This window comes from Pyrus communis, chromosome 11 (assembly GCF_041283825.1).
Source record: "Pyrus communis isolate YQ-2024b chromosome 11, ASM4128382v1, whole genome shotgun sequence".
Lineage (NCBI taxonomy): Eukaryota > Viridiplantae > Streptophyta > Magnoliopsida > Rosales > Rosaceae > Pyrus > Pyrus communis.
In genome coordinates, this window is record NC_142575.1 from 24259465 (window position 1) to 24322932 (window position 63468).

A 63468-nucleotide genomic window follows, 5' to 3' on the forward strand; every position below is an offset into this window, starting at 1 on the left:
CCCATATCCTTTAATTCAAACACTTCAGCAAGATTATTGATAACAGATTGAAGCTTGCATGAGGATGAGCCTGTGAGGATAATATCATCAACATAGAGAAGAAGGAGAATAACATCCCCATCATCAACCTTCACAAACAAACTAGAATCTGATAATGCAGTTTGGAAACCAAGTGCAAGGAGAAAGCTTGTGAATTTGGAATTCCAGGCCTGTGGTGCCTGTTTAAGACCACACAAGGACTTAACCAATCGGCAAACATGATTTGGATATGTAGGATCAACAAACCCCTGTGGCTACTTCATATATACTTCTTCCTCAAGGTCACCATGAAGGAAAGCATTTTTAATGTCCAATTGCCTCAAATGCCAATTAAATTGGGCTGCCAAAGCAAGAATTATCTTGACTGTAGTATGCCGGACCACTGGACTGAATGTCTCAGAGTAATCCAAGCCCTCATTTTGTCTGAACCCTTGGGCCACCAAACGTGCTTTATACTTAGAAATGGTGCCATCTGAATTCCTTTTGATTTTATACACCTATTTACTCCCAATAACATCTCCATTTGATGGAAGAGGAACTAGTCTCCAAGTCCCTTGAACCTTTAAAGCATCAAATTCCTCATGCATAGCGTTTTGCCATTGAGGGACAGTGGATGCAAATCGAAAGTGTTTTGGTTCTTCAACTTCTCCAATGTCAGCAAGGAAAGAGAAACCACAGTAATCCATAGGAGTAGCCGAGACTAAAGTAGAGTCAAGTTGAAGAGTTGACAGTTTACGAAAATGTGCAACAAAAGAAGAGTAATCCTGTCGTGGTATAGCCTCTGTTTTGAGCCTTGTTTGAATTTTAGTAGGCACATTTGAGACATCACAATTACTGGCCATGTCATTAAAGGGGATAAAGGGAGAATTACCTGTAGTTGTGCAGGATCTAAGATAGGAAGCAAGGGAACTGTACCAGATGGAGTAGAAAGAGTAGGTGTTGATGCAGATTGTGTTTCAAATTCCTGTATTTCTGAGCCTTGATGTAGAGGACCAGATACATGATGAGGAACTTCAGAGGATAGAGTGTGCTCAACTGTACTCGGATGAACCATAGTATTAAGAACTGAATGTCTCATAGGCATAGGTACAAGAATAAACACAGGCACCGATCGAGAACTGGTAGTAGCAGATTGTTCTTTTTGTAATGATTTTGAAAGTTTCATGTAAGGAAACATAGTCTCATCAAAAATAACATGTCTTGAAATTATTGACTTGCTATTTATTGGGTTATAACAAATCACCACTTTGTAGCCCATTGAATAGCCTAAAAAAACACATATTTCAAACCTTGACTGCAATTTGTTGGCATTATATGGTCTTAACCAAGGATACACAGCACAACCAAACACTTTTAAGGACTTGAGATCAGGTTGTTTAGTATAAAGTCTATAATAAGGAGACTCCATAGAATTAGACTTGCATGGCATTCTATTGATAAGGAATACAGAATGTGCACATGCAAAATACCAAAACTCAATTGGTAACTAAGCTGTGATCAATAAAGTGATTACAGTCTCTACAATGTGTCTATGCTTCCTTTCAACCAAACCATTCTGTTGGGGGGTATATAGACATGAGATCATCTGTTCTGTCCCTTTTGTACCAAGAAAGGTTTTAAATGAGTGACTAACATACTCTCCACCCGTATTTGATTGTATACATTTTATAGATATTCCAAACTGTGTATGAACGAAATTGTAAAAGTTGACAAACACAGAAAGGAAATTTGATTTATTGCACAGTGGGAAAATCCAAGTGTACCTTGTGTATTCATCAAGAAAAGTTACATAGTATCTATATTCTTCTGAGGACTTTACAGGAGATGGACCCCAAATATCTGAATGAATCTTCTCGAAATGGGAAGTACATTTATCAATCCTAGAAGAAAATGGGAGTCTTGACATTTAACCTTGACACAATGAGTACACATACTATGTTTATCATCTACATCAACTGATATACCAGACTGTTTCAACATCACAGCTATTATTTCATTTGTAGGATGACCCATTCTTTGATGCCAGATGCTGGATTTTACCATTTGTCCAAGAAAACCAGATGACTGCTGAACTGCAGAGTGCATTCCTTTTGAACTTTCGACTACAGGAATTTGAAACAATTGTCTTGGTCTACTCTTTCTGTGGTACAGAGTTTCCCTTGTCTTCTTGTCCTGCACAAAAAACTCACGGCCATCACAAATGAACCAGCTATGGTTATCAGCACATAGTTGTTGTACAAATAATAAACTTCTGGAAATATTTGGAACATGTAACACATTATTAAGAACAAGATCACTAGCTTTAGTTTTCAAAATTGTGGAGCCAGTATTAGCAATAGATAACCCTGTGTCATTGCCAACAGTTATTTTTTCTAAACCTTGGAATGGTGTAACTTGATTGAGAGAGTCAACATCGGTAGTGATATGATGAGAGACTCCAGAGTCAACTATCCAAGCATCATTAGGACTAAATTCTGTTTAATGTTGTGCTGCCATAGCATTGAAAGATGGTGGTGGTGGTTGTGCTTGATAAGCATAGTTACTTTTGTGATAACATTCCAGAGCAGAATGACCCCTCTTTCCACATATCTGACACTTAACAATGAAACCTGGGGATGGCATAGTTGAATTCTTTCGAAAACAGTTCACTGCAGTGTGACCTCGTTTATTACATATTTGACATTCAACCACCACATTGGATCGAGTATTTGTGTTCCCAGACCACGCATTAGATCCATTATGCCTTGTAGTATTAGCTGGAAACCCAGAAGAACTACCAGAGTTAAAAGATTTGCCTTTATACCCACCAGTCAACTTGAAATTGGTGTTACCCTTGTAGCTTGAACCATGGAATGGCTTATGTCCAAACTGAGGCCGTGGACCAGTATTAGTACTCATAAAACCAAATCCATAAGAGGGTGGATAAAATGTTGAAGGATCAGGAGGAAATGGTTGAGAGAACTGCTGCGGAAATGGCTGCAAATATGGTTGTGGTACAGAAAGAAATGGTTGTGCAATTCCAGGATAAAGAGACTGAGTTATAGTACCTCCAATAGTTGATGGAATATGACTATGCCCTGCAGGATGAGATGTGGAACCAGACCCGGAGGAAGATCCAATACCAGAAGAATTCATACCATTAACATATAAAGCTGACATATTTTGAGACAACAAGTTTATTTCACCCTCAATTTCCTTCTCAGCACCCAACAACTGTGCCCTGAATTCTTTTAAAGTAATAGAAGACTCCCTAGCCAATATCACAGTTCTTATAACAGAATACTCCTTAGGCAAACCTGCCAAGCCCGCAATTATAATGTCATTATCAGACAGTAACTCACCAACTGCAGTTAATTGATCCCTAATACTCTTCAATCGCAACAGATATTTATCAACAGTATCTGTACCATTTTGAATAGTGTGCAATTCAGTTTTAAGATGATTCACTTTAGACTTAGAAACTGATGCATACCTATCCACCAGATTATTCCATGCCTCGAATGCAGTTTTACACCCCAAAACATACTCCATAGCCTCATCTGTAAGAGTGGCCAGTAACAAGCTTAATAGCGCCATATTCATAGACTCCCATTCAACATAACCTGATGTAACCTCAGATGCTATCCCGAATTCTGTATTAACCACATACTTTGGTGGACACCCTGTTGTACCATCAAAATAACCAAAAAGCTTATATCCTTTAAGAACTGACTGTTATCATCCTACAACTTTATAGTTAACATTCCCAGTAAATTATCTACTTTAAACGATGAAGATGCCATCTTTAGACACCAATGCAGTAAGAATATCACCCAACAAAAAAATTCGCACTAAGAAACACTAAAATCTTGATTTCTTAGGAGAATGACACTCCAAGATTCACAATGTCAGAGGAGAATGATACTCCAAGATCCACAAAAACAATAACACTTTCGTCAACACAAACTTCAATTCTTAGAGAATGATACTCCAAGATACACAGAAAGAATGATACTTCCTGAAATCAACACATCAAGAACTAAAACCTAAACCCAAATCTCATACAAATCACAACCATCACAATTTCATAACATCCAAACATTATTGCATTACGAACAGAAACAATGTCACCTGATACACAACGCAAATACCCCAAAATCCTCGACGCGCACAACTCCAAATCTACAGCCCACTCTGGATCTCACAAAGCCACGCAAAATCTGAAGCCTGTGCGATTCTAAACACCAAAAACTCAATCGTCTGATCTCTGATTGCCCAGAACACACACTGAATAACAGCGGAAGATTTCTTCAGGATCGGAAATGGTGACAAACCAAGACCGGCGATGATACCATGTTAACAGAAATATGAATCTCTAAAGAATACAAAGATTAAGAGCAAAATGGAAGAGTAAATGATTCTCAGATTTCTTAGTAAAATGAAGAATTCTTACAAGACTATTCTTACTTCATGAGGAAGATTAAATGGCTATATGTACTAACAAATCATAATCACAATTACAATATTACCCTCTAACCTCCTTACTCAATTACCATCCTATCCTCCTTAACAACCTCAATTCCAACTACCTTTCTTTTAACTAACTTGACTCAGCCATGTGTCATTGGTTAATAGATAAAATAAGATGCAACAATGACCTTTTTAAGTCACAGCACGACCAACCCAGATAGGGTTCGGTTTTTCCTTTTCTCTGGTTTTCAACTAGGTATGGTGCCAAAAAAAAAAAATGCTTTTGATATGTATATTCTTATCAGAAATAGGTATTGATATACAACCCATCCTAACTAAATAGGGAAGAATAATTACAGTAGATTACAAAAGGATATGCCCAGATTACATGGGACCCATCCTAAACTAGGAAACTCTAAATTATAGGAAATTATACAAGTCAACAATATTTTACTAAAATTTCCCTTCATACTTCTGTTAAACTTAAAAAGGCATATTTTTAGTTATGCTCCCTAAACTTGATTTCAATCCCATTTTGTTCTTTGAAACTCAGAAGTCGCTACTTTAGTCCTTGAAACTCAATTTTGATCCCACTTTACCTCCCAAAAACTCAAAAGTCACCACTTTACTCTTTGGAAATCGATTTTGATCCAATTTTGCTCCTTGAAATTCAAAACTCATCACTTTACTCCTTAAAACTTTAAATTCACTTTAAATTACCTTGTTTCTATTTTTTTAGAATAAGTTCATCCATTCAAAATTTATAATTGGTAATATGCCAAATTTCCCCCTAAAATATAAATAGTAAAAGGAATTAAACGAGCCATCTTCTCTCTTCGCTAGCCACCTCCATTAAGAACATAATAACATAAGAAATGACAAAATCAATGGAACTAATATGAAGGTTACTGGAGATGGAGGGAGAACGATTGAATGCCATATGATGTTATTAGATATGTTAGCTTTATACTTGTGTCAAGTCAACCATAAGTGGGCCCTAATTATGCCACATAAATAAACTTACAGGTTATTTAACGGACTACATAGAAACAAGCCGAAATGAAGTAACTAATGAGTTGCATGAAGTAGAGTGATGACTTTTGAGTTTTAGGAGGCAAAATAGAATCAAAATTGAGTTTTAGAGAGCAAAGGGGTAACTTTTGAGTTTCAGGAGGCAAAGTGAGATCAAAATCGAATTCTAGAAAGTAAAGTGGTGACTTTTGAGTTTTATGAAGCAAAATGAGATCGTAAGTAATACCTTGCTGGTCATACTTGAGGATTATAGCTAGTAAATATAGACAGAACCGTTTTCCAAATCATATGGGAATCTTGCTAGCGCTCTTAAAATATAATGTCGTGACGAGGACTGAACCTGACAATTTCTAGTAGGCGTGCAGCCAGAGTTATATATAGTTTTGATATTTGACTAATTAGTTGGTCAAGGGCAAAAACTTTGAAGTACATCAAAATTTATATATGTTCAGGTTTTGGTGGAAATTATAGTTAAGCCCTTTTGTATGTATCAAATTAAGAGTACATTAGCTGCCTTGAAAATAATGTCGCAACCGTAGCTAAGAATTTAACGGGTGGTCGGAAAGTTGAATTTGAGAATGACATAATTAATTTTATTGTGGAGCGTATTCAGTGATTTTTTTAGCCAAATATTAAGTGATTATTAACTATTTATTCTTCGTGTGTTAGTATAAACGCATAATACGTGAAGAATGAAAATAATACTCACACTTTTGCATACCATTTTTTGTACAAAAACTTCAATCTCGCACAGTTGGTTCATGAACGAAGAAACGGAAGTATCAAACATGCTGTACAAGTGGAGTTTTTCTCATTGCAATAAGAAAAAACCATGAGTTTCTATTCTAATCCTTCATTATGTGTTACCTTTCTTTTGAAACAATTGTAACTCTTTTTATAATTAATCTGGTGATCCAATTCCAACCCACACTAGGCCTTCTAATTTGGCCACCAGAACTTGGTCCAAATAGCCTTTTGCTTTTCCCTGATCTTATTCCCTATCAAACATGTAGTCTTTTTCTACATTGGTTTTCGGTTTTCTCCATGCCATCTTATTAAATTCCACCGTCGTCCCTCTATGCTTTTCAAACACTAAAGTTTTTCTTTAATATTGGACCTAACGTTGAACCCCCATTTCCATTTTTTGTTACTATACAAGCAATGCCATGCTGAATCTTATGTCGACGGGGTCTCATGCTATTATATCTATTTTAATTGTTTTTTTTTTTTTTTAACTTGGTGAGCAAGATTCTTATTAATAAAAGTAGGTCTTCTCAATTAAAACTGTTTAATAATTCATAGATACGTCTAGTTTCAACCCTTTTCTAAAAAATTCTGCCATTGGAATTTAGTTTTTATTTGGAATTAGGCCATTGACGTTTGAGGTAGGGAGAGTTTGTGTTATGTAAATAATAAACACATTTAGTGACTTTTCAAAGTTGTCACATATAACTCAGACTAATTAAAAGACCTTGAGGTAGAGATAGTGGTGTTGATTAACTTCAATTACACATTTAGCATGGATAAATTTTATAATTTATGTAGATCACCGCAAATGCTCAGAACAATTCAAGCAGATGATTTGTGTACTAGCTAAATAGAAAACTCCGATTTTCCAAAGACTACACCTTCGATTCAAATCCCTTACACCAGATAATTAAGATAATTAGATAATTAACATAATGAAACAACCACACAGAGAATAGTTAACTCTATTACTAAGAGAACACACAACTTTTTTGATCAAGTTCCAAAACCATCATACTTACATAAAGCAAATAAAACTAATTATAAAATTGGGATAAAATGGTAACTCTCTATAATTAAACCCTAACCCCTAAATTTTGCAGATTGCTTAGTCATTCATAGTACAATTTTAGTAACATATATTTTTATAATTAATGAACCACACGTCTATTTAATACATATAAAATACAAGAGACTAAAAGATCTCCAACTTAATTTATTTTTTTACGGATATAATGTACAAAGATGCATAGGAAAATGAATTATTCTTATTATAGCAAATGGTAAAATACGTTAATTACAATTAAGTGAACAAGAAAATGCACAAATTTGGTTGATGGAAGAATTGTCCAATATAATATGTCTAACTCAAAGCCACCATTTAAGACTTTATGAGAGCAAGCTCCGCCAACCAATCCCTTAGACTCTTAGTTAGCATAGGTTTGAGTATCCCATTGAAACTCTAGATTGACTCGACACTTATAAAAAAAAAAAATGTTCTAAGAGCACAATTGATTTGTGCTCTTTTTAATTCATTGAGCACATATATGTATTTGTGATTTTAAATGTCATTGAACACAAAACTATCTCAAATGTGCCTTCTAAACAAAAAGGCACATTAGTTTATGGCTAAAAAAATAGTGTATTTGTGGCTATTAAAATTTGAGCATGCAAAATTGTGTCACTATTTATGAATATCAGTAATCATAATTTTTTATTAACTGACAAACACACGAAAAATATTTTCATGCTCTTTGATTTAGTATATTTAAATCCTTCTGTTATTGGATTTGTGCAACATGCGATTGTCAATATTGCAGGCTGCATATTGTGATATTGATGACTTATTCGTTGGACTCGTTAGCAAGTGAGGCCCATCTATGTTAGTACGTTAATATTTTATAAATTACACCTTGTGCCTAATTAATTATTGTTTGGGGTTGATCCAAAGACACACACATTCTCGTAGTTCTCATCGCTATGATCGCGTGGATGCAAGTGGGACAAAATTCGGAGTTACAACGAAATTCTACGAAACGATGAAGACCAAAGCCAATTGGTAATTTCATTATTTGTGAAAGGATAATGCTATGGAGACCAAATTTGCAAACCAAATGATGTGTCACCAATAGAAAATAAGCACGTTAACCAACATTTGAGTAATAATCTAATCATCAACAACCACATCATTTGGTCTACAAAATTTGGTCTCCCTAGCATTACCCTTTGTGAAAATATCTCATCTGCCACATGAATTATTTTAACATTATTTTCTAGTTGGACCCACCCACGGGACTTACTCCATTGGTTTGTCTTCATTGTGTACCCATCCCTTTCACTCTCTATCACTCTCATTTCTCTCTAAAACCTCTAATAGTGTGTTTGTTACACCTTCTTAGGAGGGACTGGCTTGGACTGGCTTAAGTATGACTATAATCCTATGTTTGGTATGTTTCTTGACTAGAATAAATGGGACTCACTCGGACTAACAGTCCCTATGTGCTTCGTTAAAGCTCGTTATTTAGTCCGGAGCTTTTGCTTGGTATTAAGTGGGACTAAAATAGAATATGATGCCGACGCTTGCTACACCTTGACATTCACTCTGCATTCTTCTTTTGTGGCGCCATCACTATGGCCAGCTTGTCAGCGTTGCTTGCTCTTCCGTGGCCCAAGCCTGGGAGAGCTGAAGCGGCGCTGCTGTTGGCTAAAATCGCGAGTTGATGGAGGACCTGGCAATGCTTCCATTGGTGGCGTTGCTGACAAGAAATAGATCGAGAGGTTGACGATGAAGGTTGAGGACATCTGTTCAATTTTATGCGATTTGATTATTTGGTTACAAGTTAAGGAGATTTGTTCATTTTTTCATACGATTTGGTTGCTAATAAGATTGAAGGAGAAAATTAATTAGTTTTTAAAAAGTTAAGATAACTATAAAACAAGTGAGAAAGACGGTGAGATTGCGGAGATAAAAAGGTAAGTGGAGGAGCTTGCCGAAGAAATCGAGAAGGGGAACAGCAAAGTTTGCTGGGAGAATGACTGTAGGAAGAAATTAATTTTGATAAAAAAGAAATTTAATTTAATAAAAATTATGTAGTACTTTTTTATTTGTAGTCCAACACTACACCAAACGCTTCATTAAGTCAATCCAATTTAGTCTAGTCTAAGCCAGTCTAGTCTAAAACTAGTCCATTCTGATTTAGTCCGGTGCAACAAACGCACCCTAAAACTCTCCTCTCTTAACTCTTTCGTCCCTTTCTTTTCTGCAAATGCAGAAAAACACAGATTGCAACCACCGTCATTCCCCCCGTCAAACTCAAAACCACCACCACCCTTGTCCACCTTTTCTTACCCGAAATTCCTCACTTCTACATCCTCAAAATTCGAATGGGAACCCTCGAACAACGAGCTTCGTCATGGAAGAGGGTTTTTCCGATGAAAATCTTATCGATTCCGATGAAGGTGAACCTTGAAAACATCACAAATGGTTTATCTTGTCATTTTGGTTTGATTTCTTGGCACCCTTGTGGTTTTCTCTATGATTGTGATTTCCGGAACGAAAAACTAACGTCTCCAATTCCCGACGAGTTGCAGGAAACTCCGAAAGGATTCTAGCCAAATCCTTCCAGGTCTGTTGCAGTGATTTCCGTCGAAGGCATAAAAACAGCCGAGACCATCCAGGCCATTTTCCTGTCATCTCCGGTCGGTTATTGGCCTTGAATTTGGTATATATCTCTAGCTTTAATTTGATGGATTTCAAGTTTGTGGTTGATATGTGGGAGGAACAATTTATAACAACACATTAGATAAAGAATAAGAATCATGATTTCAAAATTTCAAGACCATTACTTTCTTAGATTTAGTTGACTTTATTTTCATAGAAGAAGATATGTATTAGGAATTGTTATTTTCATTATTCGTATGAATTCATTGTTTGTAGAACTTGTTTGTAATATTTGAATTTGAATTGATTTTTTGTATGAATCGACTGTTTGTAGAACTTCTTGTTTTCATTATTCGTATAAAGCAATTGTTTGTAGGAATTGTAAAAGCTTGTTTGTAATATTTGAATTTGTTAATATTTAACTTATTGGGCACAATAACAAAATTGTGCTAACATGGTTTGGAATAGTCATCTGACATGGTGTCAAAATAGGGGCACAAAATAGCTCTTATTTGTGCCAACTCTTAGAGCACAAAACACTATATTATGCCCTATGACCAAAGAACACGCTCATAGAGGGCACATGTAATATTTTAGTTGTTGCACTATTACTATTGTTATAGGACACCACATATATTGGTGTCCTTAAGCCTCATAGGGCACACATATATTTTTGTGCGCAGTGATCATTTTTCTTGTAGTGTGAAGTAGTGTAAGGGTCAAATACTTTAAGCCTAAGTGCAAGTAGTACGGTACGAATTCGCATCTTCATGTATACATAATACAAGGATAAATAAATTCATCCACATTAATCTTTCCTTTAACGGGACAAATCGACGTTGGACGAACCTATTAAAATGGTGCCTAAAACTAGTTATCATCATAAAGGTGTCAAAGCCATGCAGATAGAGATCCACGTCCTCAGTTTAGATGCATGGACTGGTCGCTCATCACAATAAGCTATTTTACTGATTATCCAGAAAAGAAAAGAAATAACGTTACTTTGCTTTTTAGTTATGATCATTGCCACGTTATTATTAATCTATGTATTATAATATAAATAATTAATTATTTAATATTTTCGGGCATAGTACTAGTAAATAATACAGTATTGTAAAGTTCTTGAGAGTCTATATATCCGAGTGGAGTGGCGAGGGATGAATGGTAGAATAATATAAAATATTAGTAAATATAGAGTTCATATTTAACAGAGTTATAACGAAAAATATGAACTCGTTTATACTAATCGATGTATATTCAAAGTCTAAGTCTGCTGCTTTGTTTGCATGGTTTCAGATTCCTTACAGATTCACATAGACAACATAAAAAGTGTGACCTCCAACTCTTACAGGATTAACTTTAGTACTACTTTTCCGTGATATTTGAACATTCATAAAAATTTTGTTAAGTGGACGAGGCAAGATGTGGGAAAAATGAGAAGGTCGTGACTGACTTTATATGTAAGAGATAAGATATTATGGGCATACCAAGTTACGTCTTTCTATGGTTTTGACTTCATCATTTGGATGTTTTTATACTTCGTCGATAAGAAGAGGAGGTGATAGGGTTAACTATTATCTTCATCAAGTAAATAATTGATGTAATATATGTAACAACATCATTTTTCTTCACGAAACATATTATTGAAGAAACAGTATTACCTTTTTCTTACACAAATGTGTACAAAAGAAACTTCTCTCTCTTCCAACCCGATAAAAGTTATTGTCAAAACCAATATGCTTTTCAAGGACATTATCTCCAGCCGCGTTGGGCATGAGCTTAACTTTAGGTGCCCTGATCCCCTTTCTCCTACCTGACATTAGTAGGAAAAATTATTTGCGCGATGAAATTTTGTACAACAAAGCAAATTCATCATGCAATTTACACTAGCGCAAAGAATTTAGCTAAAGGTTGCGCAAAAACAGCTGCCAAAAATAAAAGTAAAAAAACTTGTGCGACGAAGAATCGCATCGCACAAGACAACTTTGCATGACGAAGGCATACTTTCGTTGCGCAAAGAGAAAGAAAAAAGACGGGCAAGGTGAGTTTTTGGAGCCAATAACTTGCGCAATGAAGATTTTCCCGCTACAATCTCGCACAAGGACATCTCGTCGTGCAATGAGCTCTGAAGTGGCAAGTTGAACGTTTCTGGCAATGTGATTACTGTAGCCTTTACGTGACGCGGGATTCATTGCCTTACTATCTTGGGCTACGAACCCTTCATCGCGCAAAGTGATTTAAACATGGCAGATTAAACGTTTCTACCCATGTAATTACTACAGCCTTTGTGCAATGAAATCTACATCGTGCAAAGGTCCCCTGGTTATATAAAGTGATAGGTTCTCTCCCTCTTTTACTCACATCGTTTTCCTCAAAATCCTTTATTTCCCCTCGTTTTCTTTTGCCCCCAAACCACTCATATCCATGTTCGTACTATGGCCGATTCCGCCTATGGTCCGAGTAAGGGGTGTGAGGGAGAAAGATCTGGGAAAAAGAAGGCAAAGATTACGCATACATGTGGCAAAAGAGAAAACAATGATAGGCATAAGTGAATCAACTTGAATGATTTTAGGGAATCTAAGAGGGAGTCGCAGGCCAAACTTGTGTATGAGATTGGGTATATATTGCGGAACAAATGTCCTACGGTCGAGTGGATGTCTTGGAAGAAGGTGTTGGATGATTTGAAGAAGTCTATGTTAGATGACTTAGCAATAAGTGGGAGTTAATATATTGGTAATTATTTTTGTTATATAATATATTATAATGTTTAATTTTGAATTTTGAATTTTTTTTTTGCATAAATAGTGGTATATTATTGATGAAATAGAGTTGAACCTAATGAGTTTTGTGGATGATATATTCAAGAGGCATTACCTGTCACAACCCGTCCTGAAATATTTGTGTCGATGGCATGAAATTACTAAAGTACCCTTGAACAGTTGTGGCATTGTGTGGTTTAAGTTTTGGATGTGGACAATATGTTAGGTCCCTATCATTTTGGACCCAATTAGAACTTAGCTTTTTGTGGTTTTTCGTTGGTGATCAAGCTGGACCACACACACACAAACACACTCCCACGTACCATACACACAAACACTCAGACCTCTCTCTCCTCTCTCTCTCTCAGATTTTCTTCCATTTCCGTACAACCGTATGGACAAACCTTCAACCAACCATTTCAGGCACGGATCGAGGTTTTAAAGTTAACATTCAAACTCCTTGCAAACCTAGGAGTTGATCCATACCTTTGTTTGGACTTAAAACCTTCAAAAACCCTAGTTTCTCACGAGCTCCGATTTGGGTATTGTTCAAGCAATCATGATCGTGAAGTTTTTGGAAGTTTTAAAGCATCTAGGGAGCTTTAGAACGTCTTCACAAAGCTCGGAGAAGAAAAAACGAAGTGTTTTGGACGTCGGGAAGTGAGTTTGGCGAGTTTGAAGTTTGGCCGGATTATCGTGGGTTTTTCTGGTGAGATTCCATTGTATTTAAGTCCTAAAAGTGGTAAGGTTCTGTTTTACTCGTTGTAAGCTTCATTTTGATACAAATTTCATGGTTTTTGGTTAAGAATAAGAAATATATGAAGTTTTAAAGTTTTTTCAGAAACTGGCGAAAATTGAAGTTACAGATGGCGACGACTGGCGAGGCTCGTCGGAGAAAAAGACGAATATTCCGTTAGAGTTGACCAAATATTCTAACGGCGTCAAGTAACACCGTTAACTTTTGTTAAGGTTTTTAACAGAATATTCCACAAAATATTCCTAACGGCAGTTAACTATTCCGTTAAGGTTGGCCGTGTGTAGGGGCGCGTCTGGCCGTGCCTTGGCCGGCACGTGGGTGGTCGGAAAATTTTCTAAAAATATAGGGATGCTCATGGTGTTGAGTAGATTACGTTGGTATATTCAAACACCCTATTTAAGCAATGTATGAGAAGTTATTACCTAATTTTGGTTTGTGCTTTAAATTAACGTTTATATAGTTGTCTCGCTTATAGTTGAGACCTATCCTCAGGACGAGCACAGTCAATCAAGGCTTGGAGGCTACGACCCTTCCACATACTAGTGAGTAGGCTTTTTATTTTCCGTATATACCTATATACTTGAGATTTTTCCCAAAAAATCGATTTAAATGAATTTATGTTTAGAAATGTGATGCATATTGATTTATAAGTAGATCATTGAATTAATATAGTATGCATAAATGTGATTTGATGCTGTGGACGCTCAGGTAAGTACCAGGTGAGTTGTAGATTGTTTATGTAAAATTGTTGATTATGTGAGATGTGTTGAGAGCTCATAAACATGCACCCCAATGTTAGTGCTCTTGCCATGGTTAGGGCACAATCCTTCAAGTGATGTTCACCTCCTACACCATACGCTCACCTTGGATCTAAATTAGGTGCACAGTCCTGTTGTACAGACCACTATAGGTGGTTCCGACTCGTAGGTGACCCGCGATTATTCGCATAGTCTTCTTGTGATCGTAGCACTAGAGCATATTTATTTACACCCAGTCCTGCCGCTATAGGTGGTTCCGACTTGTGTGCAGGCATGATGTATGAGCTAGGAGTTCAGTCGTACAGGCCACTTTAGGTGGATCCGGCTGATATGTTATTTCTCATTGATCTATTTTACTTGAGTTACTTATTCTATCGTATTAAGATATTTGGCATAGCATATTTATGATTAAAGCTTGTTGAGCATGGTTTTGAGATACATATATATATATACATACATACATATTCTATTTTATGGGAAATTATACAGGTTTTGTGGCAAGGGGTTAGAACATTTGAGAAATGAAATGGTTTTGAAAAGCTTTGTTTTTGCCTACTCACACTTTCTGTTTTGCGCCCCTCTAGGTTCTAGTTAGGAGTGCTTTTTGGTGGCTTGTGAGGAATCCACGGTAACTTTGACAGATTATCACCATTGTATGGTCACCTTTGGGTGTTGTATAATTAGTATTTGTCCTGCTGGACTGCACTTAGGCTACTTATGCTATGGTTGTATTATCACACTTAATCTCGCACTAGCATGTTATCTTAGCTAGTACTGCTAGTAGTTGGTTTTTATTTATTCGCATTATTATTATTATTATTATTGCTTTCGCACTGTGCACATGGCTACGTCACCCTCACGTGACGGCCAGCACACCTTGATTTCGGTCGGTATGTGTCATTACCTGTAATGGAAGTATGATGTAGCCTAATATGATGAAGCACCACCGATAGAGTAGTTTTTATTTTTCAATGTTATGGACAAATAAATTAGTTTTATAATTATGTATTTGTGGACAATAGCATTAAATAATTACTTAGTTTCTATTATGAATAATAATTTAATATGTACTTTAAGTATTTATTTTCTTTCGTCTCGAAAACAATTTCTCAAAATACAAGAATTGATAAGGTCATCAAACTTTGCAGCTAACTAGCTTTTCCAAGTAGCACATATTTTGTAGGGTTTAAGGGAAAGAAAATAAATACTTAATGCTTCATCGCGCAAGTCTTTGGGTGATGAATTTTTCATCACTCAAGGGACCTTTGCACAACGAAACAAGGTATTTGTCGCGCAAAGAGGTTCTATGATCGCCGGTGGGATTTTAAGGCACAGTATTTACCGCTCACGTTGCGTGACAATGGGTTCATCGTGCAAAGGGTTTCTAAAACAAAAGGTATGACACCGCCAAATTTGTTCCTCGTTCTATTTCTTATCGTTTCCACAAAGAGAGAAAGTAATCCAGAAGAAATTTCTCTTAACAATCAAGTATAGTGAAGACTTTAGCATAAAACAAACATGTTTGTACCATCTGAGACAAAGTTGGACATTTAAGATTCATTAAAAGCTCTCTAGATCAATCTTGTTGGAGTTAAGTAGTTTTAACAAAATGAAGAGCAATGCTATAGATTAGAGTATTGACTGCATCTTCTTGTAGAATAGGCTCACCATTATTATCTCCAACTACGCTCGTAGCTCCAAAGATTTGTTCTTTAGCTTGGTAGCCAGATGGAAATTTCACCATCCTTGAAGTTGTCTTATAAACCCAGCGACTATGGCCTGAGCAATTTCTCTATTAGAGTTGCAGTTTAATTTACTGGCTGATGGAAACATCATGTGTCTTACAGTATTAACGATTTGATATTCAGTTTGCCCATCAATATTTCATTCAACTATTGCTTTTCCATCATATTTGATGCTTTCACCCATATTATTTTCTTGCATATCAACTGATAAAAGCCAAAGATAGTAATTTTTTGTTGGGGGTGTTCTTTAAATCTTTTTCCCAAATTTTATCCTATTTAGTCCTAGTTCAAGACCTGTATTAGTAAATTGTTCTTCTAAATTTGAGAGGTTAGTTTCAGTAATCAATGAAACTTTAGAGTTCTTGTCAAATATTCTTATAGAAGTTATTCTCTTAGCTAAGGCATTTACAAAATCATTGTCATCTCTCAAAGTTTTTCCTAAACTTGTGATATTTTAGGTAAAGAAGTTAAGATGGTTTAAACATGGCTGGACTGGGCTTGTTATTTGTGTTCTTACTGTTAGAAGCTTTTTCAACTTGATGGCCTAGGTTCCTAAATTGTTGCATTTAGTAAACCGTTTGTCTGAAACAAATTCTCAATTTTGGATGTTTGCTTGCCTAATAAAGGAATACGTTGGTATAATTATTTTGTTGTAGAACAGCAAAAACTCCATTAAATAGGGAAGTGATGGTAGCTTAACTATCCTAAGCCATTTTAGGTACTTCCTTATATTGAGAGGCAAAATTTCCTCTTTTATTCACTAGAGTACCCTTTTTTGGAGGGTGAATTACCTTTTCTTCTTTTCCCTCCTTAGTGATATAAGTTCTGAATAGATTTTCATTGACACTTATATACTTAGCATATTCAAAAAACTTCCATTTTTTGGCACACCATTCATACCAAGTAAAGAACCTTGTATTAAACTCATTTTCTTTCATGAGCTGAAAATGGGCTTTCTTTAAGAAAGCTTGCCTTTCTTGATTATAAGTGTTTTCAAACCATTCTCCTTTTTAAAGCATTTTCTTCACTAAGATAGTCTAACTTGATAAATTCTTTATCGGGTTCGAACTTTGTTATGACAAAGATGTTAGAATCCACAACAGACCATCATGGTTTTGGTTGTGGAGGATTTCTTATAGGGGTAGTGGCTCCAGTGTTTCAACTTTATAAAGTAAAACTTGTACTTGCTCACTAGTTTGCCTAAGACCTTCAAAAACAATTCTCTCACGATCTTGCTCATAAGAGTTTGATCTTGTTGTTGGCCATCCAAATGAATTTGTTCAAAAAAGAAGGGGTCTTGGTGCATCAAAGAATCAATGCTTAATTTAGAACCAACACTTAAACTAGCCATCATTTCACTAGAAAATTGTATTTCAAAGTCTCCATCTTCGTATTGATTTATATGAATAGGTTCTTTATTTTGAATTGGTTGAGCTAGAGTTGCATTTTGCAATCTCCATCTTTTAGGTAGAGTAACTTCATTCCACCTTATCATTTTAGGTACCACTATATGGGGTTTTCCTATGTTAGCTTGGAACAAAGGGGTTTGTCCCTTAGTATCCAGAATTGTTTCCTTAGGTAGGAATTCATCACCTTATATGAAATTCTATAGTTCACAACCAAATGTTATGATCATGGTTCTAATCATACCTTTACGTATCAATGCTTAGGGTGAGAGTCTTTAAGCCTCTGGGATCAGATAACGCAACAGAAAAGTTTGTGAAACAATTGAAATAGATTGGTCCTTTACTAAGAGATAACTCTAGTAATCTCAACATGGAATTAACAAAGTTTCCATGACATTTATCTATCAAACATAGTAGAATGGAGGTATCTAACCTTGTTCTTGTTAACGATTTTATTGCTACTTGAATCAGACCAGTATGCAAATAGTTACTTTTCGCATATGTTGATCTAGTTGATTTTATAAAAGCAATTGAAAATCTGCACTAACACCAGTAGAGACCGTTTTTTCAACCATCTTAATTGACTAGTCAAATCTAAATTCAAACAATCCTTTATTGTATATATCATATACACGGACTTTAGGTATGTTTCAATTTTACAAGTCATTTTTGATAAACCGTTACTTCTTCAGTATTATTTATTCTCATGATCCTAGAGCTGTCTTAGTTGACTAGTCAAATTTAAATTCAAACAATCCTTTATTGTATATATCATATACACGGACTTTAGGTATGTTTCAATTTTGCAAGCCATTTTTTATAAACCGTTACTTCTTCAGTATTATTTAGTCTCATGGTCACTGTTACAAAAACCACTACTGTCTAGGTCATGTATCGACAACACTACTACCTAAGCCTAACAAACACCTGACCTCGGCTAAATGACGATACGGCTCGCTAACATAGCCTAGTTTCCTAAGGGTCATATAAAAAAAACCCATTTCTCACTTCTAGTTAGTTGGTAATTATTTGGTATGAAACAAGTCTGTGACAATAAACCGCGTGAGTTGCTTTATAAGTTAACAAACATTGTAACACTGTGTTATGTTTAAGGTTTGTTAGTACGGACAACGGTATAAATAGTATTACCGACACTGAAAAATCACATTCATTTTGCACATTTTCTTTTTGACCAGTTATAAATGTGCGCGTATACATATATACACTTCATTGTCTCACGTTCCATATTATCTTATTTTAAGGTTCCATCATATTTCACGCGAATCAACGAGTGACTATACAATGACAATATTGGAATATTGGAACACCAAAATTACTACACCACCTTCTCTTCTGTCTGTCTTTCTGTCTTTGATCCAAAACGAAAACGTGGGCAGTCAAACAAGAACATACGTAGGACCCAGTATAGTCGCAAAGGAAGCTTGGCCGTCTATATCGTTGACTCCGCCCCTTCTCCGCCCTCACATGGATTGCGCCAGACCAATAGGAACGATGCATTGCATACTTGGGAATAAATCAAAATTTCAACCATCTCTGTTTATTCTTTCCTTGGAATTTTTCTATGAGTTTTACCATTACTTGTAGTAAATTTCAGTAGGTGTAATGCTACTAATTATCGTTAATTATGTACTAAATTTTTTTGGCGAAGGTCAAATCAAAGCTATATGTTAATGATGCAGTTAATTATTATTTTACGATCACATGTTACAATTCTTTAATTAAAATAGGACAGTTCTGGAAAATCTCTACTACACACTTTGTTTCTCATGGTGCTTTTAACTTCTATCAATTTTTTTTGTTTACCTATATAATATTTTGATAAGATGATTCTAACAGATCTCTCTCTCTCTCTCTCTCTCTCTCTCTCCTTCCTGAGACTGTAATGCCACGTGGTATCTTGACGCACCACCTGACCTCACTCCTCTATTCTCTACCATATATATTATTTCATGATGTTGTTGGTTGTACAAGATCTCACTCATTTTCTCATGGTCTTAGTCCAAACTCTTTTAAAGCCGAGTCTGTTGCATCTCCTATGACTTCAAACTTCACTAGCCCCTCTCTCTTCTTGTGCTTATTCCTTTCCCCAAACCCTTTAAATATTTATGTGGACAAAGGAGGACGACGACTTGCCTGTCCATAGCTCGCTCTTGTTATTCTTCCTACCACAGTCATCGTCTTCATCACCAACATCGTCACTCTCAGCAGACCAAACCTATAATTAATCGAAACGTTACGTGTATACAATATCCGTCATGGAATCTGCAGCTAGTGATCATTCTATTCACAACTGCAGATCAATTGAAGCACAGCATGTCATACTTTCTCCCAAGACGGCGGATGATCACGATCATCATGGGAAGCGAGTTGTAGATGAATTAGACTTCTTTGCTCATAACGGTCGTTTGAAAGAAGCTAGGGATCACACGGCAGAAATTAAAGAAGAATGCGATCATCACGGGGTTGGTCAAGAAAAGCAACTACCCGACGTAAATGTGTGAAACTACTATATAGCTGGTTACTTGTTATTGACTACTTCTATATTTTGATTTTTTTTACACCGTCTGACTTTTAGTGCTATTGGGTTTGTTGTTCTTTTTGTAATTTTTATAATTATAGACTGGATTGAATCTTCTTACAACATACACCAGTAGCGACAAATCATCCATGGATGTTGGAACTTCGTCGTCCGGTAATATGGAAGACAAGCATGGAACAAATGAGGTACATCTAACATGGAATATTTAGTCAGTGTTTTTGCTTCTCAGCTTTGAAAAATCGATATGATGATTCTATTCCTACTCCTATATTCTCTGATAAATTTTTTCCCGCAAGTGTTTTTAAATAGTAAACTATTTTGATCTTAATTTGGATCGATATTCAAGTGAAAATATATAATATTTTGGGTGTAGTTGGCAGTTCTTCAAGCTGAACTAGGCCGTATGAATGTAGAAAATCAACGGTTGAGAGGCGTGATTCATCAGGTTAACACTAATTACCAGGCGTTGCAGGTGCACCTTGTGAAACTGAAAAATCAAAAGACTGATCAACAAACTGCAGAACAACACAAGGTATATATAGAACAAATATACATAATTATTTTTCAATTACGTTTCTTGATTAATTATGTCTTTGATTAATTTTATTAATATCATCACGTTCATGGCTTTTTTTAGATGAACTTAAATGGATCAGAGGTACTAAAAGAGAAGCAGTTGATGAACGAGTTCAATAATCTTGCTCCAAGACAATTTATGGATATGGGAAGGGCTCAGAAAGATGAGCTATCACAGTGTTCTCATGAAGGCTGCAGATCCCAAGATTGTTCTGGGTCGTCCCCTCGAAACGACATAGTCGAGTCAATGGAGTGTTGCAAGGGTACTAGTCATGTTCACAGGGATATTAGTGGAAAAAGTAGTACTACTGGGGCAGAAGATAGCCCTGACCATGAATTTCAAGGGTGGATTCCTAAGAAGGTTCCCAAGTTGATGAGCCCTAGGGAAGTGGAACAAGCCTCATCCGAAACCATGTCCATGATTAAAAAAGCTCGGGTTTCTGTTCGAGCACGATCTGAGGCTTCCATGGTATGAAACTCATTACCTTGACCTCTGCTTGAGTAATATGATGAGTGTGTATCTATACATAAAATATTACCTCACTCGTAAAATGTTCTCTCACCAGACTATCTTTTTTTTTGCTACCTAATTTGTCAAATGGTGTAATTGTTTCATTGGTCAAGTTGATTCTTATCTAGACACATGGTGATCCAAATTTACAATTTAGAACATAAGTTGTTATATGACAACATTAATCTCAAAAGAATATTAATTACCCTCCCACCATGATCCACTCTCGTTGAAATTAATTTTCCTAATGAGATGCATGGACAAATTATATATACCTGTATATAAACATATCCTTTTTCGAACATTTCAAAAAGACCTTGATTCCCTAAAACATGCAGAAAATAGGAACTGATGGAATATAATTCAAAGATAGACAAACCAATAAGACCAAGAGAACTGTACGGCTCGTTTAAGAATTTCAGAATATTTTCTCTCGATATCTACCTTAGACTTGATTGTCTTAGCTATTTGAAGAAAGTAAAATACACAGCCTAGCATTCATAATATTAAATTCGAACGTGCAGATGTCTGATGGATGCCAATGGAGAAAGTATGGCCAGAAAATGGCTAAAGGAAACCCATGCCCTCGAGCTTATTATCGTTGCACTATGGCAGCTGGTTGCCCGGTTCGCAAACAGGTACAACTTTTTTTTTTCTCTTTTTAGATTAACAGTCTGATAACACACAACATGTTAAAATATTAATTTGGCATGAGAAAATCAGTTTTCCTAACAAATGGACCTAATTGGGTTCCTCATTACCAGGTACAAAGATGTGCGGAAGATCGAACAATACTTATAACAACATACGAAGGTCACCACAACCATCCACTCCCTCCAGCAGCAATGGCCATGGCATCTACTACATCAGCAGCAGCATCAATGATTCTATCAGGTTCAAATCATAGTGCTGATGGCCTAATAAGCTCAAACAGCTTCCTCGCAAGAACAGGACTGCCTAACTGCCCACCAAGCTTGGCAACACTTTCGGCTACAGCCCCATTTCCTACTGTCACCTTGGACCTCACTCACACTCCCACTTCCTCAGAGATGCCACTTGGCCAACCAAACCAGCTCCCTTCAAATTTTCCCCACAACAATCTTATGTCTGTGCCACAAATTCTAGGTCAAGCCCTTTGTAACCAACCTAAATTCTCGGTTCTTGATAGCCTTCAAGGGTTGGATAGTACTACACACTCACTGGCTGACAAAGTCAATGTAGCAACAGCAGCCATCACAGCTGACCCTAATTTCACAATGGCTCTGGTAGCAGCTATCACCTCTATCGTTGGCAATGTTCAATCAAACAATAACACCAACAACAATGTTTCTCCAAGACACGATAGTGGCAACAGTACATGAATAAGTCATTTTCATTGGTAATGATAAATATTGATATGAAGTCAATTCTTCGATATTTAGCTTGAGTGTAATAAAAGACTCTCATTGATTCAATGTCTTTTTATTTATTTTTAATTTTAGCCCAATTTATTTAAATCGTACATATGGCCATAGAGTTTCTATAATAAGGATGAATATCTTTCTATAACTTAAAAAGTTAAAACTACAATGCATTTTACGATGGGAATCGTTTATATTTATTAGATCTTCATTCAAGGGTTATACTTTCAAAAACTCTCTAAATTCACAACTAGCTGATCATCTAAAATATGCAAAAACCCATGGTATGGTACATAAAGCTGAAATAAAATTCGAATAATCAAATGGCTTAATAATTATTGATTTCGAAAGAGCTGCTACGATAAGTTAGGGTTTGATAATTATTGGATTGATCTAGTTATGGATTGTGTATTTTCTGTTTCCTTTTCCTTCCTTATTAATGGGAAGGCTAATGGTTATGTCTACCCTAGCAAAGGTATTAGACATGGAGATCCCTCCTTACGTCTATTTTATGCATGGAGTCACTTATTAGACAGCTAATGAGATAGTAAACACAATCAAGTAGGAATTCTTTCATCACATTTTGGTTATAAAATTGCCTATCTAATGTTTGCTAAAGCCACTACCAAAGTTGCTAGAAATGTTCTAGATATTCTTAACTCTTTTACTGAAGATTCTGGGAAAAAAATAAACTTCTATAAATCTTCTCTGTATTTTTTTCTAATTAAATTAGTAATGCTTGTAGAAATTCTTTCGCAAATCTGTTACCAATACAACACAAAACTACAATAAGAAAGTACATACATAGGGATGCACAATATATAATTTTTTGAAAAGACCTGCAAATTCGAAGGAGTTAATTTTGAGAGTTCAAAAGAAACTAACTAGTGGAAAACCAATTCTCTTTCAAGCGCTAGTAAGCTAACCTTAATCAAATCTAGTTTATATGTATTCCTAATACGTGAAGACGATGTCATTAAATACGACATTGATAATCAGTTGCAATATCATCTTTCACGTTGTTCTGATTCCTTCTCAATTCAAATTTTCCCAAATTTAATTCCTCTATTTTAATTACGGTTACGTAAACAAGCCATTAATGTTTCAATCATCTGATTTTTAATCAGACACCACACAAAATATTTCATTGTATAAGCTCCTCCATATTAAACTCAAAACTTGGGACTTGGGAGTGGGTCAATTTATCTTGGGCTTGAGAATTAGCATTGAGTCATTGGGCCGAAAGAATCATGGAAGTTGAGATGGGCTTGTGCCATTCGGACCCAAAGCTAATCATCAGAGACTCTGTAGTCTTCACCACACACGAGCACAGCTCATTCGCCTTGGTTATTCTCTCTCGTACGAAAAGAATAAAACGACTTCTTCGGACGTGATGATCAGTCATCAAGAACACGTGTACGTATAAGATTGAAAAGTTGTCGGCTTTGGAAATCCAAATGGAATTATAAATATCTTGTCCAGTGGGAGGTGTTTGGGGAAAAGCGCACTCCTCCTTTCTCATCGTCTTCCTGCCTACTTACTGTGAGTCATTTTCTTCCTGTAATTTCCTTTGTAATTATCGCTTTCAATTTATTAATTTTTTTTAGGAATTCAATTCGAAACCCTAGTTTCGTATCAAAGCAGTGATCAACAGGTACCATAGATTTTTTCTTCGGGAATTTATTTTTTAATTCTTTTAGAGAAATGTTTTCTGTCTGTTTGCGTTATAATTTGTTCTGATAAACTTTGATTTCGTGCATAATTGATCAGTAATCGTAGTGTATTTGTTTTATTTTATATGGTTGTGGTTGATTACGAAAATTGGATTTATTTAACCGAGCTGACCTGACTTTTTTGTAATTTGAACTCTGATTTTGTTCTTTTTATCTGAATTTTATTCATTTTCAAGGAAAATAAACGGTGGTTGAAGAAAATATTGAGTAAAAGAGTGCAGTGTTACACAGTGATGACCCGTTTCTGTCTGTAACGCGTTTTTGTTGAATTTTTTGATTGATTATTGTATCCAATTTTATTACCAACTGGAAGATGTAGTTTTTGTTTGCGTGTACATGTTGTGAGGAAACTCGACTGTGACTCCGGTGGAGTTCTGTTGTGATTGCGTTTCACTTTAAGCTTAGGGTTTTTTTTTGTTTTTTCGTCAACAAGGGTTTAGAATGGATTTGTTTTGGTGATTCATAGTTTCTTTTTCTTGGTCAATTAAGGAAACGGATTTTGTTTTTTTATCTGCATGCAGTTAAACATGGAAACCAAACTCAAATCTGTTACAGCGACTCTCTTTCTGTGCTTGCTCTTGTGTCCGTTGGTTTTCTGCGAGTCTAATGATGGGTTGCTCCGGATTGGTCTCAAAAAGAGGAAACTTGATCATAATAACAGGGTTGCTTCCCAGATTGATTCCAAGGAAGGAGAGGCTCTGAGAGCTGCTCTCCAAAAGTATCGTCTGGGTGGGAATTTGGCTGAGTCTGAGGACATTGATATTGTATCTCTCAAGAATTACATGGATGCTCAATACTTTGGTGAGATTGGTATTGGCACTCCCCCTCAGAAGTTCACTGTGATATTTGATACTGGTAGTTCAAATTTGTGGGTACCTTCATCTAAGTGTTATTTCTCGGTGAGTTTCTTTTGTCTTAGTTTTGTTATCCTTTATATGTTATTAATAATTTAATTTCCTCTCTTCGTGATGTTAGATAGGAGACAATGTAACTATTTTGAATATGAGTGCAGATTGCGTGCTATTTACATCCGAAATACAAGTCAAGCAGTTCGAGCACCTACAACAAAAATGGTTTGTTTCTGTCAGCATGATTGCTTATTCTAATTTATTGTTGTTAGTCCAAGGGTTTATGCATGTACTCGTTGGTGGAATTTTCCTTTTCATGACGAGAGACGATATTGTGGTTTCTTCCATTATGCAGGTAAGCCTGCAGCCATCCAGTACGGAACTGGAGCTATTTCTGGGTTCTTTAGTGAAGATCATGTCACAGTTGGCGATCTTGTGGTTAAAGATCAGGTTAGTTTAGCATATTAGTCATACATATTGAACTTCATGTTGGTGGTTTGCCCTTACTAACACAGGCGGTTTGTTTCAGGAATTTATTGAGGCAACAAAGGAACCCGGCATCACATTCCTGGTAGCCAAATTTGATGGCATACTTGGACTTGGATTTCAAGAGATTTCAGTTGGAAATGCTGTACCTGTGTGGTACGTTGTGTCTCCTGTGTTGTTATTATGAATTTTTGCCTTGTTTAGTCCTCAAGGTTGTGTCATTGACTCCCAGGGAAGTTGATAGCACATGTTTCATTTTCTGAGAATTCTAACTTTAGGAGTTCTGTAGGTATAACATGGTCAATCAGGGTCTCCTGAAGGAACCAGTTTTCTCATTCTGGTTTAACCGTAATGCTGATGAAGAAGAAGGAGGTGAAATTGTTTTTGGTGGAGTGGACCCCAATCACTACAAGGGAAAGCACACATATGTTCCTGTTACACAGAAAGGCTATTGGCAGGTTGGTGTTCTGAACGTTCATTGTGTGATAAAAATCAAGTTTGTGAAAAAGTTCTAATATTGTCCACTCTATTGCTCTTGTTGGCAGTTTGACATGGGTGATGTTATGATTGATGGTCAAACTACTGGTAAGTGAAAGATATTTTATATTTGCTTTCTTCTTTCTTACACATGATATTTGTTTAGTACGATTTTATTGACTTCTAGTCTGATGTAATCATACCTATTTCAGGATTTTGTGCTGATGGCTGTTCGGCAATTGCTGATTCTGGAACTTCTTTGTTGGTTGGCCCAACGGTGTGTATTTGTATGTTATTATGTGTTTTTTTGGTTCTGGAGTCGAACATTCTCCGTTTTACTTAAGTAGATGGTCCAGAATTTGCTAAGGGTGGCCTTAATGCATCTCCTATAAGAGGAATTCTATTCATTTTCATGGTTTTCTCATCAATATGCAAATTTTAGTGATGTTTTCAATTGTGGTTTTCTCATCAATCAATGCAAATTTTTTTTCTCTAATTTTTCTCTTTTATAGTGGAAACATAGATTTTGAGCTTGTACTTCAGCTGTTATTGCTTTCCTATTGATTGATTATTCTTTAGACGAGGAAAATCAATTATTTTTCACAACATATTTTGTTGTAACTTTGAGTCTGTTCCTGGTTTGAGGGTTAACGTATTTGCGTGTGGATGTGCATGTTTATGTGTTTATTGTTTGTTCTTTTATTTGTTGTGCGTTGTTTCTCATTTGCAGACTATTATCACTGAACTTAATCATGCCATTGGAGCCTCTGGGATTGTAAGTCAAGAGTGCAAGACTGTAGTTGCAGAATATGGGGAAACCATAATTGAGAGAATTTTAGCAAAGGTACAATTTCTATGCTCCCATTGTTATGTAAAATCAATCAAAAGCTTGGTTTGGACTAGGAGATTTATATACGTACTTCTTGATTTCTAATTTACTGTATTTTTTACTTTTATCTCGGCAGGATCAACCAGCGAAAATCTGCTCTCAGATTGGTTTGTGCTCATTCGATGGGACTCGTGGTGTTAGGTTAGACTCACTTTGGTTTGAGGGATATGATAGAAATATGTTTGCTTTGAACTATCATAACAATAACAAGGCTACTTATGATACATGTATTTGTTTCTTCAATCAGTTTGTCATATATATATATATATATATATATATATATATATTATTTATTGTATTTCCAGTGCACTCTGATTATTTATTTTGCCCAATGTGACTGGTCAGTATTGGACTCAAGAGTGTTGTGGAGGAGAACGCTCACAAGGTTTCTGGTGGCTTATCTGATGCGACATGTTCTGCTTGTGAGATGACGGTTGTATGGATGCAAAACCAGCTCAAGCAGAATCAGACACAGGAACGAATTCTTGACTATGTGAATCAGGTGAAGTTACCCTTTCTCTGATATGTTTCTCTAGGTTGCCTGTTTTGTGGTCTGCTTATAATCTGGTTTGTAAATGCAGCTCTGTGATCGGTTGCCTAGCCCAATGGGAGAATCTGCAGTTGATTGTGGTGGTTTGTCTTCCATGCCCAATGTTTCCTTTACAATTGGTGGACAAACATTTGATCTCACCCCTGAGCAGGTGCCATATAATGTTTAGATATGCTTTTCATTGTTCTGACACTTAAAGTTATGTTTGACGGCGTATCTTGTGTTATCTCTTCCAGCTACTGACCTGTCTGTACATGCAAAGCATTAACGGTGGCTTACTTGATTGCATTACTAATATATTTCTTTCGTTTTTTTTTTTTTATGGAAATCAGTATGTGCTCAAGGTAGGCGAGGGAGATGTAGCACAATGCATTAGTGGATTTACTGCTTTGGATGTCCCGCCTCCCCGCGGACCTCTCTGGTACAATCTGCCATCTATTATAGACTTTTATTTAGGAATTTTGTTTGGGTCAATAAATATTTCATATGTTGGTATAAGTTGATGGACATCTCAGTTCTAATATAGTCGATGGAAACAATTTTCCTCTTCAACTAAGGTCAATTTCTTCTCCAACTAAAGTAAATATCGCTCGCTAAAATTTCTCTTCAATGACCTAATCCTACTAATCCTAATATTGAAATATTTGTGTGACCTCAAACAAATTACCCCTTAGTTTTACGATCCTCCTGCTTTTGTCAAGATCATTGTGGTGATATACTTTTGTTTCTCTAACGGGATTTGTGACGTTTGTTGGCTACACGATCCTTCTGTTCTTGTTGGCAAGAGAGCAACTCAAAAGGAAATTACTAATGTTTTGTTTTTTGTGACAGGATCTTGGGAGATGTATTCATGGGTCGCTACCATACTGTGTTTGACTATGGCAATGAGAGAATCGGGTTTGCGGAAGCTGCATAGATAAATATTAGCTTCTCATGTTCAGCTTGTGCTCGTCGCTTATTCTCGCATTTACGTATTGGAGTTTCAGAGTATCATATCTAGTACTGGGAGTGAATCATAATTGCATGTAAATATATCAGCGTGTGGCCTTTATCCGATGTATTTTCAACGTTGCGCATAGACTGAGAAAATGGATATTCTCCGACACTGTTTTCGGATGCGATACATTTTATCGATCGTTGTATATATATATGTACTTGCGTTTGTGCCACCTACTATATGAGCTTTGTTGCCCCCTTGAAACGTCTTCTTGTTAGTCTAATGGGGAACTTGATTTGCAGCTCTGTAACTGAACGCTCAGGATTTATATAGATGAACATAGAACAGAAATATCCAATCTCCATCGGATTAATCCGGTGGTAGCTCCGGCATTGTCAACTTCCTCAGGAAGCATAGGTCTGATGTTCCACTCCTCACGGATGCATACATGATACACTTCTGTTTGGCTGTTTCTCATTGCCTTGCCCTGGCTGTTCAATTTTGGCGTTCTACGTGTGCCCTTGAGGATTAGTTGAGTTGATAACCCGGGATTCCCCGAGTTTCGAATTTTAGATTCTAAAACCCTTTGGAGCGATTTAACGATTAAAAATTTCAGAATATATAGTTACCCTGAAAACTGATTTATTATTCCTGTGCCATCGTCTGTTTAGTAGATCTGGTTTCGTATGTTATCGTTTTGGTTCCTTCGGTTTGCCGCTGACTGAAGATATTCCTACATAAGAAAAGAAACAATAAAAAGGGGGGAAGGCATAAAGCATAAACAAATTTTAGTTGGCAAGGGATGCATCTTCTAACCAAGTTATGAAGGCATCAAGCTCATGGATTGGGATTGATGGGGGCAGAGATTGGAAACCAATTAAAACTAAGACGATTGAGAGGATCCTATTTTTTTTTGCAAGAGATGAGACCGCTTGTGGTTTCGTTCTATAACGTTGTTTAATTAACGAGTTAATAGCATTTCTAGATGCAGTTAGGATCATTTTATCTCTATATAGGCCCGAGCTTGAGACATGCGGGAGCGTGGTGGATGATAACGACAAGACTAAACATGATGAGTAGAGACGAGCAAATGAGGAATCGTGAAATAGTATTTGATGTAAAGTAAAGTGAAGATCTTATCTAGAATAGTGTTGGGTATGATGTAAGGTAGACAAAAGAGGAAAATTTCTCCTTTATCTTTGGATCTAACATAAAGTAGTAAGAGAGTAGCCCCTCAAGAAATTCACATTTCCTGCTTAAAAAAAAAGGGAATGGTTCATTAAAACCCATGCGTTGTGAATGTGATTAAAATTCGAATGGAGATTGAAGGAGAGTAGATTTTCACATGGGATGTCTGAATTTCCAGTAGTACGTAGTGAAGGCAATACAGCATGGCCAAGGCCTCATAGCACTCATTTCATTTGTAGTTGTAAATGTGACATCATCACATGGTAACCTTTGTTCGTAAAGCTACCTAGCTACTTAGCCAAGAAACGTTTTATTCCCAAAGTAGTGAATATTTGGTTGCTTCTTGACTAGGCAAAAATGTGACCAAGATGCACTCTCCTTTTATATAGTTTATCAGTATTATATCAAAACAACTTTAATTTGGATTCACTTAAAAGAATGAGGGCTACTCTACACATCGTAGTTTAAGTAGTTCGGATCCGTTGGTTATATTTTTTTGAATTTTTCAGCGCATATTTAATCGTTAAATTCAGCAACGTATATCATTGTTATAGTCTAAAATTTTCAAAGAATGAGACGCGATTGATATGTTCATGTTAAATTTAGAGCTAGAGCTTATGAGGAATTTTCTTATGTATTCTTCTTTTTGTGGAGGCATATATTAGTATGTGAATTTTCGAAGAATGAGGTTGTACTCGTTAAATCTCTTAATTCTTTAGCGCACATTCTGCCGTTAAATTCAGTAATTTATGTCATCAATGTATTCTAGAATGTGAATGCAGCTTAAAGCATGCTCATTAACTTTGCCTAAAATCGAGCTGTACTGAAAATTCAAATAAGCAAAAAAGCCAGTGCTATCCAATATGGGTTTGGGCGGTTGGTCCCTTTCTTCACAAGCTGACTGGTTTGAAAATAAAAAAAACAGGGGGAAAAGAAGACGGGTAAATTTGGGAAGACATAGTTTGGTAATGTGGGTCTCTCTCTCTCTCTCTCTCTCTCTGGTGTCTCTGTGTGCTTATAGCTAGCTGTAAAGGAGATAAGTTTTCAGTGCTTTGCCCCCTCAGACTTCTCTACGCACCGACAGATTGGATCAATGTTTTTTTTTTTATTTCCTTTCTTCACGTTTTGAAACCACTTTCTTGCACCAAGAATAATTACCAGGGAGGATTCAAATTGATAATGTTGGAATCATCTAACATTGAAATTTGAAAACAAACAGTAGTCCAACGGTTAAACAATTTCTGATATTTTTTTTATTTTTCGCATAAATGATCTTTAATAAGTGATTTGAAAAATAGACAGTTTTAATAATTAAGTAACATTTTAGAATGAGAATGAGAGTTGAGAAGGTAAAACGAGAAGGTTGCTAACACTCAGTATTAGAATACGGGATTTCAAATGCATGAGCAACTGTTGACGGTTTGAGCTACGAGTTTTTTTGATTAAAAATTTATAATTCGGTTGGATTAGAAGCTTTCTAGTTTAGTTGGCCTTACCTCAAATTCTTGATGTACATTAATATCGGTTGAATATTCATATTAATGCCCCCAGTACTATGAATTCTTCAATTTCACATTGTCAAGTATTGTGCTGGTTTCGCTCTCAAGTTTCCACAAGCTCCAAAAGGAAATTTAATAGCGTTGACATAAGGTCACAAGACTAGAGAACAAGTCACCACTTAAGAACACATGTCATCACATTTACCGTATTTTTCACTATTATCGCAGTTTAACAATTTGAACTCATTAAATCCTAACATTAAGGCAATTGTTAGTAGCATTTCAAAAATCTCATTCTACACTCTAAACTTTCTATATTTGGAAAGAAAAATACACTTATGAGAATTGTAGTATGAGATTTTGAGAATGTCAATAACACTTCCCAACATCAATTATGTACGTAAACATATATAAATTTTACGATAGATTCGATATCAGTTGAAAATTCTTTACGTGCACGGTCAACTACAAAACCGGTAGACTCGATCAACCTAATCACAAACCTGAACAACGTTATCTCATTAATCCATTTTACTTGGATTCCGGAGGAGTGTGAACTCATTCAACCCACGTACCAAGTCATAGTGCAAAACTAAGTTCCATTCACACTAAACGAAAAAAATTTAAAACCGCGTTGAAAGAGAAAGACAATGCATCTAGAGGTTTGTTAAGTGCTTTTTGGCGTCGCAAAAAAAAAAAAGACTTCCGACTTCCCCAAAGTCCAAACGCAAAAGCACTTAAGCAGCATATTCTCCTCTTCCCCCCATAATCTCCTCTTAAGCCCGCAATCTTGGCATGTGGGTTCATGTGTCGCCATGTGGGTGGCGTTATTACAAGCCTTAGTAACTGCGCTCCAAGACGGCCAGAGCTGTCAAACCCCCCTCTTCCGTTGCCACGTGGCTCGATTACAAGAAGCTTTAACAGTTAATTATCTGGTTAATTAACATCTTATTTTATATACTTTTGGGGTTTACTTTTTGGACCCCCCCAACCCCAATGTCATGTATAAATAATGAGCATTTAGCCATTTAGGCAAACATTTCAAAACTGGCCACCAAACATAAAACTCAAAACTCTCACATTTTCTCTTCTGCCATGGAGCACTGGATCCGAGGACCGACAGTCGGCCGCGGCTCCACTGCCACAGTCTCCCTCGCCACCAGCACCATCTCTGGCGAACAATTCGTGGTGAAGTCTACCGAGCTCTCCAGCTCGTCCTTTTTGCAGAAGGAGCAATATTTTTTGTCCAAGCTAAGTTGCCCCCATATAGTTAAGTACTTGGGCTGCAATGTTAGCATTGAAAACAACAAGCATATGTACAATCTCTGCATGGAGTACGTAACCGGCGGCACGCTTTTCGACGCAATTCGGAGGCTGGGAGGGTCGCTAGAGGAGGCCATGATCCAACTGTACACACATCAAATTGTGCAAGGATTGGAGTATTTGCATGAGAATAAGTTGGTACATTGTGACATCAAGAGCCAAAACATTTTGGTGACCGAAGAGAGCGCCAAAATTGCCGATTTGGGTTGTGCTAAATTGGTACAAGGAGTTGCAGAGGACGAAGACTCCGTCGAGGCACGTGCTACTATTTCGGGTACGCCGGTGTTTATGGCGCCGGAGGTTGCTCGCGGTGAAGAGCAGGGGTTTGAGGCTGACATATGGGCTCTAGGGTGCACAATTATAGAAATGGCAACTGGTGGCGGGCCTTGGCCGGAGATAAATGATCCGGTTTCAGCTCTCTACCGGATTGGATTCTCCGGTGACTTACCGGAGATTCCAAGCCGACTTTCGAGCAAGGGTAAGGATTTCTTGAGCAAGTGTTTGATGAAAGATCCAAGAGAGAGGTGGACAGCTAAGCAGCTTCTTGAGCATCCATTTCTGGAAGAGCATTTGGGGTCTAAGTTCAATACCGAGCAAGTAATGGGGTCTCCAATTAGTGTGTTGGATCAAGGCCTTTGGGATTCATTTGAAGGATCTGAAAGTCCAACGGGATTGCAATCTGTTGAGGTTGAAGGTGTTTGTTTGAATTCTCCAACAGAAAGGATCAAGAAACTGACTGGATTTTCGACATTTTCAAATGCACCCAATTGGGAATTTGATGAAAGTTGGTCAACTGTTAGAAGCAATGGCGACGAAGAAATCAAAAACTTGGTTGTTGCAAACAACAATGTCGTCTCAGACGATGAAGTTTTTGCTGCAACTTCTTCAACTGTGGCTTCAATTGTTCTTGAAGAGATTGAGAGTTTAAACTCTGATGAGGATTTAGATTTTGAATTTATGATTAGTAATAGTGTGATAGAAGATTCTTTTGTATCAAACAATCTTGAAATTGAATCAGATAATCATAATTTTGATTTTATTCACTCCCATTGTTATCATTCGTGTCTTAATTTTGCCTGCCAAACTAGGCATTAGTGGAGTTTCTTTTCTATTTTGTTTTAGTTTTAGTAGTTCCAAGGGCTCCAAGCCTACAACATTAACAAATCACCGACTAGCTACTCGTTTAATGATACTGCTGCTCCCAATACTAGAAGAGGTCTCAAACTCGAATTGTCAAAGTTTCATAGTTAGTTCAACAGCTCAGTACTAATCAACATCGATATTGTTCGCAGCTTAACCATCATTGCAGTCTAATATGTCAGTGATTTTATACATAAGCATCGATGCAATTTTTCATTTTAGGAGGATTTGATGTTATTAAGGACCTTAGTTAGGGTACCAAACTGTGATTTTTGAATAGTTGTCACTCTAATTATTTATATAATTCTAAGGTTAATTAAGCATACACATAACCTGGATATGCATGTATATATTCAACCCTTTTGGCCTCTTATGCCGTCTCTATACACAAACCAAGAGGAGCTGTCTCTTGTGTTATCCAGAAGGAGAAACAAGGCCAGCTTGTATTTTTAGTTTTTTAATTTCTTTTTAATTTTTTAATACATCCCAATCATTAATCTTAGGAAGATTGCATTATTTTATTATACACCTAAGTTTTGCAAGCTAGGCCAGCCTTTTTGTTTGCATATATTTTCTTTGAATATTCTCCTCATGACAACAATTATCATGTGGGCATTAGGCTTTTCACTGACATGCATGTGAAGGGTTAAATACATTTACAGTCTGTGAAGAGCTAGCCATAGCCAGTGAATTGCTCTCTGCTGTGATGTTCGATTTCTTCCCTTTTGCAACTACAACAGTGGCCAGCTTCGGGCGGGCAGTTAAAAGGAGGACTTTCACGGCACGAGTACACTAATATTATAAACCTCGCTCTCGCATACTAGCGGAGAATATTCAAGTCTTCATATATATTTTGGCTTGACATAGAAGTCAATTTAATTTATTGATAGGTTGATGAAGCTTCCCGCGTGAACGAAGAAGAGAGACTTTTGTTAGACAATTGAGAGGAGTCAACAAGTTTGTTCCCACTACCTATTCTCTATCATGGCTATGTAGGTGAATAATATTCAAAATCAAAGTTTAATTCTTTCCCCATTCTAATATCATGGGTGGGGAGGGGAGGTGCTCAATTCGCAAATAAATAGTACACATCCACAAACTCTCTCTCTATAATATATGTTATATATATCAACTACCAACTTTTTCTCAACTCATAATTTCATTTTGCTCTTAACCACCGACACATGTATAGTTTGTACGAATAATTCTTGTATTACTTAACAAAATCATTTTCTAATTGATGCATCAACTGTCATATAATGTAATTCACCAAGAAAATCTAACTTATAACCTACTATGCATAGACACGTCGGTATCCCTTCGTACTTCCGTGTCGTGTCGTATTCCTTCACGGCCATACAACAATTCTTCTCGTCAACTTAACATACCATTCAATAGTCTTATTAAATTGGCATTACCTAACCTCCTTTGGCAATTGACATCTAGTGGACGAAGTAAAGCGAATGTGTTCTATGGCACCGCAAGGGGATGGAAGAATTAAAAAGGTGTTTGTTTTAATAAAAGAAAAAATGCATGCAACTAGGCGTAGAGTATAAAGGAAAAGAGACTTTAAACAAAGTCAACTAATTTTAAGACGTCAACTTATTAATCGATTAATCCAATCCATGACGAAAATCGACTTCTGGAAGAGTCAAACACGTTTGCCCTTCACTTTTTCCCTTCATTTTCTCTTTGTCATATTGAAAGGTCAACTCAGGACTCGCAAGACCTAAAGGTTTTTGACAAACAAACAAAATTTATGCGATCATCCTTGCGTAATTGTGAAGTGTCAAATATAAATACTCCAAGGCAATGCTAGCTCGTTTGTCTTTTTTTTTTTTTTTTTTTTTTTGAAAACTAGAGATATAAAACTAAGGCAAAGATGCCAGAAAGGTGCAAGGAAAGGCTACACCGAAGCCAACAAACAACAAAGCAACATAACAAAGTAGGGAAGGGGATAAGGAGAAAGACAATAGAACCGGGTTCTAGTGTCACCCCTACACCTGCCACCAAAATCAAGGGGGACAAGGCAATGCTAGCTCGTTTGGAAAAAAAAATAAAAAATAAAAAATAAAAAAATAAAAAAAAGAAGGCAATGCTAGCTTACCATATGTTTGGTGAATTGGCAGAGATTTTTCAGATCAGCACCATCTATTCGAACACCCTATCGAAATATAAGATATTTCGCCTAATATTGGTATTCTCTCGTTCTTATCTGCAAATGGAAAACATATATATGTGGCTCATTTGATAATTAGGATTTAATTATATTGAATAGCTTGATGGTAGGTTTCGCTTTCTGGAAGATGGAGTTATCATATCTCATCAAATTGTAGACACCAAATTAGCCTGTTCAAAGGTTTTGCATCTTCATTCTTCACACCTACCAGAGTTAAACTAGCCTATTAGAGCTCATGAGCCAATTTTACTCCCTAACTTAATTATTTTTATGTTAGGGTTTGAATAGGAAAATAAAAGTCACATTGAAACTTACTTGACTTCTCATAACTTAAATTTTTGTTATCAGTTTCGTTGAGCATTTGGTCACTGCGGGTTTTGATTTAGTTCTCGTGGTTGTTGTTTTTTTTTTTTTTTTTTTCATTTACTTTCCTTTATATTTCTTAATAAAATGGTGAAGGAGGGATGGGAGGGGTTTTTTTGGTGTAATGGTTCTCATCTCTATAGAGAAAGTAGGTGCCTTGCACGCGACTATTGCCGAAAAGCTAATCTCGCCTAATTTTTCTTTATTGAACTTGTAAAAAAATTAAGTGTTTGTGCTTTGGACTTTAGCAATTAGGGTCTGGTTTTTATGTAGACTCAAGGCCGACCAACTCTACAGATATGGGTACAATCGAGTTCGAATATCTCTCTAAGCAATTTAAACCTTTATAGTTGAGTACCATTTGTATATAAAAATCGACCAACTCCCAATTATTAAATTTCAAGCCCCACTTACGCATGCTCCCAGTTTATCACATTGTGTGTTATCAATAAAAGAAATTGCACTTTGCATGTATTATATTTACATGAGACCCTAGTAGTTCATCTATTCTATGAAGCAATCTAAAATTTAGCAAGCTATGTATGCATTAATATGTCACTGATGATCAATCTATGTTGATTTGAATTACTGTTTGGGGATTAATGAGAAACTTTGGTATTTACCAATTCTACTATTAATGTAAACTAATTAGTGAATTCATTATTGGGAGCTTCTGCTAGCTCATTTGGTTATTCTTCTTCATAAGTCAGCTTTCGGCTGCCTTATCTATCATCTGTGTGGCTTTCTTCACTTGTGCAGGAGCAGTAGTTTCCCTGTGCTCTTGGTCCTTTTTCAGATTCTTCACTTCTTCGACGCGTTTTCGGAGCAGATGGAGCTCTTTGATATAGTAGTGTAGTCTATCTATAACCATTGCCAGGAATAAGGAAACCCCTGTGCAATGACAAATATTTCAAGTATAAATAGAGAAAAATGGCATAATTACAACTATAGCTAAATAAAAGCATATAAATTATGAACAAAAGTTAGCCTGTAACTATAAACCGGTGTTTGGCATCGATCGAGTTGTATTCGGCACCTTGCTGCAAAACCCTAACCGAACTTATAATTAAGGCACGCTATGTATTTTTTAACTGGGACAGAAGGTTTATAAGAGTTGGGTGACTCCACCGATTGGATTTAGGGTGCATGGAGCCTCAACTTTCTTCACTTCCGACAAAGCTTTTTCTGCTTCGGAGAGTTATGTTTTACAAGACTTAACATGACATGAGATTGGTTACAAAATTGCCAACACAAAAGGATTTTCATTCATCGCCCAAAAATTAGATACATGCAATCATCAAAATTGAAAACTCCTACAACTTTACCCTAACAAGGTTACTGACATAGTTTTTCCCCAAGTAAATTTTAACGAAAAGGGTTACTATGGACATAGCTTACCAATGAGAGATGCTTCTAGGAGACGATGTGCCATAAGAACCTCATCTGTTGGATTGACAAAGCCTGTCTCTGTTAAACGTTTCTGAACACTGAATACACTATATATGGTGGAGCTAAAGAAGACGAGAATGGTTCCTCCCACGCTCTTCGCCACCAATGGCCCTCGCCCTTGCTTCGATCGATCTAACCCCACGATCACCAACTTCCTCAGAGGGGTTTGGAACAAAAGGCTCAGAATCAATACCATTTCAGCCAGCACGAGTGTAAACAAAACTTGATTCATATTGCTTCTGGTAATTAGCAACAAAGTTGATTTGTTCTTTCAATGATTTTGCTAATTACATGAAGGTGAAGAATGTTGAAAATATAAGGTTTAAAAACCAATGGTGTAATAAATGTATAGGGTTTGTTTTGTAGGTGTCCTGTGTGATATGTTTCTTCTGAGTTCCCAGGAGATTCAACAGCTTGCTTCTGCAAACTTCAAAATCAAAGAATTGTACTTTCCATGATTACATAAGGCAGGGATAGAATAATTTCATCATGTCCCCAAGGACACACTTGGTATATGTGTCTCTTAGGGATCGGACATCTTGTTTCAGGAAATGAGATCTTTTTTCAAATGGTTCTTTTTAAGTCATTGAGAATAAAGAGGGCTTCAGGTTAAAAGTGATTAACAAATAATTTTGTAATAACATCAAATATTTTTATAAGTGAGGGATTGTCTTGATGAATAAAGTTTTTTTTTTTTTTTAATTACTGTGTATCCGTTTTTTCATTTCCGTCTTTCCTTAGTATATAGCTTAAAGTATTAATTTTGCTATACTAAAGAGAAGAAACCATCAAATATTGTTGCATTATGGAGTATGGCCTACTAATATTAAAGTGTGTATGGCTTTTTAGTCAAAAAAGCCTTTGGAATTGGCATAACTGCTTACTTCAGTCCTTTGACAATGAAAATCAATAGAAGTGGCCTCTAAGTTTGTCCACCGTAAAACATTTTTGATCATTTCGTGAAAAATCAGTTAGTACCTTTGTTAAGTGGAGGGGTTGGTTTATTAAAAATACCGTCTAAAAAGTAGTCATGTAATCATTTACATGACAATTTAATGATAATATTGAAATATTTAATGGTTGACAAATCCATAGACCACTATTAATATCATGACCGTTTAGGCAAAAAAAACCTAAAACAAATAATGAATTCAACGAAAACGGTGCGCTGCAGTGTTTTTTAAGACACATACTCTGTCATCTCCTCCTCTTACCAAATTAGCAGGGAGTTTTAATGAAAAATCCGCGATACTGTTCATTTTAATGAAAAATCATATTTTTATGCAAGTCAATCTTATATTATTTACTTTACTCTTTATTTTATCTTTATCATTAAAACTTAAAATTTTCAACTATTTTTTATTAGTTTTTCTAATTAGCAATAGCATTAGCTGTAGGTCCCAACTCACTTTCGACTCTGCAGTTTGTACTTTGTACTCAGACTCAGGCGGGGAACACTATCTGCAATGGAGGCGCCGCCATTCGCCTCTTCCACCAAGACGCTACCGTTTCGCTCATCCTCCCCTGTATTCCTTCCCAAAACTCTCCTCAATTTCAGACGTCCCAGAAGCTTCTCCGGCCGTGCCTCCGCCGCCGCAGATTCCGGTGCTCCCTCTCCTTCTCCCTCCCGTCTCTCTAATATGTGTTTTAATAAATCCTAATTAATTTCAATAATAATTGAGTCTGTTTGAATAATGAAACAGTGGTGACTCTGCTCGACTACGGCGCCGGCAACGTTCGCAGCGTGAGGAATGCCATTCGCCACCTTGGCTTCGACGTCAAAGATGTAATTCTTCTCTTCTTTTTGGTCAAATGTCTATCTTTTCTTGGTTTCTCTTTACCTGAATTCTGACAATTTGCTTACATTTGCCTTCAATGTAATATACTTGTAAATAATATCTTTTGTGATGCTGGGTAAATTGTATTCATTTTGTGTGTTACAGATTTTATTAGAAATTTAGAACAGAAAAGAAAGATATCGGAAATCAGTTTCGTGTAAAGGATAGTAAATAATTGAGTTATGTTTTAACAGAAGTTCGAAATGTAGGTCCAAACTCTGGAAGACATTCTGAATGCCGAACGCCTAGTTTTTCCCGGTGTGGGTGCTTTTGCTGCTGCCATGGATGTGCTGAATAAGAATGGGTATGTGTTTCTTTTCTTTTATATCGGATTCTACTAGGATCAATTGTTCGTTGAGTCCGTTTAAATGGATTAGTGACAAAGAAGGGATAAAGTGCATGTTTGGAGAACGGGAAATGTGATTAAGTTACTCATGATCAAAGAAGCATCGTGACAATGATTGGTAGTTAGTTTATCTCTCACTTGTAACTAACCATATAATAGTTGCTTTTTAAATGGTGGAGAAATTTCAGACCTTTAAATTTTTTTTTTTAGGATGGCGGAAGCAATCTGTTCATATATTGAGAAGGATCGACCATTTCTAGGCATTTGTCTTGGACTTCAACTCCTTTTTGAGTCCAGTGAAGAGAATGGACCAGGTCAGTGCTTCATGGCTCATTTTTCACCCACTTTGTTTTTCAATTTTTATAATTAATCATCTAGATGGATCTCATCGTCGAGTATTCACTTATGGTTAGTTGGATGGAGTAATTTAAAAGGCATTGGATTTCTAAATAAGGCTAACTATAAGAACACAAATATCATGTATTGAAAAGGATTTGGAATAATTTGATACAATGTATTAGAGATGGATTTGCAATTGCTGTATAAAATGATTCATTTGACATGAATGATTCTTTTCGTTCCATGTATTGTAAAGTCCAGTTAATGGATTTAGTTATATAATGGTACCTAAAATCCCTAGAATAGAAATCACTCTTCCGATATGATAACATTTTGCATTTCATACTGGCATACATAGCAAATATTGAGGATGCAGAATCCAGTCATGAGTTATCGTGATAATGAAAGCCTCTAGTTGTTATGTGCTATCATAATTAGCGACGAGTGAGGGAGAGAGCTTGGTTTAAGGAGATAGTGATAGAAACAAATTAATGTGAATTTAAATAGATCTAACAATATTATAGCCCTTGTATTTTTATATATTTAACTTATAGTTGAACTGATGTTATACATGCCTCAGTGAAGGGTCTTGGCTTGATACGCGGAGTGGTTGGGTGTTTTGATTCATCAAATGGTTTTAGAGTTCCACACATTGGATGGAATGCTTTGAAGATTGAAAAAGACTCATTAATTTTGGATGATGTTGGAAGCCATCATGTCTATTTCGTTCATTCTTACAGAGCCATGCAAGTATGTCTTATTCTCCTATTTTACAGAAAGTAGTTTGTGTTTCATGTATCTGATACATACTTCTACTAAGAGTACATTGATTTGTACATTTACTGGGTGTGACATAACTGTGTACCAATTTTCGGTCAGATGAAAACAAAGACTGGGTTTCGTCTACTTGCAACTGTGGAGACAATTTTATTGCGTCTATTAGAAGGGGAAATGTGCATGCAGTTCAATTCCACCCGGAAAAGAGTGGAGGCAAGATATCATTCCTCTCTCCTGTCTGTTAGTAGATTTTAATGGTAGTCCAAAGTGTACAGGAATTGTAGGAATGTTTCATATCTTGTTTCTTTTAGTAAAAAGGTAGCAGATTTTATCTCACATGACTTTCGTAACCCCTATAGCGAGGAACTGAAGCAGAAAACTGACAGTCAAAGAGGCTTTTAGTTAGAAGCCCCAAACAACATTTAATTTTAGCCAAAATTCAGAAAGACAAAATTAAATGCAAAATTTACTCAACTCTCAAAAGTAATGAAAGAAATGAAAATTAAACTCTTGAAATTTTCTGTAGACTTGAAAAACTTATCATTTTCTTTCCTAGAATGAAGAGATCAAGTTCCTGTTTAAGGGTTAGGCGGTGGATCATTCTGACCTTTGCTGTGTAATTTTGGCATTCTGAGATCTATTTTATAGACTTTTGTTCCAATTCACTTTATCCATACATGAAATGTGCTTTAGATGTATTTTCATGATGTGAAGGCCTATTATTGACATCAATATTAGCTGAATTTGAATGTTTAGATGCTGGTCTTTTGATATTGAGAAGATTTTTGTATCCAAAGGTAACCTTTGTACTTATGAGAAATATGCTTCCCATAAGTTGACTACGTTTAACCATCTAACAATCTGAGATGTACTTGTGAAGACTGAAGCTCACTGAAAGGAAGGCTTTGAAACTTGCTAAGAGGGTAATTCTTATTGACTTATTTTATGGTTTCTCTTTTTGGTGTTGGGGGGGGGGGGGGGGGGGGGGGGGGGGGGGTGGGTTTTGGGGGGTGATGTGTGTGGGGAAGGGGATTCAATTTTAATATTGTAGTCCAACTTACAATATCATATGTCGGACTTGGATTATCACTTAGCTCGTTGTCTGTCATATGCTGACTGTGAAGGTTGTCCCTAAATTGTGTTGCTTAGGTGATTGCTTGTCTTGATGGGAGGACGAATGACAGGGGAGATCTTGTTGTAACCAAAGGTGACCAATATGATGTAAGAGAGCACACAAAAGAGAATGAGGTATTGCAACAATTCTTGACACTTTCCTTATACATTTTTGGTGATTTTTGTACCTTGTTTCTGGATACAAATTGTCATGTTTACAAAAGATTTTATAAATCCCATGAGTGAATAATAATTTATCTCAGTCAAAATTTATAAGATCTAGTTCAATAAGCCCCACTTATGGATCTTACTGTAGATTCTTTGCTTGTTTCAAGCACTTCTGGTTTGATAGTTGATACCTTTTTTTCCCTATTTGAGTATGTGACCTGCTTTAAAAAGGATCAGAAGCAGCACCCGAAGAAAGCGTATCTTTGGTTTGACGGAATATTGTTATTAGTTAAAAGGAAAAGGGTTACTTTTTCTATTCATTGGGGTTCTTGTTCTATCATGACTGTTCAAGATCTTACTTGATATCTTTTCACATTCTTGATATGGTTCAAATTATTTTCGTTATATTGCTTTCATGTCTGCTAATCAGAAACTTTAATAGGTGAGAGAACTTGGTAAGCCTGTGGAGCTTGGTCGACAATATTACAAAGATGGGGCTGATGAGGTATGCCTCCTTAAGTTTGAACAAAATTCACTGCTTATATATTATCAAAGAGCCATAGTAATCTGCTGAAGTCTTGGTTTTGAAATTTTCAGGTCAGCTTTCTAAGTATTACTGGTTTCGAGACTTCCCTCTGGGCGACTTGCCCATGTTACAGGTTTGCGATAGAAAATCCGTTAATGTTTGACTTGAATCTTTCGGTTGTGACACAATTGAGAGTTCTCTGATTTTAAAGCTGGATTGTTACATGTTAATTAATTTCCTAATTCTTATTTTCTTTCATGCTTTGTTGGTATTGAGATATACATCAGAAAATGTTTTTGTACCATTAACTGTCGGAGGTGGCATCAGAGATTTTACAGATGCAAATGGCAGGTATAATCTTAGGTGTAAAATTTTGATGGACCAATAATTGTCTTTTCTTGCACATTTCATCTTTCTTTCCTGCATATGTTTTTCTCTAGAGAAACTCAATCCAATAGCTTCAACTCAAATTATATATGCCAATTGAATGTATCAGTATGGAGTCTATGGACATGGATTATAGGTTCACTTTTTTATTTTTCAGGCACTATTCTAGTTTAGAAGTTGCTTCGGAATATTTCAGATGTGGGGCTGATAAGATTTCTATTGGAAGCGATGCAGTTTATGCTGCAGAAGAGTATTTGAGAACTGGAGTATGCAATAACTTTCGCTGTTTCAAATTCAGGTCTGTGCAATCCACATCTATGTAAGCCGCTCTAATGGTTGTTCAACTGACTTTTCAGGTAAAAAGTGGAAAAAGTAGCTTGGAGTAGATATCTAGAGTTTATGGAAATCAGGTAATATGTTGTCCAGTATATGCATCCATGCTTAACATTCTTTTGAGTTAATCTGCACAATTTGACATAGGATAAGAAGTCTCAGTACACATTTTGTTATATTCCAATTAATAACAGCAATGCAAAGTGCTAGTCACTCCCCCAAATTTATCATTTTCCTTAGCTGGAATTGTCCCAGCGTCCGTTTTTGAAGCATTTTTTTAACCCTCCGAGAATTCATTATGGTTCTTGTAGGACCATAACTTAGGAAACAAGAGTTGATAAAGAAGCTCATCTCATTTTGTTCTTTCTGCTTTTACGTGTTCTGAATTTATTGACGGTGAAGACTTTCTGTATGGAGTCTTGACTGACTAATTAGTCATGGTCACCTAGATGGTTGTAATTATGTCTGGTCACCTAGACGGTTGTAATTATGTCTGCCATTATGTCTTAGTCTTGCAGAAAGCATGGATCAATGTTTTTATATGATGCAGGCTGTGGTCGTGAGCATTGATCCTTGCAGAGTGTATGTTAAAAATCCAAAAGATGTAGAGTTCTAAGGCTAGCAAACCCAGGTAAGGGGCCGTAACTTCAAATCTTTCTTTCCTCGTTTCTCCTACTTGGATATACCGTTGATCTTCATGTTTTATAGAGTAAAACCATGTGTTAAAATATCTAGGAAAGTTGTAAAGAAATAAATTCTCTTAATGTTAATTTCAGGTCCAAATGGAGAAGAATTTGTATGGTACCAGTGCACAGTAAGTATTCTTTTCCTTTGCTTTCTTTACCTATGTAGTACCATTCAAAGTTAAAACATGATACATTTCTGAAGCATGCATATTACATGGAATTGCTTCATTTAATTAATCCCCATAAAATAAAATAGCAACGAGAATCCCCTGAACCTCCATGTCTGGGAATTTCCTTCAAAATATGCGTAGTCTGGCATTAATTATCAGCTCTAAAGACTTGATTAGGAGTATATATTGTTGATTTAAGATAGTCGCGGGTAGAATTTTAAGTTCTTCACAAGGGAGAAAGGAACTTAGAGTAACTTATGTCATTTATTTTTATCCCACACACGTGGTTTTATCTGTTTGTGCTCCATTGAATTGTTCATTATTCCAATTTAACTTGTATTATGATACACCGTGAGACATTTCTGTGCTTCAGTTGTATGTTAAATATATAATTGGCAGGACAAGAGGATGAACTTGGTTGTCAGATGCAACAATTAGAGATCCTTATAACAAGATTTTCCTGATTATATCTTGAAAATATCTGTTGTTTGTTCTACAGGTTAGCGGTGGCCGAGAAGGCTGACCAATTGGAGCGTATGAGCTTGCAAAACCAGTTGAGGAGCTTGGAGCTGGAGAAATACTGCTAAACTGCATTGATTGTGATGGTAAAGATTACTATTGCTTTCCTCAAAACTTTTTCTGTTACAAGTTAATTCCTCAAAACTTAGTTTTAGTTTCTCAAACTTCCCAAATGTTAGAAACTATATGTTTTGTTCTGGAAGGCATTGCTGTCATTTACAATTTTCTTTTACTTCATTCTCAAACTAGTTTGTTGTTTTTGTTGGATTTTCATGCTTATGTCGAGTCTTCGATGCTTTCAGGTCAAAAGAAGGGATTTGATATAGATATAATAAAGCTGATCTCAGACACTGAACATTCCTGTGATTGCTAGTAGCGGTGCTGGTTCTGCTGAACACTTCTCCGAGGTGTTCAGGAAAACAAATACATCGGCTGCCCTAGCGGCCGGCATTTTCCATCGGAAGGAGGTATAGCTTTTGAACATTTTGTATGACTTGTTAGCATCTAGGTGCTGATTATCATTGTTAATACTCTGATTATAATCCTTGCAGGTGCCTATTCAGTCAGTGAAGGAACACTTGTTAAACGAACGCACAGAAGTCAGAATCTGTACCCAGCGTTGCCGAAAGATGTAGGTGACCGACTCCTTTTTTATCGCAAAAAGAAAAACGTTTTAAGAGATGTGCAGTCCGTCAGTCTGCTAAGCGGAAACTTTTTAACTCTTTGATCCCGAGCATGTACCTTCATGTTATGGCAGCGATTTCCCCAACGAAATTTCGAGTTATTTAAACAGGGCACCCTTAAATTTTGAGGATTTTTGCAGAACTAATAGTATTTAAATGTTGCAGTGCTGTATTTTACAGTATGATGTTATGTATTACTCGGCAGGTGAGACTTTTCAATATTTGAATTTGAACCTAAGTTTATTTGTGGCCGAGTAATTTAGCTCCTTCCTTCGCCATCTAAAGGTTAAATATGCAATTAAAAAGGAAGAATATCATATCTCGTATCTGAACGTTAAATGATGAATATATTAAATAAATGCATATAACGTAACCAGTTGCAAAATTTTGATTTAGCATTTGCAAATGGGGGCTTTAGATCAATCCAAAAAATCAACATGGTTATTAGGTTATGTCCACTGCTGTCTTTTCTCCACTTTTATTTCTTTTATACTCATTACATATATATCTTTTAAATATTAGAGATAAACAAAAATCTTTTAATTTCATGCATAACATATGACTGTAACTTAAGTAACATATATATGCATTATTTATACCTTTTAAGTAAGATATAAAGCTTAACTAAAAGGTACAAAAACATCCCATTTATAGGTGTTTCTTTAATTTTATAATCTACCTGTATAAGCAAGACACATTATTTAACGGATTGTTTTAAATTGGCTAATAGATGTAAGCACAAGGACCAATTTGGCCAAATTAAAAACACAGGAACTAAATTGGCCGATAGAGTAAAACACAAGGACCATTTTGCCTTTTTTTTTTTTTTTTTTTTTTTTTTTTTTTTTTTTTTTTTTTTTTTTTTTCGAGACAGGTTGATTATAAAACAGAACTATCATATAGGAAGATAAATACAATTATCTATGATATAAGTTGATTATAAAAATCAAAAATAAAATCTATAAATAGAGTTTAAAGCAATAGTAAGAACAAGAAATAACAACAAAAAAAAATGGGAATTTTAACGAAACACTCCCAGTATTGTTCACTTTTAACGAAAAACCACATTTTTTTCCCTTTCCCTGATACTTTCCACTACACCTTTATTTGTCATTTTTCATTAAAACTAAAGATTTTTTGGACTTTTCATTAGTTTTCTTTAAAAAAAATTAAGAATAAGAAGAAATAATTAAAAAGATAATTAGGAAGAAATTTATTTTTTATAATAAATTTTAACATTAAAGAGATAATTATTATTTATAATAAAATTATTCTAAAATATGGGATTTGACTTGTTTTAATAAATTGAACTATTCCTAATGTACTAAATAAATTGATCTTGGAAGTATAATTCTTCATTGAATAAAGACTTGTATTTTATCAAAAAGGAGAAAGACTGTAATTTGTCCAATTTCCAATTGTGTTCTAGCTAAATATACAAAACCAAAATTAATCAAAAAAGCTTGCTTGCAAACTCCTCTTTGACCTGCTTCAACCTGGAAGCCAAAGACTCAGAACTCGCCAGATCTCTGAGCTCCGAAATGCTCCTTCCGAGCTGAAGCGCCACTTTCACTTCGAACACCTCGCCATTCTCCCTCTCCCCCCCAACCTCCCCTTCCTTCAACGCCGACTCAATCGTCTCCTCCATCAGCTTAAAAAACCCAGCAGAACTCCTATACATCTCAAACACCATCCCCACCTGCCCGCCGTGCTCCAAACTATTCACCACCAAACCCAAGCCCCCACAAACCACAGCTAGCACCGCACCCCACCACCCAACAAACCCACCACACCCTACAACCCCCGCCCCAGCCGCCGCAAACCCGGTCAGCATTGGTCCACACATTGCGAGAATCTTGTTCACCTTCAGCACCACATTGCTGAGCCTCACGTATTCCGCACCATCTTTTCCTCTCACCACACCCAACAAGCTCTTCATTTCCTTCTCCAACTTCTCATCCCACCCGTTCCTCTCTGCCTCCTCCTCGCCCGCCTTCTCATGCTCAGTCTCATGCTCCTCCGGCCACCACTCAGCGGGCTCCACGTGGGAAGGGAACTTCTCGATCATGGTTCCCAAAAGAGGAAGCGGGTAGGCCTTGTCCAATGCCAGCACCTTCTCCATTGCAAGTTTCACATCGTTTGAAGTCGGAGTTTTCAGAAACAGCGTCGTCTTGATCTCTTGATGAAGCCGTTTGAACAGCCTCGAAGCGTTTCTCTGTTCTTCCGCCAGCTGGGAAGGCTGGATTTTGTTCATCACCAGCAGAATCCCGGTGACGGAAATGTAGAGGAGGCCTGCAGAGAGCTTGAGGGGCAGAATGGACGCTCCGGATACTGCCGCTGATGCGAATCCGGCCATGATAGCCGCCGTGGCTGTCATTCCGTTCACGGAGTTCAAAAGTAGGGCGTTCCAGTTGTCCCTCTGAGCACATATGTTCTTATGCATTTCTGCTCTGTCAGACACAATCTCCATTACTGCGTACAGCTCTTGCACCAAATTCGAATCCGAATTTGGTTCGTTACGATTTGATTTTTTCTTGTTTCCGAATTTCGGGTTGTGTTCTAAATCAGTTGAAGTAGCTGCTAGATTTAATTCATTCACAAGGAGCTGTCTAGGAACTGAGAGAGAGGATGATTTTTGGAATTTTGGTGTGTGAAGAGCGGCTCTTGTGTTTCTAAACGTAGCTGAAGAAAAACGAGAAGAAGAACAAAAAGAAGATTGAAGCGTAGCCATCGAGAAATGCTGCAAAATTGGTAGGGTTTGCCACTCTGCTATCAAACTTGAGATTGATGGTGTTTTGTGAGGAATTGGTTGAGATTTTATAGAGAGGGAATTGAGAAAGTACCACGAAATGGGCGTGGGGTTTTTAAAGTAATTCTGGTTTTGTGTTTGACTCATGCTTTTACCTTTTGAGTTTGACCATTTACTTAGAAAATAAAGTTTTGTACTTGCGCAGATACTCCTTGTGAGGATTTTGGGATTATGTAAATCGTGTTCGTTCAGCGTATATTTTGGGGTCAAAAATTATTTTAAATATTTTTATTAAATAAACATAAAAAATACATGATAAAAATTAACCGCATGATATATGATGAACAGACACGATTCACAAATTCTCGAAATTATAAGAGGAACCCGCTAGGATCCGGACTCGTAAGTTTGGGGCTTGAGAGAGTCAAATTTTGAACACTCTTATAGGTTGTCTTGTGGTCCATGTCTCTACAGACGACTTCTACAGACGACTACGAACCAATTAAAAATGTAATTGACTTATTGCATGTGTTGCATGCCAATGTAACAGTCTTCACTTTTCAATTGAGAGTGAAAAGTTTGGTCCAAGGTTTAACTCGGGGTTTGGTGATCTACTACTAACATGTGAAACTAATCTCAACTTAAATCACCTGTGTTGATGTAGAATTGAGTTAATATCGGATCAACTTAGATCTGACCTTAAAAGTATACAACCACACAAGAACAGAAGATATATCGTGATTCACCCTGAGTTGAGGCTAAGTCCACGTTGGTCTAGCCTCTAGTTTTACTAAGTAAATGTAGGTAACATTATACATGGAGACTTGTTGGCTTTGAGAGAGTAAACAGGCTAGAGTTCCCTTCTCTAGTGAGGGTGAGGGGGCCCTTTTATAAACAAAGGGGTTGCCTTCGCCTTTTACACCGCTCATGTCTGCTAAATAGTGAGGCTCAAATAATAACCTGCAAGACCAATAGGTGTGGAGTTCTATTACAAAAAAGCATGGGTGAAATTATAAAAAAAAGACACTAAATATTAAGTTATTGTTACAATTTATATTAACATAGTGTGATTGTCTAAATCTTATGTAGAGAAAATTTAGATTCCTACTAGACTTTGCATTACTTGGGGAGCAAGTTAATCTCTCCCTCTTATTCCTATAAATAAAGGTCCTAGGCATAAGGAATATTAATCACATAATCCTCAAGCCCTTTTCTTCTCTATCTCTTTCCTTTCTTCTCTATTCAAATTTAGGTCTCTCAAGTGGTTATGTATGTTACAACCATCCGCGAATGTCTACCGGGTGGTTATGTATATTACGACCATTCGCTCTATCGAGGCACACATATGGCCAACTCAACCGCCAAGCTTGCATTGGAAACTATGTTGTGGCATGACCACTTAGGACACCCATGACGAACTATGATGTGCCGTATTCTTAAAAAAAAAAAAATTCATGGGCATCCCTTTCCCTGATGTATGGACATTGTTCATCTTTGCATTTCATGCGAAACATGTTCATTGGACAAGTTGCTTACTCATCAATTCACGAACAAGATTCGAACAGATCCTTCATCTTTTCTACAGCAAATTCAAAGGAATATTTGTGGATTGATCCAACTAGCGGACCAATTAAATAATTTATGGTTTGGTTGACATATCAAAACATTGGTAACATGTTTATCCACACACAACACCGCTTTTCTAGGCTTCTAGCACCAATATTAGGTTATGGGCTCACCACCCCGATTATGCCATAAAGTCTAGAAGATTGGATAATGTTGGAGAGTTTACGGCGAAGAGTTCGATAGTTATTGCATTTCCCTTGGGTACATAAGTTGAAGACTTAATTCCTTATGTTCACACCCAAACAATCTCATAGAAACCATTCATTAACGCCTTTACATGATTGTATGGATCTTGGTAGTGAGTGGACTAAGCTTCCAGTTTTCTGCATGCTATTTTTGGCATTATTGTTGGTTATTGGGTATGAACCTAATGTTTCGTTTATATGCGTTTGGATGTGCATTATATGCGCCAATTGTGCCGTCAATGTGAAATCCCGTTCCCAGATTTCACTATTTAAAATTACGTATCTCATATGTAGTATTCATATTTGTAGTTTCAACGCGTTTATATTTACGATGTATAAAAATTTTATTCCATAAGTAAAAAGACGAAATTGCCCCTATTGTGTTAAACAATATTCTTTGTGGACGTACTTGATATTTTTATAATTTTTCATATTTCTTTGCATATATAGATAGTACGTGTCGATACAAACGCGTGGGCGCAAACACAATTTAAATTGGAGTTATAACGAATGAGTTATTAACGAACAAAGTTAAGGGTAAAATGGTCATATAATTATTAAATTTGGAAGGCTCCAAATTTGTTGGAGCAGGAATGGCTGGGATGAAGCCACGTGTGTGGCAGTGATGGAAAGGTGAGAAGAGAAAGGAGGTGTGAAACTACCCAATCAGGGAGAAAAAGGAAGGGGGAAAGAAGGGAAATGAGATGGAGAAGAACCAGATCTCAAAACCTTTGACCCAAAGAACCCGGTTCCTTTATAATTTCCAACGCCGATTCCTGCATTTTTTCGGTGATCCAAGGCTCGCCACCACCTACAATCTACTCAGCGTCGCCTAAGCTTCCATTTCCACCCAAACTCGACGGCGATTGGACACAATTTCACGACGAACAATCGTCATCTTCTCCGGCACCCACAGCTGAGATACGTCACTCTGGCAAGCTTCACCATCGAGGACCACTACCAAAAGACTCATCTCAACCCCAGGAGCAAGGCCCAAGCATTGGATGAGGCATCGAAGTTCGTTTTGGTGACGAATTGAAGCTCACCCTTTTCGGGGTTTCCGACACTTCGAGGGATTTTCTGGCCACTTCCCAGCCAAACTAGGCTTCAGCCTAAGTATGAAAAATGTTCCTCTCCTTGAGTTGCACATTTTTGCAAAATTTGGTGAATTTTAGTGTTGGTCAAAATTTGGGGTTTCCGTTCGCCAGAAACTGCCACCCGCGACGGCGCATGACTAGTGGGTCTACACTGCTTTTTAAATTAAATTTGATGTTCTGATATCAAATTTGGTAACTGTTTGATATAGTTTGATAGTTTAAACCTAGTATGAATATTACGCCACTTGACCATTTTGTGATTCGACGATCCAACCGTTGGATCGTCACCAAACCTTAATACGTTATAGTACATAATATTTAAGGACCATAGGAATTGACGGATTGGGAATCCAACGTTCAAATCTTCCCAAAATAAATTTCTAAGTTTGTAAAACCAAACATTGATAGCAACCTAATTATAGCACTTGGTGGAGATCCGACCGTTGGATCGTTCTGAAATTTTAGAATATTGTTCTAGAAGATAAATGAGACCCTTGGGAAGTTACGGATTGAAAATCGATGGGTGGATGTTCCAGATTGACTTGTATAGGGTTTGGACTCCACCTTTGACAAAGACTTGACTTTTGGTCAATATGCTATGAATTGATCTTAAATATTAAAATCAGTATTCTAGAGACTATGTAGGGCTTAGTGGGCCTATATTGGTTAGTGAGTTATCCCAGATAATATATACATCGGTTTACGTGTATGGGATGTCATATTGTGATATATATATATATATATATATATATATATATATATATATATGTGTGTGTGTGTGTGTGTGTGTGTGTGTGTTTATTTATCTTCTTAATAATGTGAATGATAAGTATGGTAAATGTTATGACAATGTGATCCTAGAATCCTATTAGAAGTATTCTGTAGAACTTATATGCTTGTGTGACATTTTAGTTGGTGGCCATGAGAAGTTGATGGTGTAGGTGACTACGTTGTAACTCATAGGGGTTAAGGTATGGGTCGGTTGTGTGTTGAATTTACTACACCATGTAGCAGTGGTACATGGATTGTCTTGCTTGGTATATCCGTGATGGAAGACCATACGTTTTTTGGGGTGATCATGATTGGTATATCCGCAATGGGTGATCATCGCCTGCACGATTAGACTATGCTTATGGTTTCACTTGGTATATCCGCGATGGGGGACCATACGCATTCTAGGAGTGATCATGTTTGGTATATCCACAATGGGTGATCACTACCTAGAGCTAAAGGATACATTCATGCTTGGTATATCCGCAATGGGGGACTGTTAGGGGTGATCATACTTGGTATATCCGCGATGGGTGATCACTGCCTACGTTATTAGAATATGCATATGGTTTTGCTTGGTTTATCCACGATAGTGGACCATACTGTCACATCTCAGTCTCGACTCTATCGTAACACGATATTGTCTGCTTTGGGCCCCGGCCACGCCCTCACGGTTTTGTTTCTGGGAACTCACACGAGAACTTCCCAAGGGGGTCACCCATCCTGGGAATGCTTTCACCCAAACTCGCTTAACTTCGAAGTTCTGATGGAACCCGAAGTCAGTGAGTTCCAAAAATAACTCATGTTATAGGAGGTGGGCATGTACATATAAGGCACATCACCCCTTCTCCGTTGGTCGATGTAGGATGCTACACATACACATTCTATGAGTGATCATGCTTGGTATATCCGTGATGGGTGATCACTACCTAGAGTTAGGATGCAGTCCTGCTTGGTATATTCGTAATGGGGGACCATACGTATTTCAAGGGTGATCATGCTTGGTATATCCGCGATGAGTGATCACTGCCTGCACGCTTAGATTATGCGTATGGTTCTGCTTGGTATATCCGCAATGAAGGACCATAAGCATACTAGGGGTGATGATGATTGGTTGTACTTGGAACATTTCGGTAGGTGCCATATTTTAGTTGGATTTCGTTGAGTGGTCCGGATTCCTTGCTCTTGCATTTTCATAAGGTTAGTCCGACCCTAGATTTGAGTGAATGGGGAGTAACCACTGTAGACCTTGTGAATATAAATGAAATTCACCATGTTATTACTTATAATCCAAGTAGGGATTTATGTAGAGTTCTTTAATTAAATTCATGAAATGATATGTTATTTCATTGATTGATTAACGTAGTTAGACGTTAATATCGTGCACCTTTGATTCATGGATTTGATTAATTGACGTGATTGTGGAGTGTCGTGGGATATGATTGTTATTATTATGAATAGATTAGTAGATCAATGTGGATTGAGAATAATATTGTGTTTCGTTGGTTCTTTGATATGCTACATGTTGTGAATTAAGGTATCATGATGAAAACATAATGAATTATATGATGGATGGAATGGAAATCTTGAATGTCATGTGGGTTTGTTATGTAGCTCTGGACCTAGTAGTTTCATGCTTGTCAAGTTCTAATGATTGATTGAGGAATGTTCATATTGTTATATATGTCGAATTGTTGCAAATGGTGAACTACAAATGGCTTGATCCCTATCTAGGGTACGTAAGCAGTCTAACGAGGAAGTTAGATACAACCATAAAGTATACAAAAAATTACTATGCGATTCAATTCTTGAGTTATGCTTTGCCATATCCCGGAGGCAGGGTAAGTTAGAGATACGGGTATTTGGAGACGTCAAATGTCGATCCTGGACGAATGTCGGGATTGGGGCATGACAGCCATGGTACCAATATGAGACTTACAAAATGATGTGAATCTATGTTGATTATGATTCTTCCTCAAACTTTGTAGAGCCCTTGCTAGGCGATCCATTTTTTGCTAGTGTGTGGATTATCACTTCGATGAGACAGTATTCTCGTTGTTAGGGCTAGATAAGAATGTCAACGTTCTTGAAGAACAACACAAATTATCATGGATGTCCCCACTATGTTTCATCTCGATCCTCATATTCTAATCATCATAATATTGCTCCAGATGCAAAGGTGAAAAGATCACAGATACCCAGCTGTGAAAAATACCTCTGAAAATGGTATAATGCTGGAAGTTTCATATCTAAGTGTAATTGGCGTTTATTGTACTTAGCTCAAAGCACAAGATTGGACATCTCCTTTGCTGATACACTTTTGGTAAGATACAACATTGTGCCTACATGCCACTACCAAATTGGTGTTAAAAGGGTTTTTTTTATTACCTTAAAGGTACTACGGATTTGGTTTTATTCTCTCCATATGCATCTCAGAATGAATCAACCACCCTTGTTTTTAGCTATGATGCTTACCTTAGGGATTATGCTAACATAGACTATCTTAGAATCCAAACGGATTATGCTTACCTTATAGGATATGCTGACACAGACTATCCACACAAGGCAAACAAATTAATGCTTTACCATTAGAAACATCACAATATCCTAGAGGTCTTTGAACCACGAGCTCTTTACCTTGCATGAAGCCACACGTGTGCATTGTAATACCCTGAAGAAAAAAAAAATTAAAATATGTGATTATGTGGAAATTTTTTTTCAGAAAGTGAAATGACTAAAATGTCCATCGTTGACTAAACGAACGTGTAGGCACAAACCGTTTGTGAAACGGAGTTATAACAAATGAGATATGAACGAGCGAAGTTAGGGGTGAAATGGTCATTTGACCATAATGTGGATTTCTCTAGAAATTGTGAGGTGCCACGTGTATGGCAGCGGCTGGGAGAGAAATCAGCACTACCCAATCAGAAAACGAGGAAGGAGGGAAAACAGAGAACAAGGAAATGAGAGTGAGAACCAGGTCCTCCCTTTGACCCGCGTGACCCGACCTGTTTCCGGTGGTTTTCGTCAGTTTTTCCGGCAAACCACATCAATCAAACTTTGGGAAATCACTCCATGGTCTTCCTTTTACCTAATCCACCCCAAATTTCATACAAAATTGGCCTTGATTGTGTGAAAACCGCATGGGCGTGCGGCGGGTTCAAGGACAGCGATCGGCCAATTTTGAAAACCCACCACCACCAATAGACTCTCCTCAACGTCAGGAACAAAGCCCATGCATTGGTTGGGGGCATCAGAGCTATTTTAGAGTTGAATCAAGAACACCCAATTTCAAGGGTTTCTGACAGGTTTGTGTGAAATTGGGGGTTTTCCCAGCTGAATTGGACGTCGGCCCAGGTATGAAAATTGCTCCCCTAGTTAAGATCTTCATTTTTGTAAATTTTTATAATTTTTTGAAATAGTTGAATTTTCCAGCGAGTCAGGGTAGCCAACCTCCACCCGCGGCGGCGCGTGGCCAGAGGGCCGTCGATGCTATTTTTAGGCTAAATTAGATGCCTTGAATTCAGTTGTGATATTCGGATGACGTAGGTTGATCGTTTGAACCTGAATTCACCACGATACATTACTAGGTCATTATATGAACCGATGATCCGACCGTTGGATCGTCACCAAACTTTGATACCTTATCGTATGTAATATTTGAGAACCTTAGGAACTTACAGATTGAGAATTTGACATGTGGATCTTCCCAAATTGGATTTGCAAGTTTGTAAAATAAAATGTTGACCACCACTTGATTTCGTGATTGGCGGAGATCCGACCGTTGGATCAGAATGAAATTTTCGTATGTTGTTCTAGAAGTGTAAGGTGAACTACAAATGGCTTAATCCCTTCGTTTAGGGTACGTAGGCAGTCTAACCAGGATGTTAGATGCAACCATAAATTAAACAAAATGATTATTTTCTTTTTGTATGGTTAGTTAGAATTATAATTAACCATTGTTTTATTGTGGCCTATTTGTATGTTTTGCTTCCGAATTAGAAATTTTGGGTCGTTACATAGTGGTATCAGAGCGAGCGATCCTACTTTCAATTTGTTATACTCTTGAATTCTTCTTGTGTTGAATTATGAAATGCAATGTGAATGCATTATTTCATAATTTTTGTGAATAAAGTGCTATGGAAATTACGATTTGCATTGTTAGTGCATTATTCATAATTTCTGTGATTAATGTGGCATTAATGTGAAATACATATGTTTTATGAATCTCACACTGACGGGAGAGTGAATATATATTTATATTCTCTTGTTTTGATGATGTGAAATATGATTGTAGTGATATTGCAATATTTCATAAGTTTTGTGCATCTTGAGGCATTAATGCGAATTATGATATGCATTGTGATTGCATTATTTCATAATTGTTGGGAAATAAGTGGCATCCAGGTGATATATATATATATATATATATATATATATATATATATATGGTGGACCACTCACGTATGTGGCAGGGCGCAATTTCCATGGCGATTATGGAGTTTTGTGAGTGGAAATTATGAATTGCATTGTGGCTACAATATTTCATAAATTCTATGGATATGTGAGATACATATATGTATTTTGAATTACTCACGTATGTGGTTGTGAGTGCAGGTTCCTAGGGATTGTGAATGCAAGTTCCCTAGATGATTTTGATGACCTGAGAGTGAAAGGGACTATGAGGTTCCCTTGGGTTTCAATCCCCTAAACCTTCAAAGGGTGTTATACGGTCGGGCTACTCCTATGGGATAGTCTATGTGGTATGGCCATTGGAAACGGACACTCCTAGATTGAGAGTTACTCGGAGTGAGAAGCACCATGCACTGCCTTGGGTTTCGATCCCCTAAACCTCTGGAGGCCTACATGGCCAGACTTGTATCATATCCCGTGGGGAGGGTACTTGGTTCTGGGGTGTAGGATTAAATGGACACTCTCATTGCCCTACTTCGTGCTGTTGTGGTCAGATTAAAGTGAGGGTAATCGGCCGCGGGATCGGTCATCAGGTTGGATTATGTTGGCACCAGAGTTCTAAGAGGGAATTGTGGTGATGGCTGTGTATAGCCAATAATGGTAAGTGATTTTACCAGTGATTGTGATTTGAAATTCCAATGGTTTTGGCTATAATTTCTTATATTTGATTTGCCAATTTAAATGGTTTGGCATGAAATTGTGATTTTTGCCTAGCCACTAATGGTTATGGCTTGGTATTTTGGTATTTATTTGGCCGATGATCGTTATGACTTGAACTTATGATATTTGTTTTTCCATGGATGAAAATGGCAATAACGGTAAGTGGTTTTACCAATAGTAAATGTGGTTTGGAATTCTGATATTTATTTGGCCAATGAGGGTTACGACTAGAATTTATGATATTTGTTTTGCCGAGGATGAATATGGCAAAAATTTTCTGATGTTTGATATCGCCAGTGATTGTGGCTAGAAATTTTGAGGAAGAATCGTGGTAACGGTTACATATAGCCAATGATGGTAAGTGGTTTTACCAATAATTGTGATTGGAAATTCCAATGATTTTGGTTGGAATTTCTAATATTTGATTTGCCAATTCTAATGGGTTGGCTTGAAATTGTGATATTTATTTAGCCACTGATGATTATGGCTTGAAATTTTAATATTTATTTGGCTGACGATGGTTACGGCTGGGAATTTATGATAATTGTTTTGCCAATGATGAATAAGGCAATGATGGTAAGTAGTTTACCAATGATTGTGATTATGATGCTAGTATTTATCTAACCAACGGTAGATGTGGTTGATAATATACTATTTATTTAGGCCTGAGGATTATGGCTTGATGATTGGTATTATTTTTGCCAATGTGTATGGCTAGAATTTTCGATATTTATTCTACCAATGAGCGTGGTAGGAAACTTGAGTATAAATGATTACTTCGTGGAAGTACTTATTTTTGGGGCTTGAATAAAATCATAGACTGAGGTTATGATTTTATTCACTTAAAAACGAAATGGTGGAATTAGCGTTACTTCCTTTTAGTTATTCGAGGGAAGAAATCTCGAGGACGAGATTTATTTTAATGGGGGTCGAATGTAATACCCTGAAGAAAAAAAAAATTAAATATTTGATTATGTGGAAACTTTTTTTTTCAGAAAGTGAAATGACTAAAATGTCCATCGTTGACTAAACGTAATAATACGAGGACGTATTTTAACCTCATATATTTTATCATTTTTCATGGCATATTTGGATAGAGCTCAATCTTACGAACGTGTAGGCGCAAACCGTTTGTGAAACAGAATTAGAACGAATGAGATATGAACGAGTGAAGTTAGGGGTGAAATAGTCATTTAACCATAATCTGGATTTCTCCAGAAATTGTTAGGTGCCATGTGTATGGCAATGGCTGGGAGAGAAATGGGCACTGCCCAATCAAAAAACGGGGGAGGAAGGAAAGGAGGGTGAGAACCGGGTCCTCCTTTTGACCCGCGTGACCCTACCCGTTTCCTTTGTCTTCTCTGGTGTTTTTCGTCGGTTTTTCCGACGAACCACATCAATCAAACCTTGGGAAATCACTCCATGGCCTTCCCTCTACCTAATTCACCCCAAATTTTATACAAATGTGTGAAAACCGCACGGGCGTGGACGGGTTCAAGGACGGTGATCGGTCGATTTCGAAAGCCTCACTATCAACCACCACCACTAATAGACTCTCCTCAACCTCAGGAACAAAGCACATGCATTGGTTAGGGCGTCGGAGCTGTTTTAAAGTCGAGTCAAGAACACCCAATTTCAAGGGTTTTCAATGGGTTTGAGTGAAAGTGGGGGTTTTCCCGATCGAATTGGACTTGGCCCAGGTATGGAAATTGCTCCCCTAGTTGAGATCTTCATTTTTGTAAATTTTTAGAATTTTTTGAAATAGTTGAATTTTCTGGGGAGTCAAGGCGGCTGACCGCCACGGGTGGCGGCACGTGGCCAGAGGGTCGTCAATGCTATTTTTAGGCTAAATTAGATGCCTTGAATTTAGTAGTGATATTCGGATCACATAGGTTGATCATTTGAACCTAAATTCACCACGATACGTTACTAGGTCATTATATGAACCGACGATCTCCCCATTGGATCGTCACCAAACTTTGAGACCTTATCGTACGTAATATTTAAGGACCTTAGGAACTTACGGATCGAGAATCCGACATACGGATCTTCCCGAATTGGATTTGCAAGTTTGTAAAATAAAACATTGACCGCTACTTGATTTCGTGATTGGCGGAGATCCAACCGTTGGATCGGAATGAAATTTTCGTATGTTGTTCTAGAAGTGCAAGGTGAACTACGAATGACTTGATCCCTTCATTTAGGGTACTTAGGCAGTCTAACCAGGATGTTAGATGCAGCCATAAATTAAACGAAATGATTATATTTTTTTTTTGTTTGGTTAGTTAGAATTATAATTAACCATTGTTTTATTGTGGCCTACCTGTGTGTTTTGCTTCCGAATTAAAAATTTTAGGTCGTTACACGCATGAACCTTCGTTCAACATATTCGAAGCACTTGCAATTTTTCATCCATTGTTGAGTCCCAACAACAATCCATGGAAACAACATTGCATGTGTTAACCAGATCAAGCAATGACACATCAATGAAGTCAGAGCCAAGCATATTGCGTCCTTCTCATATTATCATGAGCATCAAAAGATTGAAGTCAAGCAAATATCCGATCCCAAGACAACCTTGCTGACCTCTTCACGAAGTCATTTCCGAAGTCAATCCTCCAAAAGCTTGTTTAAGGAATTGGTCTGCAAAAATTTTCTCATTTGCAACGCTTGTAGTTCTCAGGGGGAGTTTGTCGAACTCATGAGGAGTATCCTAAAATATACTCACTTGACTCTAATATATTTTTTTTCCCTTAGTTCGAACCTGACGAGGTTTTGACAAGGCACCCATTTTGCAATGGTCATAGCCTTGTGTGCATTTTCTACTACTTACCTCTTGAAGATGTTAAGTATTGACATGTTGCATTAACTCACCTCTTTCTTGTTAGACTATGGGTTTTCTCCTGTTGGGTTTTACCATAACCAAATTTTGGTGAGACTTACTCCCATATGTAATTTCTAAGTGAGACTCGCGTGTTTTCCAGCAGTGCCTACAAAACGTCAATTACTTTTACTTTCAGCCTAAAGATCTGATGCGACTACTACTTGAGTATTTACACACTAAAGAGTGAATGTTACAATTATTATTGGTATAGTGTAATTGTGTAAATTATAAATAGATATAATTCAGGAATCCTTCAATAGACTAAAGGGAGCGCCACAATTACTATTATCATTGGTAACTAATACAAATCAATATAATTTGAGAAGCATAATTCTTAGGTACTCACGAGTGAGTAGCCATATTATTGACTTAAGTACGTAATCCAACAGGAAAAAGACACGTGTCATTTAAACTTTCTGAAAAATTATCCAAACACCCATTATCATGATAACCAAACACACTCAATTTTCAACAAATCATATAACCAAACAATGACCTTTCTTCCTCACCAAAACCCACTACCAGACCGTCCAATCTCATGAAGATTGAAGGGTATTCAAAAGGAACCCTCCTCACCCGTCAAAACGAACCATTTTAATTTCCAGAAAACTCAATTTCATGAGTCCAAAAATATGGGTTCCTTTTGCACAGGGAGAATACTGTGGCTGGTTGTGATGGGGTGGAGTGGGATGTTTTCTCTTGTTTCTACCTTCATGTGAGATGCAGGTCCATGAATTCGGGCTAAGGGCGGTTTCTGGTGGTGGTGGGAAAGAACGATGCCTAGTGGTGCTGGGCGAGGGGCAGTGGCTGGTGGTGGTGGAATAGGACGATGTCCGGTGGTGGTTGGACAGTGGAAGAGGACCATGGTCGGCGGTGGTGGAAGAGGATCGTAGTTGGCGGTGGGAGGTGTGATTTTAAATGACGTGTCCTTTTATTATTGGACATTGTACATAAATCATTTGGTACTCCCGGGTGAGTATGCAAGTATTATCCATTTGAGAATATAATCATGTTTCATGACAATGATCGGCTTGGGATCAAGAGATAAATTTGTATTACATTGGATTAGAAAGGATAAGCATTCTTGATTGGGTACAAGTACCAAGTCCTGGGTTCGGCCCGGTATCACGAGTCTTGGGTTGCGGGGTTGCTGGTCGGATCACGGAATTATCTTGTAATCTACACATATTCATGTTTGAGAACCAAACGTGGAATTGGATTAAACTCTAATCTAATTCAACAGAGGATGCATAAGATGTGCTTCAAGTCTTATGCGCTGAATTGGAAAAAAATTGGGGCATTAATTCGTTGACTTTCACCACACACCAAAAAAATAAAAAATAAAAAAAACCCTCGACAAAACAAATAAATTCATTGACTTTAGTCCAATTGAAATTTTGGTCTCTAAACTAAAATTTAACAAGTATTGATTCTTAAATTTGTCACAACATCGAACAACGGTCATTTTGAATAACATATTAAAATTTCTATCCAAATAAAAGATTTAAAATGGCAAGTAAGGGATAAAATTTTTAACGAATTTATCCGCAATAATCTTTGCTTCACACCGTAAGAAGTTCATAAACAACTTAGTTGTAATAGCTCAAATGGCCGGCAAACATACTAGAAAAGATAATAACTTTGTGTTGAATAAATCACCTTGTTCTTTCTGTTGGACCGTATCACCTTATTCAAAAACCATGTTCCACGATATTAACAATTTCAACAGAGCTTTATAAATGTACCACATGTAATCCATGTTACTACCCCTATCAAAGACAACATCGAATCACATTCAACAATTTATTGAACTCATATTTTACCAATATGTAAAATAGTCCTATGAAACATCAGTTCCCCATTTTGGAGCTGATTTTTGCACCCTAAAAGATTCCTTCAAGTAGAGTTTCTCTTATATTTTTTTACATAAGAGTGCATGATAACTTTTTTAAAGTGTTAATAACAGCTTCATATTCGTATACTGTAAAGCAAAAGCATCTAGACAACGGAGTCAATCAACTATTAGAATTAGAAAACGCAACCTGACAAGACGAATTGAAGAATCCACCTAGGATCTCACTTAACAGATCAAAATCCTACCAAAATTCATGTCTTACGTATTCATTTTCCTCTAGCATATTAGATTTTTCCCAAAGACCCGAATCAAATCACGTACCACTGCTGATGGGAGCTTCATATGTCGAGGAGAAGCCTCCGAGGGTCCTCCGCAACATCTTTTTATACCACGCAAGAAGAAAACTGCCTCTCTTCCATCAATAAGCCTACTGTCATGGGTAAAAATCATTGGCCGGGGGACAATGTTGCCTCCAGCCACCATTGGGCGGTCAACTATTGAGTGCATACCAAGATTGCCGACTGCCAAAGTAATCGCTTATGTGAGGTTAAATTTTCAATGTTGGTGTCTACCCAAAATAAGAATTCCATTTGTTCAAATAAGATTGTGTCAGAGAAGCACCAGACCTGAGGGGGGTTGGTGATGGGGGTACTTAAAAGGCTTCCAGAAACTCCACCATCCATTGATATAGATCCATCATTTGCCTTCTTTGAGAGGGTGTTGATTGAAGGGATTTTTACCGCTACATAAATAGGGTTAAAATTATACAAAATAATTGCAAGAGTATAATGATGTTGTAGTATAGATGCTCAAGTAAGATCATTCTCCACAAAGACTATTTTAATAATTTATGTAAAAACAATTCCTAATTAATTACTTAAAACTAAAAATTGAGAAAAGAGATTTTAAAATTGGGTAATATTAAAAACGAATTTTAATTAAAAACAAATAGTAAATTCTCCCAAAATTAATATGATAAAAGAAAAGAGTTTTAAATACCAATTTATAAAAACACTAGGGTTCCACCATTACCTATCAATCCTATGTATTTTTACCAATTACTTATGATCTACACATGCCACTTTGAAGGTTAGGTTTTCCTAATACATATTCGACTTGGAACCTGCAACATAGAACATATATCTAACATGCAATCCGTCCAGACGTTCGGATCAAATATAAACATGAGAGACTCATTATGTTTTATGAAAACCCTTTAAAAAAATCATGCAACCCTTAAGACATGGTGTTCATCTTAAGTGAAATTACAATTATTAACCACAAGAAGCCAGCGTCAATATCAGGGAACCTTCCAACCAAAATTGCATCAAATTACTTTTCTAAAGATCCTAATGGTGATCAAGCATTAAGACAATTAGACAGTTTAAAACAATGATCAATAATTCAAAGCATTCATGCAATCAATCATAAGCAATTAAATAGAAATTACATATTGTTGCTAAGGCTTGTGACCTCGCCCTAGCAAAACGGATTAACTACGCATATTCATAATTAAAATCACAGAAAATTTTATTATAAAGAAAAAGGATTGAAAACACCTTAATGTAAAAGTCTAAAAATATTCAAGAACCTTAGCCAATTTCTCTATCTCTAAAGTCGCATAAAAGAAATGGTTCAACAAAACTAGGGCCAGCTAAAACCTTATGTCCTACGCTAAAGCCATCGCATAATCCCTAAAACATAGTCTTTTGTTCCAACTAGGAAACCAAATAATAATAAAATATCTTAGAAAATAAAGTCCTAATTAAGCTAGGAGAATCTGCGAGGTAACTGTCCAGCCACGTTTTAGTCTCAAATTTCC

The 63468-nt window shown here is 36.8% G+C and overlaps 4 protein-coding genes and 2 pseudogenes across 8 annotated transcripts; 4 read left to right on the forward strand and 2 right to left on the reverse strand.

Annotated features, from left to right (window-relative positions):
• The first annotated feature begins 19477 nt into the window (after positions 1–19477).
• On the forward strand, positions 19478–22496 carry LOC137743933 (putative WRKY transcription factor 31). 2 transcript variants are annotated; one of them, XM_088679108.1, is made up of 6 exons: positions 19478–19869; positions 19994–20098; positions 20287–20445; positions 20551–20961; positions 21528–21638; positions 21765–22496. In XM_088679108.1, exons 1-6 carry the CDS (start codon positions 19630–19632, stop codon positions 22359–22361), a joined length of 1623 nt encoding a protein of 540 aa, XP_088535234.1. In that variant the 5' UTR covers positions 19478–19629; the 3' UTR covers positions 22362–22496. The 2 variants fall into 2 exon arrangements, with proteins under 2 accessions (XP_088535234.1, XP_068339963.2); XM_068483862.2 differs by having other exon boundaries at positions 20551–20958; positions 21525–21638.
• Positions 22497–23725: 1229 nt separating this feature from the next.
• Positions 23726–28584, forward strand: LOC137743674 (aspartic proteinase A1). Of its 3 annotated transcripts, none has more exons than XM_068483608.2 (14): positions 23726–23942; positions 24655–25032; positions 25146–25206; positions 25337–25431; positions 25511–25623; positions 25757–25925; positions 26013–26052; positions 26157–26221; positions 26675–26788; positions 26910–26974; positions 27179–27335; positions 27415–27534; positions 27716–27804; positions 28215–28584. In XM_068483608.2, the coding sequence occupies exons 2-14, from the start codon at positions 24661–24663 to the stop codon at positions 28297–28299; spliced, it is 1545 nt and encodes a 514-aa protein (XP_068339709.2). In that variant the 5' UTR covers positions 23726–23942; positions 24655–24660; the 3' UTR covers positions 28300–28584. The 3 variants fall into 3 exon arrangements, with proteins under 3 accessions (XP_068339709.2, XP_088535236.1, XP_088535235.1); XM_088679110.1 differs by having other exon boundaries at positions 23895–24054; XM_088679109.1 differs by lacking the exon at positions 23726–23942 and having other exon boundaries at positions 24649–25032.
• Positions 28585–32014: 3430 nt separating this feature from the next.
• On the forward strand, positions 32015–33425 carry LOC137742403 (mitogen-activated protein kinase kinase kinase 18 pseudogene; annotated as a pseudogene).
• A 3114-nt stretch (positions 33426–36539) lies between these two features.
• LOC137742900 (B-cell receptor-associated protein 31-like protein) lies at positions 36540–37826 on the reverse strand. The gene is made up of 2 exons (XM_068482840.2): positions 37411–37826; positions 36540–36903 (listed from the first exon to the last, which is right to left on the reverse strand). Exons 1-2 carry the CDS (start codon positions 37691–37693, stop codon positions 36719–36721), a joined length of 468 nt encoding a protein of 155 aa, XP_068338941.2. The 5' UTR covers positions 37694–37826; the 3' UTR covers positions 36540–36718.
• Positions 37827–38874: 1048 nt separating this feature from the next.
• LOC137742898 (imidazole glycerol phosphate synthase hisHF, chloroplastic-like) lies at positions 38875–45438 on the forward strand (annotated as a pseudogene). Its single transcript, XR_015952999.1, has 19 exons — positions 38875–39066; positions 39165–39247; positions 39509–39603; positions 39856–39959; positions 40565–40738; positions 40864–40974; positions 41518–41558; positions 41628–41684; positions 41911–42009; positions 42485–42547; positions 42640–42700; positions 42836–42919; positions 43113–43221; positions 43312–43365; positions 43839–43919; positions 44065–44102; positions 44644–44749; positions 44966–45130; positions 45215–45438. The product of XR_015952999.1 is annotated as an imidazole glycerol phosphate synthase hisHF, chloroplastic-like (transcript).
• A 1241-nt stretch (positions 45439–46679) lies between these two features.
• LOC137742897 (putative F-box protein At4g22030) lies at positions 46680–48129 on the reverse strand. Its single transcript, XM_068482839.2, has one exon. The coding sequence runs from the start codon at positions 48075–48077 to the stop codon at positions 46800–46802; it is 1278 nt and encodes a 425-aa protein (XP_068338940.2). The 5' UTR covers positions 48078–48129; the 3' UTR covers positions 46680–46799.
• Between the last annotated feature and the right edge of the window lie 15339 nt (positions 48130–63468).

What these genes read in the sequence shown, in the direction of transcription:
- LOC137743674 (XM_088679109.1), top strand. Translation starts at nt 24,649, where the DNA reads ATGCAGTTAAACATGGAAACCAAACTCAAATCTGTTACAGCGACTCTC. An exon ending in CATCTAAGTGTTATTTCTCG is followed by an intron (nt 25,033 to 25,145) that starts GTGAGTTTCTTT and finishes ATATGAGTGCAG; the next exon opens with ATTGCGTGCTATTTACATCC. An exon ending in CACAGAAAGGCTATTGGCAG is followed by an intron (nt 25,926 to 26,012) that starts GTTGGTGTTCTG and finishes TCTTGTTGGCAG; the next exon opens with TTTGACATGGGTGATGTTAT.
- LOC137742900 (XM_068482840.2), bottom strand. Translation starts at nt 37,693, where the DNA reads ATGAATCAAGTTTTGTTTACACTCGTGCTGGCTGAAATGGTATTGATT. An exon ending in CCTAGAAGCATCTCTCATTG is followed by an intron (nt 36,904 to 37,410) that starts GTAAGCTATGTC and finishes GTCATTGCACAG; the next exon opens with GGGTTTCCTTATTCCTGGCA.
- LOC137743933 (XM_088679108.1), top strand. Translation starts at nt 19,630, where the DNA reads ATGGAATCTGCAGCTAGTGATCATTCTATTCACAACTGCAGATCAATT. An exon ending in GATCTGAGGCTTCCATGGTA is followed by an intron (nt 20,962 to 21,527) that starts TGAAACTCATTA and finishes AACGTGCAGATG; the next exon opens with TCTGATGGATGCCAATGGAG. An exon ending in GTTGCCCGGTTCGCAAACAG is followed by an intron (nt 21,639 to 21,764) that starts GTACAACTTTTT and finishes CCTCATTACCAG; the next exon opens with GTACAAAGATGTGCGGAAGA.
- LOC137742897 (XM_068482839.2), bottom strand. Translation starts at nt 48,077, where the DNA reads ATGGCTACGCTTCAATCTTCTTTTTGTTCTTCTTCTCGTTTTTCTTCA.